The sequence below is a fragment of the Eubalaena glacialis genome, chromosome 13, assembly GCF_028564815.1.
Source record: "Eubalaena glacialis isolate mEubGla1 chromosome 13, mEubGla1.1.hap2.+ XY, whole genome shotgun sequence".
Lineage (NCBI taxonomy): Eukaryota > Metazoa > Chordata > Mammalia > Artiodactyla > Balaenidae > Eubalaena > Eubalaena glacialis.
Window position 1 is genome coordinate 76,594,833 of NC_083728.1, and position 72,089 is coordinate 76,666,921.

Consider the following 72,089-nt stretch of genomic DNA (forward strand, 5'->3'; position numbering starts at 1 on the left):
GGTTAGGAAAAGTATTATCATGGGGGGAAACTGAGTCAAGAGTAGAAGGGGACTTTGTGCTATTTTTGCAACTCCTTGTGAGTCTAAATGCATTTCAAAATTAAAAAAAACTAAAAGTTAAAAATAGGAAACTGCCACTTTTTTAATCAGTCTTTTTTTTTAAATGTTGGAAACTTAATTCAGTTAGAAAGCACCCATGTGTTTGCAGGTAAAATAACACTTATCTTGGACCATCCATCTGCAGCTGTCACAGTGTAGCACCATGATTGAGTTTATAAGTTTTGCAGTCAGAGTATTTGAATTTTGGCTCTAGTACTTATTAGCTCTGAGACCCTGGCAAGTTTCTGAGTCTCAGTTTCCTCATCTGTGCAACAGGAGATATTAATATTTCACTGGGTAGTTGTAGGAATTAAAGCTGCAGCATGTTAACATGGGGCCTGGAATACATGTACCGTTCAATAAATGTAGCCACTGTTACCGTCAGGATGAATTCAGATGGAGAGATGCTCAACTCACCACCACGTCATGCTGGTCTGACATAGTCTATGGACAGATGCCCTGGCTCCGTCTCTCATTTTCACTCCTGCTCAGAGCAGGTTTTCTGACGAAGCAGATTGGTTGAATCCAGGAAGCCAAGAGAAGAGTGCATTCCCCTTTTACTGCTCAGACCACCTGGAAGTCCCCGAGCCTCCAGTCAGAGGCCGGCATCTCATGAAATGAAAGACACACTGAAATCAGCCGTGCCTGATCTGTCTGCCCCCAAATCGACCACACCACCTTAGCCCTGCTCTTCCCTATGCAGAAAGCAATGAGGGAGGACAGACAGAGCGAGTGGCTGATCAGAGTTTTTCTCCTGACCTGAAATTCTTGACAGAGGTCAAGAAGGAAGTGAGAGGTGAAAACAGACACTGGAGTGGGTGAGCCAGAGGCCTGGGCAAATACACAGCTATGCGGATCACGCCAGGCTTAGAGGGGAACAGGGAAAAAAGGCCCAGCTGGGCTATGTTTGCCCCTGGACCCCAAAGGAGCAGGGGACCTGCACCATCCGGGGTCCAGAATTTCACTCCGGTGAGGCCAAGAGGCTTTGGTGGAGGCAGTTGGGGCCCAAACTCCAGGATTCATAAACTCTCCCTCTCTGTATACCAGGAGCAAAATGGTGGGCAGCAAACAACTACTTAATAGGAAGGAGGGAAAAAAGGGAAAAAGAGGAAAAGGAAGGGGGAATTCAGACAGAATTCACTCCACAAATATGACTCAGGTTCCTCCTCCGGGCCTTGCACTGTGTTTGGAAGCAGGGACAATGCAGTGAACACAAGAGGATGCTCTCTTGGAGCTTATACTGCAGAAGACACAAAGCAAACCATCAAATCCATCACTTGTCAGTTTGTAAAAAGCACTGGGAAGAAAAACAAAGCCAGGTGCTCTGCTTTTACCAGGTGGGCAGGAAGGACCTTTCTGAGCAGGTGGCAGTAGAGACTGGGTGTGAACAATGAAGGAGCAAGCTGTGCAGAGATCCAGGGAGTGAGCTTCCCAGGCAGAGGGAGCAACAAGGGCCAAGGCCTCAAGGCTGGAGCCTGCCTGGGTTGTTCCAGGAGCAAGGGGCAAGAGAGGTAGAGAGCTGTGGGAACGAAGCCCCAGAGGCAGCAGGGAAAGACCCAGGTGGGCAAGGATGGAAGCACAGGGTCGTCAGGATGCTACTGCAATGGTTCAGATCCACGAAGGCACACTCCATTAACTCCCCATGCTTTGCAGATGTTTTTCAGGAAATTTAATCACACCCGCTCTCCTCATGCTGTCATCCTCATTCTCCAATGCCAGGGCCCAGTGGCTTGCCCCAGACCACACCCACATGAGCATCCTAACGCCGGTCTGTAGGATTCCCCGCTCCTGTCCTCAGAAATCTCCCACTTACCTGGCACTGCCTTCCCAGCTCTCCCTCCTAGTCCAGAGTCAGAGGGATGATTCTCACACATCCACAGAGTCAATGGATTGCAAGGGTTTGCTGTAATGGCCATTATTCATCAAAGCTGACTTTTATGCCATCTCAGAAATGTAGTGGCAGCCTGGCTAGCACGCATGACCACTGACACGCAGGACCACTGACGTGCATGACCACTGACGTGCGTGACCATCAACACAGATTTGTTTCTGTGTTGTTTCTCCCCACCAGACTGTGTGCTCCATGAAAACAGAGGTGGCTTCTGTGTTTTTTGACAGAGGCGTCCTCAGCCCCTAAAGAGTGCCTGGCATAAAAATATACCATGGTTATGTAAGATGCTAACATCAGGGGAAGCTGGGCGAAGGATACATGGCACTTTAATTCTGTCTTATCTTTGCAACTCATCTATAAATCTAAAATTATTCCAATTTTTTTTTTAAATTAATAATGCTGGCTGGCAAAAGTAAATAAATAGAAGTGGATTTCAACAAATGTGAACCTGGCTTACTTGCTCCTTTTCCTGCAGCTGTCATTCTTAAGCCTCACCCCCAGAGCCCTGGGCCATCCCTTTGAGCCTCCGGAATAAATATCCGCCAACGTCTGAGTGTAGGTAACGCCTACTGCCAGGCGCCCGGAAAACTCCCTAACATCACCCAGCCTACCCGTCGTCAGGTGCATTGACCTCAGCAAGGAAGGCAATTGAAGGATTTTATTTTCCCAGCACTTTGCGGAGCTCACTCAACCCATCAAAATAACTGTTTGACTTAATGTGAAATTTGAGCTCTGCAGCTGCATGTCTGCCCTCCCCGGGAACTTGGGACTGGCTGCTGGCTGCTGCTGGCGCCACGTCAGTGTCTGGAATTAACAGCAGTTTGGAAGTTTCCCTAATTAGTTACAGCACCATTCGAGGCGTCATTTTATTTTATTTTATTTTATTTATTTATTTTTAATGAGCCAAATAACGTATTGCCGCTTAAATTTCTGGGAGACAGGAAGCTATAAATAAAGCTATAATTCACTTTAAGTCTATCACACAGATATACCGAGTTCTGAAGTAAGTTTTAATTTGACTAATGAGATGGAACTTTCTCTGCAGGGTGTGGACTGTGGGTATGAATGTCTCTCTGTCATACAGAGTGGTGGCGTTTCCCCAAAGCCCAGGGAGACAGTGCAGCCCGGAGACAACCAACAAAACTTGATCTGTTCAACAGAGGGCATGCATGGGGTCCAGGAACCCCAGTGCCAATGCAGATCTCTGACCTGGCTCTCCTTCCTTCCCCAGGCCTCAGTTTCCCCTTACAGACAAGAGGAGGAGGAGATTTATGCTTCCATCAGAAGTTTTTACAAACATGAGAACATCTGACATATGTGAAAATAGCTGATCCAACACATCTGGTGGTGTGGTGTAGTGGTTAAGGGCTTGTACTCAGAAGCCATACTGTTTGGGTTCAAATCCCGCTTTCTTCATTACCTGGCTGTGTCAACTCAGGCAAATTACTTAATCTCTCTGTACCCCACTTTCTCTGCCCATGAAACACTCATTTGGCTTCTTGAATAACTTAATTGCTTAGAATTTACAGAGAGGATGTAGCAAATTCTCTGTAAGTCTTATCTAGTAGATGTATTGTTAAAGAGCCATTAAAATGGTTTTGTGGCTCAGATATTACAATGGTCTGTGGGGCTCCAAAGAGCCACAGTATATAAATAGATGTACAGTATATCTGTGATATTAAAATATAATGAGGGATGGGGGCATTAGGGAACAAGGTTGAGAAACACTCAAACACTTATCTACTTGTGTGCAAAGTTTATCAGGCATGTCCCTTGTCTGATCTTAACTGTTGGGGTGTAAGGTTTTGGGACCAGACAGGCCAATATTTAAATCTGGATCGTCTACTTATGAACTGTGTGATCTTAGCAAGTTAGTACTTTGCTTCTCTGTACTTGGGTTTTCTTATCTATCAAATGGAGCTATTAAAGTTGTGGGGAGGATAAAATAAAATTAATGCATGGCGAGAGCTTTGTACAATGCCTGTCGTACAATAAACACTCAATATATGGCAGCTATTATTGGGACTGTTTTCCTCATTATTTTCCCAAGCATATAAAGAGCCTAGCGCATGACGGGCACACGATCAATGATAGCTCAGCAGTGCCTCTGAACCATCGCATGGCTGACACGTTCTCAGGCTCTTTCTCGCGCTCTCTAATGATGCCAGGGAAATGCTGCTGTTTGCTATGCAAATATTTCACTGTTGGTCTGTAATCATAGCATCACATCATCGAGTGGACCGTAACAAGACAAACGCACTGATGTGGGATGTTTGAAACGGCTCGTCCGTTCCTGGCGGATCCGAGGGAGATGCAGAGGCAGCCGGCCAGTCGCCAGCTTCCCCGGGCACATTTCTGGAGACGATGCCTGATTAGTGTCACAGGGCACGGAGCGCTTCCTCTTATACAGTCAATTCCTGGTCAGCTGAGATGCCCTAAAGAAAGAGCCACTTTTAAATAATCAATATGGAATTTAAATGATTGAAAAGTGTACTTCGCCACTCCAGGGTTCCCACCGGGGCAGAAGAATTCTGGACTTCTGCTCAGGGAAGATAATTGGAGAATGGAGGCCAGCCAGGGCACTCCCCTGCACCCAGAGGCCAAGGCCTGTGTCACGACTCCCACCACTCAGAGGGCCATCTTGGCTACTTGCAAATCCCTCGGCATTCATGGTCGGGGATGTATCTTTTTCCTGCTCTAAGTGCCTTCCCTAGGTTTTATCTAAATTCTTCTTGTTGTAGGTGGACTCCATCTCTCACTGGATCTTGGGGACTCCTAAGTATGGCTTCCACTTGGTTATGGAGAGTGGAAATGGGGGCACTGCGGGCCAGCAAGTACCCCAGCTTAGCCCCTCCAGCCTGCTTACTCAGCCTATCAAGGTCAGGTGTGGAGGGGGTGCCTCCCTTCTGACTGTCCAGGAGTCTCCTTGGGGATGACAAGTGTCCTGAGGCATGCTGGGGTAATGCCTGCACGGACGGAGTCCAGCCTGCGGGCCTGGCCTGGAGACAGTCACTCTGTGCAGTCAGCTGGTTCATGGAGAGAAGAGATTATCCTTGTGTTTATAAAGAAGCCTCATGAGCCTAGCCCCCAGGGTCCCATGCGCCGTGTGGCTAGCTGGTCAGCATCATTTATTTACAGGGAATCTATGCTGTACCAGGTAGATGCCTGAAATCAAACAAAGGGCAAACAAACAAAATCAACATCGACATCAACAACAAACTAAGTCACTACCCTCACGGGGCTTACCTTCTAATGAAGATGGGCAATCAAGATGTAAGGAGTGGTAAATTCGATGGAAAAGAATGAGGCAGAGTAAGAACATAGAGAGTGAATGGAGGGGCTGTTTCAGGCAGAGTGGTCCGGGTGGGCTCTCTGATGGGGAGACGTCGAACCAGAAGCCTGTAAAAGGCGGGGCAGGTGTGGGTGTGTGTGTGTGGGTGCACAGGGAAACATGTATATCTCACAGAGAGGAAAGCCTGGGGAGATGGAACACACTTGGTGGGTTCAAGAAAAAGCACAGTGACCAGTGAGGCCAGAGCAGACAGAGCAGGAGGACAGAGGGGGCAGAAACCCATCTCATGGGGCCGGCAGGTCATGGGATGGCGACTAGACTTCATTCTAAGCGGAATAAGAAGCCACTGGAGCCTTGACAGTGATCTTTACTTTTACAGGTTGACTCTGGCTGCTGTGTGGGCAATTTTAAACTGCCCCCCAAGGGTGGTGCCGAAGTGCTGGCTAGTGTGTGTAAGTTCCAGAAGGCTGTGATGTGTCTTATGGGGAAAATGATGCATCAGTTAAGCTTTGTTCAGGCAGGAGTTACAGTGCTGCTGGCTGTGAGTTCAATGTTAATGAATCCACAGCTTATATTACAGAAGCTGTGTTTAAATAGAAACACACACTAAACAAAGCTAGATATTGATCGATGGACGAAAACGTCATGACCAGAAGCTCACAGGAACCTAACCCCATATTTCACCTACGAGCGATACATTATTCAGTATTCATGAATTTAGCATTTGTGGCGACTTTATAGAACATAATAACCATGAATAAAAAGCATCGACTGTAAATGGATTCAGAATATATTTTGGAGGTAGAGGGCAAGAGAGGAACATCATCTGATACCGTCCCTCCACATGTGTTCCTTCCTTGGCAAACCCAGGAGGGGAGGATTACTTAGCTCATTTTACAGATGAGAAAACTGAGGCCAACAGGTGAAATCACACTGCTAGTTAAGGCAGCATTGAGGTACTAACCAAGGTCTAAATCTAGTCCTCTCTTTCTCAGTGTATTCATTTGCTAGGGTTGCCATAATAAAATACCACATGCTGGGCGGCTTAAACAACAGAAATGTATTTTCTCACAATTCTGGAGCCTGGAAGTCCAAGTTCAAGGTGTCAGCAGATTTAATTTCTTCTGAGGCCTCTCTTCTGGGCTTGCAGGCAGCCACCTTCTAGCTGTGTCCCCATGTGCTCTTTCCTCTGTGCCTGTCCGTCCCTGATGTCTCTCTGCATCCAAATTTCCTCTTCTTGTAAGGACAGTCATTTTGGATTAGGGCCCACCCTAAGGGCTTCATTGGAATCGAATCCCCTCTTTAAAGACTGTCTCTAAGTGCAGTCACATTCTGAGGTACTGGGGGTCAGGATTTCAACACATGGATTTCAGGGAGACACAATTCCGTCCATAAGTACTCAGCAACAGCTGTACTTTCTCTCACTCTCCTTTCTCTCTCCATCAATTGTAAAATAAGGGTCTGTAGAGTCCTGGAGGGGGGTGAGGGGTATTGTCCATTCCTCCCTGATGCTGTAGGTGTACATGTTTATCCCTTCACTGAGGCCAGAATGGCAGCCTAGAGCACCCAAGGAGAAAAGAACAGGCGGGAACAAGAAAGCTGAGAAGTCATCTTTGGTTCCGTGACCACGTAATTCTCTCCGTCTTCCTCGCCATGTGATTCTTTCTGCCATTTAATCAACTAAGTCCAAAACTGTGAGAGAGAGGAAACCACCACCTCAGGTCCTCAGCGCTCCCTGAGGGATTATGGGATTTTACATAATTAATTAGGAGCCGTGTCATTTCAAGCCTGCTCCCCTCCGTTGAATATTGCATGTTGCCTCTTCACTACTTCTCAGCTCTTATTTCAAAAGGGGAACATGATTCGCTGGGACAAAAATGCCTCTCCCCGGTTCTCTGCACGGCTCTTCCAGTTTCTTCTGACCATGTTTTGCTGCCACCCCCTACTTCTCAGCCCCCCTAACCCAACACCCGGCCTTCAAGTCCAGCTGGGAGGCATGGGGTCCCTCCACTGTGTTCGGGTTGAAGCCTGGGCAATGAGAAAGCAGGCTACCTGGGCTGAAAGCCTGCCTGGGCAAAATGGCTCACCTCTCCTCATCTGCAAAATGAGTTTGAATTCTTTTCTGGACGGGTTCACATGGAGAGATGAAAAGCCCCATTGCTGCCCAGAACCTGTAAAGTGCTTTACACACTAGAAGTGCTCTACAAATATTATTATTATCAATGTGCTTTGGAAAGAACTGGCTCCATAGCCACAAGCAGCACCAGTGACATGGGAATTCTGATGATGCTGGAGGTGCCAGGCTTCTCTGCTCTCTCCTAGGTGTCACTGGGGGCTGCCAGAACATTCCTGACCCGGCAGCCAGCCTGGTGCAGATGGTGTGGAAGGAGAACATCACAGATGATCTCGTTCTGTGTCCTACAGGTTTATGCCTTCAGGGCCCCAGTCGGAAGAAGGAATACATGAAGCAGGCCAGATGTTTCTCAGAAAATATGGAATTGAGGGAATATGGGAATTACAGATTTTTCTTTCAAATTCCTTGTCTTAGAAGCACTGAGCATGCTACATAATGGACCCGACAGGCAGGATCCGACCGAGGGGAGTTCAGTTAAAACCCTGAAGTTGGTTTCTAGGCGAGATACTCGTGCTCTTTTTTGCATCCCCTGAGCCTACCTGGAGGTCATCAGCAGACAGTGTCTCTCCGTCTGAGGATGGTCTGTGTGGTCAGGTTAGAATGCTCAGCCCTCACCTGGGGCAGCCTGGAAGTGCCTGAGTGTCAGTGCCCCTGGAGCAACCCCCCACTGGAGGAATAGGGGTGAGTGAAACATACTAGCTTGCTCGGCCTGCAAGGGGAAAATCTGACATTCTTTCAGAGGGTCCCGAGCAGGACTGAGCCCCTCTTGCCCACTGCAGGAAACTGTCAGCACAGCAATGCACTGTTTTTTTTGCTTTTTGGGTTTTCTTAAACCTAAGTATAGTTGATTTACAATTTTGTGTTAATTTCTGCTATACAGCAAAGTGACTCAGTTATACATACATACATTCTTTTTTATATTCTTTTCCATTGTGGTTTATCCCAGGACATTGAATACAGTTCCCTGTGCTATACAGTAGGACCTTGTTGTCCATCCATTCTATACGTAATAGTTTTCATCTACTAACTCCAGACTCCAAGTCCATCCCTCCCCTACATCCCTCCCCCTTGGCAACCACAAGTCTGTTCTCTATGTCTGTGAGTCTGTTTCTGCTTCATAGATAGGTTCATTTGTGTCATATTTTAGATTTCACATGTAAGTGACATCATATGGTAGTTGTCTCTCTCTGCACTGTTTATTGGTTTCCTTCCTTCCCTGTCTCACTTCCCTATTCCCCCCATGGTTCCTGGCATCACGAGATAATGAACTACGTGCACCCAAATTCCTGCCTCAGGATCTGCTTCAAAGAGAACCCAAACTAAGACAGTGCCTATTCAATGTTTCACAAGTAGTATCTTTGATACCCATGACAGCCAAATAGCCTGCTTCAACTTGCATACCTTTAACCATGGAGAGTTCGCTACCTCATGAGGTGGTCCATTCCATTCTTAGGCAACTTTGACCCTTACGAATTAAAATGTAAATACTCTTTCTTATCATGAACAGCAATCTATCTTCCCTCTCCAGGGCCTGTTCTCATTTGATATTACTTGAAATCCCTTCACTATCTTGGTCCCTCTTGCTGGGCAATAGCTGTTTTTCCTGAAAGTGGCTGGGATAACCCATATAAAGCACAGTGCCACTTTAAAGCACAGTGCCACAGTGCCACTCAGAACCAGATACAAGAATGCAAGTGGGGTCTGACCAGCCAAGAGCAGAGTAGAGCTGGTAGTTTTGTCTCCTCCCTTCTCCTGGGCACCAGGCCTCTCTTTAATGTAACCTGAAAGTCTGTTGTAGCCCTGGTTTACTCTGAGAATATAGATGATCTTAGCAGGAGCCCATAATAGGCTGTGCAGCCAGCCCAGCTCTGAATGCCCAGCAAATGTGATATTCCCAGTAGAGGAAAAGGAAGCAAGACATGGTCTGGAGTGGGGACAAGATGTAACATAGGACATAGGATCTGGCCTTAGAGAGGGCCAGTAGGCCAAGGTGAGATATATTCATTAGACTCACAACTGTATTTGAAGCTCAACTCAAGGTGGCCTGAACAATAAAAAGGGCACATTGGCTCATGTCTCTGAGAAGCCCATGGTGGATCAAGTTACAGCTCCCCAAATATGTCATAGGGAATACATCTGTCCTTATCACTCTGATTCTTTTGTGTGGATTGTATGCCCAGGCAGGCTCTCATCTCCTGGTTATGCAGATGTTCTCCAAAAGCTACAGACTTACATCCTCCTAGTTTAGCAATGTCAGGGCAAAGAGGAGGCCTCTTTCCCAAGAGAACTAACAAATGTTGGTTTCATTCTTATTTGACAAGCCTGGGTCACCTACACAGCCTGGAGCTGGGAGGTGAGGTCAGTCTCATCCAACCATGTAGACTAAGAGTAGGGGAAGGGTGGTTTTCCCAAAAGAAGGATGGAATCCCGTTACTAAAATGAAAGAGGAAAAACCCAAGATACCTACTCCAGGCATCCTTGAATTCCTGTAAGACTCCAGACCATCATGAGTATATGAGAGCTCTGAGTTCCAAAGGGGGATCAGGGCAGCAGGGTTTCCAGGGTGGCTGCCTAAGACAATGGGGTCATCCATGGTAGCAAGGTCCAGACCCCTGGGTAAGTGTTAGCAGGACAGGGTATGTGGTGACATTATGGTCAAATTAAATTGAGCCTTTACTGTGGGAAAGGCACTGTGCTTTATATGGATTATCCCAGCCACTTTCAGGATGCTCCCATGATTGTCATTTTACATATGAGGAAACAGAAGTGCCAAAAGGTTAATGAACTTGTATCCAAGCTCACACAACTAGTGACAGGACAGGATTTGAGTGCAGAGTCTCATCCAGAGCTGCAGTTCTCAACCTTGTTTGTGCATTAGAATGACCTAGAGAAATTCTTAAAAACCCCTATGCCAGGCTACAATGCAGATCACAAACTCTGGGAGTGGGACCCAGGCATTGATATTTCTTAACACCCCCCGCTACCACCATTCCACCCAGGCCAGTGATTCCTATGTACAGTCATGACTAAGAACAACAGCTGGTCTGGAGTCTACACTTCTAACCACTCCTCATGGGAGAGCTTCTGATTGGACAGAGTTGGGCAGGCTGGGCCTAGACCAAGAGTTGGGGTAATGAGCCATTTCCTTTCATGTGAATTACCTTCACTTCTCTCTGCAAAGCCAGTGTAATCTCTTCTCCCAGACAACACTTCCGATTCCACTCTCCAGCAGATTTTAATCATCCCACTTTTCATCTGCTCTGGCATCTCAGAGGGAGGGCTCCAAGGATGGGAGCCCTCTGCATGTTGGATTTAAGTCACATTTTTCTGAGTGTCCCCAATCCCAGGACTGAGGACAAAAGTTGGAAGCTTTATAAGAGACAAACTTGATCTCATTCTCACACATTTCACAGATGAGGAAACTGAGACTCCTTTGCCTCTCCTCTCACTTGCATTTTCTTGCTGGACAACTCACTGGCAAGCAGTCACAATAACTGAAAGGCCGAAGGAGAGGGTATAAAGAAAAAGACCACTGTTAAGGACTAAATATGTGTGCCTCCCCCCATATCCCTATTTTGAAACCCTACCCTTAAATGTGATGATATTAGGAGGTGGGACCTTTGGAAAGTAAGATTAGGTGAGGTCATGAGGGTAGATCCCTCACAAATGGGATTAGTGCCCTTATACGAGTCACCAGAGAGCTTGCTTTCTCTCTCTGCTCTCCACCATTGAGGACACAAGAAGTCAGCAGTCTGCAACCCAGAAGAGGGCCCTCACCAGAACTCGACCATGCTGGCACCCTGATCTGAACTTCCAGCCTACAGAACACTGAGAAATAAATTTCTATTTTTTCTAAGCTACCCAGTCTACGGTATTTGTTACAGCAGCCTGAACTGATAACTACTAATCCACAATTCCATCTATCTATCAAGACTCACTTCTCCAAAATCCCCCAGATAGCCCCAAACTTTCTAAACCATCCAATTATTCTAAAAAGCATTTGTTGAGCACTCAGTGTTTCATAGGCTGTAAGAATATAAGGAATTTGAGATACAGGCCCTACCCTGGAACACCTTCAGAGTGTGATTGGCTTTGTTGGTTACCTTCCCAAGGACCATTCCTCTGCCCTCTTTTAAGCTGCCTGAACCTGCTTTCAACAGCAGAAACTGAAAACACAGACACTTGGTTTCCCAGCCTCTCTTGCAGCTAAGATTGTGAACCTTATGGCCAATGGGAAAATCAGCTAGGGGACAAGGGAAACATTGCCTTCCTGATTAAGAAAGAGAAGTGTATTAAGAGAGCGTTATTCACTGACCTGCCCTTGCCCCTTCCTGCTTTAGAATGAGTTTGCATGAAGACCGGGAGTCCTAGAGGCTATGAGAGGAGATATTGTCAACATACTGTCGAGATATTGTCAACATACTGTAGACATGGGAAGAGCTTGTGTCTGCAAGTCACTGTTGAGCTATTGACCCACTCCTGGGGTGACCCACATTTCCTCTTCTGGTTATAATAGAAAACAAAATCTCCTGTTGTTTAGGCCACTTTTCATTGGGTGTTCTGTGCCTTAGGGATCAAAGCATTATTTTCTGAAACAGAATCATATGAATAGACTTAGGTCTCTTAACCTCTTTCTGGTTATGAAATTCTTGGCTAGTTAAATACACTCTCTGAGACTTAAATTCACAAAATATAAAACAGGAATAATGATGACTACCTAGCTGGCTTGTTGTGGGGATTAACTTCGATAACAAATGTACATGTATATGAGGCAGAGTTGGTGTTTTATAGATGACCATGACTCTTCCTTTTTCCTGCCAAATACAGTACAGCATAGGAGTTATAAGCTCAGGCTTTGGAATCACCCAGACATAGGCTTGAATCTGGGCTCTGACACTTAATCTGTGACCTTGACCAAGTCATCTTACTGAGAGCTCATTTTCCTGATCTGTAGAATGGGCATGATATTAGCATCTGCCTCCCTGGGCTGTTGTAAAGATTAGGGAGGAAATTGCTTGTAAAGATCTGGGCAGAGAGGCAATACATAGCAAACATTCAATATATGTTAACTATTGCCTTTATGTTGAATTAACTGTCTGAAAAGAAAATGATAAAGCCAATGAGAAATAACGTTGTAATTTTACTATCCCCAGCCTCACTTCCTCCTTTGAAACAGAAGCCTGATTTTGTTTCAGATACTGCTTGGACATACCCCATCCCCACCTGAGCTCACCTCAGATGCCATGGATGGACCTGTTTGCACTAAGGTAATCCCATCCCTTTGCCAGTGACAGCAGTGCTGGGAAATGGGCATGTGACCTTTCTCTCACCAATGGGGGAAAGGCTGCTGGGCAGGTTTCAGCAAAGTTTTCTCTCTCCCAGGACAGCTCCCATTGGAAGAGATGCTCTCTCTTCTTGGTCTGGATATTTTAATGTTTGGTTGTGATAACTGAAACAGCTGTAGGCATCTTCCTACCAATTGAGGAGGAAGTCAGCCTTCAGGATTGTACAGAGATGAGCAGGGTGAACATGGGTCTTTGAAGATGTGATTGAGCTATTAGTCACCAATCCTAAAACCCTCCCCACCCAGAAGTCTATACATTTGGGAGCAATATACTTCTGTATTGTTTAAGCCAGTTCAAGTTGATGTTTCTGTTGCCTATGAACAAAAGCATCCTAATTGATATAGATGATCTCTGCCATGTTGCACCCTCAGTAGCCAAGATAGACATCAGAGAGCTCATCCTGTCTCCAATACACAAATAAGAGGATGAAAGCCCAGAGATGGGAAGCAACTTGGCCCAGGGCACACAGCTAGTAGGGGGCAAAGCCATAATGAACACCCATGTTTCTCACCCTCATACCCTTCTCTCCTTGTACCCACCTCTCGGAAGAGGAAAGGCTGATATGATCTGAATAGAAGGAAAAAAGGAATGAAAACCAAGAAACAAAACTTCTTGCAGGTCCTCCGGGAGATCTCATGATTCTCAAGGAGCCCCTTGGCCCTCTCCCAGCCTCTAGCTCACCAGGGCTCAGACCTACTTAGCGTTCTCTGCACTGTGATGGATGTGGTATTAAATGCCAGAGCGGGGCCTGATACGCTCTCTTCTGGGACTGATGGCCCTCGGGACAAGTTGTAGATCAGGGTGATGACAGGGCACTGATGAAATGCTGCACTGTGGTCAGCCCGACCCTTCCACTTAACTGCACCATTCACAGCGCTGAGCGTCAGGGCAGTAACTCTCAGACACAGAGAGAGAACTGGCATCGAAACACTGGTGGTAACCTCGGCTTCAGACAGACCCAGCAGACGTCAATGCATCTGAGATCAGCTGCATTTTCGTCTCTTTGCCAGGTCAGGGTTGAGGACTTATTCTGCATAAGCATGCTGGGGCTGACCTTGGATTCAAGTGCACCGATTCCCACAAGAGTAAATGATCCTATAATAGAGAGATCATTCCATGGCAGAGACTGTTAGTGCCCACCTATATTGAGGCCCCCTCCTCTTCTGCTCTTCTGGGTACTTGGAAGGATCACATTTCTCCACATATACCCCCACCCCCTGCAAGGTGGGGTTATGCAATTAGTTCTGGCCAATTGGCTGTAAGCAGAATAGATGCATATATCTTCGGGATCAAAGCATTTAATTGCTAGTATGAAATCTTCCAATTTCTCTTCCCTGCCTTGGCAATCGTGAAAACGTGTGTATGATGGAAATGCTCTAAGATGGAAGCAACCCGGAGCTCAGCATCATGACGTGAAGACAGCTGCCCAGGAGAGTACATACTATCAATCTACAGTAAGAAGCAGAGTTTTGTTGTGTAGAGTCACTGAGATTTCAGTGTTGTCATTGCAGCGTAACCTAGCCTGACACAGAAGTCTAATCAATATCAGTATCAGCCACCACCATCTACAAGCTCTTACTAGGTTTCAGGGACTGTGCTAAGATTTCTATGGGCCTGACATCGTTTGAATCCCACATTAACCCTGTGAAAGAAGATTTGTGATTTTCCCAGGGTCAAACACCCGAGGCATGATAATGCAGTGAATTCTCATATCCACACTGATCTTACTACAAAGATTGATATGATTTTACACTTAAACGTGGGGGAGAAACCCCACAGAGAGAAAGACTTTTATACTCTATTGAAAAAAATCAGAAAATTCTGTATATAAGATGACTCCAATTATTTTTACATACACACACAAGAAAGTGAGACAGAGACAGAGACAGAGAGAGAATGGAAGTGAACCACAATATATGCAGTTGAAATCTTTCATGAGTGGTTTTAAGAAGATTTCTATTTTATTTTTATATGCTTCTATAATCTTTTAGGTTTTCTACAATGAATAAATATTATCTTGTAGACAGGAAAAATGTATTTTTAAAAAGTAGGATAGTATCTTAAATAGAATGCAAATTACTGATGTCCAAAACATGCACAACTCAAGAAGACTTGAGGAGTGATGGAGAACAGATGCTTATTAACCCTTACTACATGTCTGGCTTTTTTGTGTGTGTGTATGTTATGGCATTTAATCCTCCCAATGATCCTGAGAAATAAGGACTGATTTTCCCAATTTGCAGATAAGAAAGCTGGGATTTGGAGAGCTCAAGTGACTTGCCTAAGGTCACACAGCTATGACGTGACAGAACCCGGCTTTTGGGCACAAAACTCATGTTCTTTTCACTGCACAGTGCTTGCCGTGATTAGCCCCCCTCGGCAGTAGTTCTGAATTTGTTTTTTAATCTTACATGCATCCGTTTGCATGAATGTAGGGACGCCTGAATTTTACCCCACACCAGAGTCACACCTCCCCATGAGGGTTCTCACAAGAAACAATGGCAAATGAGAATCAAGCTATGAATGCATTGCTTATCCACATGTGTAATCGTAGGGATTTATGGAAATTTACTCTTTAGGCAAAAGGCAGATGAAGTATGACACTGTTTAGAACAGTGGCCGGCACACAGAACACTCTCAGGCCCTGGCAGCTGCTGTGTACATAAGACAGTGGTGCTTCCTGCGCCTGCTGCCCTGGCTTCCCCTGCAACAGCTGCTCTCGCTCCATTTGGAGCCTGAGTTTGCTGTCACCACTAGGTTTGTTCCATACAGCCTCCTGGAGCTGCCCCCGTGGAACTTGTTCTCTCTGGAGCTGAGGGTGCCAGTCTCATCCTGCCCATCTCAGTAAAGGGGTTCTGGCTGAAGCAAGAGAGGGACCTCCCACCAGCATGTGTAACTCCTGAACTAGGCTTCTTAAAAAGAGGGGTTTCTCTCTAGGAGCCACTGGATCCAGAGAGTGGAACTCAGAGTGTGAATGAATACCAACATCCGCATCCCCAGACAACTGGAACATGAAGAGCCCCGGAGCCGGGGCTGAGACAGTGACCGGGAGAGGCTGCCTGGGAGGGAGACTCAGGGCACATCTTGGAAGCCCAGTGGTCACCATCTCTGGGTCCCACAGTCTAACTTCTAGCTCTTTAACCAACAGAGGGGGATAAGAGTACCGCTCTTTTTTTTCTCCAAACAGCACGGAGCAGGACAAATATGGAACAGAAAACCACTGCCTCCCATATTCCAAGACAGAAAGGGCCTGGGTAGTTGAATAGAGAGGCCTGAATGTGACAATAAAACGTTAGAGGTGCCTGAAAGTGTCTATAGCTATAGCTATAAAATTACAGATACATAGACACACAAATACATATTTATATTTATATATGGATATATTTGTTGGTTTAATTTAGAACTAGGAGATACAGCCCTGATTAGATGAAGAAGCAACTTCTAACAGATAACTTGTACCTCTCAACTTTTTCATCATATGCTAAACACTATGCTAGGCATTTACCGTCACCTCATGGAAAGCCCCAGTAGGGCTGCAAGCAGGTATTCATAGCCCCATTTCACAGATGGGGAAATTTACACTCAGAGAGAAGTTAAGGAGGTTGGCCAAGAAAAGTCAGGTGGTACGCTGACTTTCCAAGCCATGGAGTTTAGAACAAAATTAATATCTTCCTCACAAAAAGTCAGTGTGTTTGCCATGATACCACAGAGTAGCCAAATAATTGAAAGAAGCTTTCCGATATTTGCATATCTTTAAATCTTGCTTTAAATGGTATCATTTCTTTTAAAAAGACTAAGCGACTATGAATAATTAGCAATTAATAATTATTATGCCTCATTAAGTTAATAAAGGATTATGTCTTTATAGAAAATGCAGAGCTAATTGGAAAAGAAAGTTAACCCATGTTATTTCGGCTTCCAAGGGGAAGATCTGCTCCTTTGAAGGAGATGTCCAGAGTCCAGAAAATTCTGCTCACCTGGGGTCAGGTTACCCAGGCTGCTCACCTATGACCAAATGGAAGCTGGAGGGCCAAGCTTGTGAACACAAAGCTATAAAGAGCCCTGTCATTAACCAAACGGAAATCTCAGGAAACAAAGCAAAATAAGCAGGACCATTACCAGCTCACCAGGGCTGCGTGACCTGCGACCCAGAATGTGGGGAACGTGGGCAGAGCGGCAATCTCAGACAGCTACAATTTGCAGAACCGCCACTTTGGAAAGATAAATATAAGTCGGGCAGCCCTTTGGGCTAGGGAGAAGGAGGACTGGGATAAAATGTCACCGGAGCCCTAATCCAGGGTCACAAGTTCAGGGAGAGCAGATCCACCCACTGCTCTCTATTTTCCAGCTCCCGGTCGCATCCTCTGGCCATGATGATTGCAACAGCTTCCTAAAGGATCTCCCCGCCCCCAGCCTTGCTCCCGTGCAATCCTAATGGCAGCCAGAGAGAACCTGTCAAAAGAAAAATCTGATCCCATTTCTCCCCTGCTTTGAGCTGTTGTGCTGGCTTCCCACTGCCCTTGGGATAAAGCCCAGAGGGACGGGGGCCCTGCTTGACACCCGCAGGATCTTCTTGCCCATTCGTCTTTCTTCTCCTGGCTGGCTGCTGGAGGAAAACCCCCGTGTTCTTTCAGATTCATACACATGCCCTTTCTCTTCCAAGAATGTACTTCTGCCCCCCTTCCTTCATCAGGGTCACTCGGATGCGGCCACCGTGTCTCCACTTGGTGTCCCCTTGAAGGCCAGGCAAATCCTGTGGGCTCCTATAAAGGCTGGATGCTCCTCAAGCGTACCTGCAATAGCAGTAGCTCATGAAGTGACACTTATGAGGGTGAGATCTGAAGGCCTAAGGGGACAGCAGCTCCCGTGTCTGCAGACAGACTGTGCACCACCGTATACAGAGCACAAAGTGTAGACCTAGCCCAGAGCAGGGGCTCAGTAAACGTTGGCTGTAAGAAACCCAGTGCAGCTCTCAGCTTCTCATTGGCCAACTTCATTTTGAGACCCAGCCCTGCCTGTTTCACCCCATCTTCACAGCATCCCCTCTGCCAGAGTCTCTGGCCAGGAGCCTCCTTCCCTTCATTCCGTGCTGAGTCCGGAGTCTTAGCCATGCCCCTTGGACTGGGGGTTTCAGTTCAGCCACTGGGCATGAACCCTTAGGTGTGTAAGCACAGAAGCAGACGGCAGTGTCACGGTTACAAGTGTGGACACTGGACTTAGACTCCACGTCTGAATTCTGGCTCTGCGTCTTTGCCACTGTGTGGTTTTGGACAAGTCATTTAAACCTTGTATTCCCATTCTCCCATTAGTAAAATGGGTATAACAGTAGCACTAATATTCCATGGCTTTGTAACCCTTGCAAAACACATAGAGCCGGGCATGTAAGTATCCTATATGCGTTGGTTTTCATCGTTATGGTTTTGGTGTCTTGATGGAGACCATGGCAAAACTAGACCCAGGGACCCAGTACATCTGTCATTACACCTAGTAATGCCACCACTTTGAATGAGCATTTATAAAGCACCAGAAGGGTAGGTGCTATCTTATCTATTGTGCGGTGAAGAATCCGATGCTCAGAAAATGTCAGAGGATTCTGCTCAAGATCACAATGCAGAAAGTGACAGACCCAAAATCAAACCTATGCCTGTCTGACCGCAAAGCCTGTGCTCTTAATTACACTGTCCTAAGCTTTGCCTGTGGTCCCCTCTTTGGTCACCACCTCAGGGAGAGTTCTCTCTCTGCCTCTCTCTGTAGCATCTCCTCCTTTTCCTTTCCTTTGCGTCCAGTCTCTGCAAAGATATCCCCTCTTTGGGAAACTTTCCCTGACTTCCCCAGGCTGAGTCACACGTTCCACTTTTGTGCTTATCCCCATCCTGGCCACATCAGTCACAATAGGCCGGGCTATGCTGCAGCAACAAACAATCCCAAGACCTCAGAGGCCTAAACAATGATGTTTAAGGTATCTCACACAGTACTTGACCACCTAGGGTTGCCAGGCTCACTCCAGGGCCCGGGTAGACCAAGCAGCCTCTATCTCGAACATTTCCAGTCATCACGACAGAGAGTAACAAGGGTCACTGTGGTGGAGATCGGCATAGAAATGCTCAGAAGGCAGAACTTACGCTATTAGCTCACATTTTGTTGTCTAAAGTAATAAACTGGACTCCGAGGGAAGCATAGCCCTCCCATGCAGCCATCCTATTGGTAAACCGCATAGAGCTCCCGTCACATTATAAGGTGGGGAATTGTTGACTTCTCTGTTTTCCCCACTGTGAGCTTCTCCAGGCTTTGGTCTTTACCTGCGGGATTTTGCCTGGCACAGTTTCTACACCAAATAGGGACCCACCATCTGCATGTTGAATAGACAAAGGCATGCCTGAATGCAATCCAGACCAGAGCCCTTTCTCCATCCTGACTCCTTGTACCACATTTACCACTTCCTGCACAGAGGCAGCTCATTTGCATGATGGCTCCAGCCACACAGGTCTTCTTTTCCACAAACACGCCAGGTTCATTCCCCAGTGCAGGGCCTTTGCACGTGCTGTCCCTTTTTTCCAGGAACACTCTCCCTGAAATCTGTGTACACTGAAGATGTTTTCCTGGACCACCTCATTTAAAAGCACTCTCCAGGGACTTCGCTGGTGGTGCAGTAGTTAAGAATCCGCCTGCCAATGCAGGGGACACGGGTTCAAGCCCTGGTCCGGGAAGATCCCACATGCCGCGGAGCAACTAAGCCCGTATGCCACAACTACTGAGCCTGCGTGTCACAACTACTGAAGCCCATGAGCCTAGAGCCTGTGCTATGCAACAAGAGAAGCCACCACAATGAGAAGCCTGTGCACCGCAACAAAGAGTAGCCCCCGCTCGCTGCAACTAGAGAAAGCCCACGCACGGCAACGAAGACCCGATGCAGCCAAAAATAAATAAATAAATAAATAAATTTATTTTTAAAACAAGCACTCTCCAGCCACAGTCCTCTCTATCCTCACGTCCTGTTTCATATTCTGCATAGATATTCTTGCTGTATTAAATTACATTGTTGATTTATTTACTTAGTGTTTGTCTTCCTGATGAAAATATGGCTCCATGAGGCTGGACCCTTACCCATGATGTTTCTATCCCTAGAACTGGAATAGTATTTGGAATTAGTCAACACTAAATACTGTATTTGTTGAACTAATGAATACATGACTAAATAAATATGTAAATACACTATTTATTGCCACAGTATGGAGAGCAAAATACAAAAAAATACTCTCTGTCTACTACAGAAAATAATATTTAGAGAAAAATAAGTGCATGAACTCAAACTTCCCTGGATTTTTTTTTTAAGATTCTCAACCCATCACAATCAGCCCCAGTGCCCTTCTAAAATGTATGATGACAAGCAAAATGATGGCGAATTAAATGTTTAATTAATGTTCATTATTGCTACCATATTAGTTTGCAGTCAAGTTTATGACCCAATAGATTTGCCATCTTTATGAGTGACAGGTTGATGTCTTGGCACCGGAGCCTTTGGCATCAGCAGGGAGTTCGGTGCGTTTCTGCCATCGTCTAGCTCCTCGTGAGGGAGGCAGCCCTGCATACTGAGAGAGGCACAAGACCCCTCACTCATTCATCCCATGAAGCCTGACTGAGAACCTACCACACTCCAAACTATGCCAGGCTCTGCAATGAGCAGACGGGGAGTGAGTGAATATATGCATGCATTTATTCATTCAACAAACATTTATTTCTGTCTCCAGCATGTATGAAGTGTTGCATTAGGTAGTGAATAAAACAGAAATGGAAATAAAAAGTGTAGGTCTGGTTCAGACTCTGGAATCTCTCTTAAGTTCACAGTGAGTAAGCAACAGTGGCAAATTTGACCATGCACATCTTTGCGGCTCTTGCTCAAAGATACTGCTCTCCTAGCCTTCACTCCCCTCATTCCTGTCATTCCTCACCCCTGCATATCAACCATCAGCAAGAGCTGATGACCCTACTTCTGAAATACACCCGGAATCCATCTAGTCATCTCCTGCTCTACCTCCCCCTCCCCCACCTTCGTCTCTCATCTGAATGTTTGCAACTCCCTCCTGCTTTCCCACTGCCCTTAGAATAAAATCAAATCTCTTATCACAGCCCACAGCCTAGCTTGCCCATCTCATCCTCAACTCCCCACAATCCTTAGTCATCATTTTCCTCCCCACTAGGAAGTCTGCTTTGGTTTCACTCATTAAGAGGTGGATCCAAAAGAATGTCTTAAGCTACAACCAACACAAAATCTCAATCAAGGAAAATTAGCTAATCTCACATTAAGGAAAGTCTGGTCCTAGGGCCATGCCAGAGGTAACAAAACCCAAGTTCTTTCTGAACTCTGATTATCCAGTCTCGAATATGGCTTTCCACAGACTAGCTCCCTCAAAGCATCAGATGGCTGCCGTGGTTCCATGTGTTACACTTTTTCCCATGTGTCTCCTTCTATCTGTGAGGAGAACCTTCCCAGAAACCCCCGTATGCTTCCCTTTACATCTCATTGGCCAGATGGTGTCACATGCCCATTCCTAAACCAATCACCAGCAGTGGGACTAGGACAACCTTGATTACCTTGGACTTTTTAGAATTTAACCCCAACTCATGATGGGGAGAGGTGGACATCCAAACAAAACTGGAGTTCTGCCAAAATGGAAGAAGGAGAATAATTCTGTGGGGAGATAACCAACCTGCCTGCCCCAACCAGGAGCTGGGCTATAGAGCATGAGGGGTTCCAACCCCAGCTCTGCCACTTAGATGCCATGTGATATTTGATAAGTTCTTTTGCTTCTCAATGTGTCAGTTTCCTCATCTATAAAGTGAGGTTGGCTGTAGTATTTACCTTTAAGGTTTTTGTTAAGATTAATCAGTTAATACATGTAAAAGAACTTAGAATTTTGTCTGGCAGGTAATAAGTGGTAGTTGATGTTATTCTGTATGACAACTCAGTTTAAAGGAAGTTTCATCATTGGAAACAAGAAATGAGTTTTTAAACAGTTTCACCAGGGAAGTATATCTTCACAACAGTTCTATGAGGTGGGTAATGGTATCTACTGCTAAAGAGAATCTGAAGCCTAGAGGGTTATGTAAGCAGAGCTGCTGACTTCTAGTCTTGGGCTTGTTTTTCTGAATGATGCTTCCAATGCAAGAGAAGCTGAATATGTGAGCCCTGGAAGGCTGGTGTCTTAGTCCAGTTTGGCTGCTATAACAAAAATACCATACACTGGGTAGCTTACACAACAAATATATATTTCTCACTGTTCTGGAGGCTGGGAAGTCCAAGATCAAGGCACTAGCAGACTCAGTGTCTGGTAAGAGCCTGCTTCCTGGTTCATGGATGGCTATCTCCTTGCTGTGTCCTTACATGGTGGAAAGGTTAAGGGGGTCCCCTTTATAAGGGCATTAATCTCATTCATGAGAGCTCCACCTTCATGACCTAATCACATTCCCAAGGCCCCACCTCCAAATACCATTACAGTGGGGATTAAGTTTCAACATAGGAATTTTGGAGGAACACAAACATTCAATCTATAGCAATCTGCTCCTGGGCCCCCGAAATCTGTGTTCTTCTCACACGTAAAATACATTCATTCCATGTGAATAACCCCCAAATCTTAACTCATTCCAATATCAACTTTAAAGTCCAAGTCCAAAGTCTCATTTAAATACCATCTAAATCAGACATGGGTGAGACTACAGGTATGACTCATCCTGAGGCAAATTCCTCTGCAGCTGTGAACTTGTGAAACCCAACAAGTTACGTGTTTCCAAAATATTATGGTGGGACAGGCATAAGATAGGCATTCTCATTCCAAAAAAAAAAGAAATACAAGAGAAAAAATGAGTGACAGGTCCCTGGTAAGTCCAAAGCCTAAAGGAGGAAATTCCATTAGACCTTTAAGGCTCAAGAATAATCCTCTTTGGCTCACTGCTCCAGCTTCCAGGCCCACTAGAGTGGCAATGTCACTCCCTACACCCCAGAGGCTCTCTGCCTGGGCACCACTCCTGAGGTAGTTCTCTGTAATGGACCCACCCCCATGGTGGTTCCAGGCAACTTAAGTCTTCGTAACTAAGGTGGAGGTAACCACATCCCAGGTCTGTGCACTCTGCTTGCAGACAAAGATGGCACCACATAGACACTGCCAAAGTCCACTGCCTGAACTCTCTGATAGTGTAACCACCACAGCCAGAGCCAAACTGAGGCCCACCAGAGCCACACGTGGGGAGACCGAAGGTTTATAAACAGCAGTCTTCTTACTGTGAACTCACAGAAAATGTGAGGGAGCCCTCTAGGGTCGCCTTTATAAAGGCACTAATCTCATTCAATGGGGCTCCATCCTTATCAACTAATGATCTCCCAAAGGCCCCACCTCAAAATACCATCACACTGAGGATTAGGATTCAATATATGAATTTTGGAGGGACACTAACATTCAGTCCTTAGCATCTGGGAAGGGAGAGACATCCTTGGCCTGACCTAGCAGGCCATAGGAGCCAGAGACCATCCACTAGAGAGGCAGAGAAATTCTCCCAAGGGAACAAAGAGCAGGAAACTCTGGGTAGTCTGAGGGTGCATGGGGGAGAACAGACTGGCTGGAGGATATTCTCTTCACAGACTAGGAAGAGAGAAGCCTCAGAATTCCTGCTGAGCTTTGACTTCTGGGCAGAGGGCTGTAAAGAGTAAAACCAACCATCATGTACCAAGACATTTTCTCATTGCCATACACTCAACTAAGTTACTCCCCCTATTATCTCATCCAATTATCCCAAGAACTCTGGCCACAAGAGCTGTCATTCCAACCCTACAGAGAGAGAGAGGGGTGAGTGACAACAACAAGACACTGGGCTCAAATTCCAACCCAGAGCCACCTGATTCCGACATGCCAGACTCCAGAATAATCAGGAGGACTGGGAAAGTTGCCAGCCCTCCATCTTCTCTGTCTACATCACGAGATTCCTGGCTGACACTACACACATCAGTCCACTAGCCCAAGTCACTTCAGGGCCTCCTGAATTAACTCTAAATTAGAAGTGCATGGTGGGACTTCCAGAATGATGGATCGAGGTGCTCAGTAGATCCTCTTTCCAGTGAAACAACAATTGAATGGGTGAAAAAAAGTTTTTAAGGCATCCAAAGTCTCTGGAAATTGTCCTAAGGGCATGGAGCAAATGGAGAAACATTCATTCAAGAAAATCCACTAAATCTCCATAAGAGTCTGTAGCATTTAAGCTGTGACCCACTCCATTACCCCCCAACACTGCATTCCAGAGCCATAATTCAGGTGTGTACAACCAAGAAGACAGGGGTTTTCTTTCTCTCCAACTGCCAGTTTGGGGAAGGTTGCTGACATTTCTCATCTCCCAAAGCCCTATGTTGCAAAAGCTTTATTCCAGGCCGACATAGCTGAGAGGATCGAGTCTCTCAGGCCCCATCCAGCCCCCCGACTCATATGGTGGAAGCTCTACCCCAGGCACAATGGACAGAGAATATTTGATTCTAACATCCTCTGCCCCAGCTAACTCCTAGGGCTGAGGTTCCACACCATGGGGGACAAGCCAAGAAGACCAGGCACTGCCACCCCTCTTCATTTCTCACTCATAGAGTGTGAGTGTCACTCCACTTCAGTGACAGTTCTCCACACCCAGCGCGGTGCACTGGCACATGGGTTTGTACTGGGGGAAGAAATACAGGCCATAAGGACAAAGAGATCCATAGCTTTGCCTGATAGGATAGTCTATATTTAGAATAAAAGATAGAGAACTCCATGCCTCAAAACATTGAAGATTTTCATACGATCATCTCAATAGATGCAGAAAAAGCATTTGACAAAATACAACACCCCTTCATGATTAAAACCCTCAACAAATTGGGTACAGAAGGAACATACCTCAACATAATAAAGGCCATTTACAGCAAACCCATGCTAACATTTTGTTCAACAGTGAAAAATTGAAAGCTTTTCCTCTAAGGTCAAAAGAAGACAAGGTGCCCACTCTTATCACTCTTATTGAACATAGTACTGGAAGTCTAGTTAGAGCAATTAGGCAAGACAAAGGTATAAAAGGCATCCAAACTGAAAAGAAAAAAGTAAATGTCATTATTTGCAGATGATATGATCTTTATATTTAGAAAACCCTAAAGACTCAAGCAAAAAAAATTGCAACTAATCAACAAATTCAAAAAAGTTGCAAGATATAAAATCAACATACAGAAATCAGTGCTGTTTCTATACACTAACAACAAAACATCTGAAAAAGAAATAAAGGAAACTATTTCATTCACAATAGCATCAAAAAAAAAAAATACTCAGGAATAAATCTAACCAAGGAAGTGAAAATTCTGTAAAGTAAAAAACTATAAGAAATTTATGAAAGACATTGAAGAAGACACAAAGGAAAGCTATCTCATGTTCATGAACCAAAAGAATTAATATTGTTAAAATATCCATACTACCCAAAGCAATCCACAAACTTAATGCAATCCCTATCAAAATTCCAATGGCATTTTTCACAGAAATGGAACAAACGGTCCTAAAATTTGTGTGGAATCACAAAAGACCTCAAATAGCCAAAGCAGTCTTGAGAAAGAAGAACAAAGCTGGAGGTATCATGCTCTACTCCCTGATTTCAAACTATACTACAAAGCTAAACTAATTAAAACAGTATGGTACTGACTTAAAAATAGACACTTAGACCACTGGAACAGAATAGAGAGCTCAGAAGTAAACCACAACATATAGGTTAAGTAATATATGACAAGGCAGCCAAGAATATTAAATGGGGAAAGGATAGTCTCTTCAAAAATGGTATTGGAAAAACTGGATAACCACATGCAGAAAACATGAAACTGAATCCCTCTCTTACTTCACTTGCAAAAATAACTCAAAATAGATTAAAGACTGAAACATAAGACCTGATTCCATAAAACTCCTAGAAGAAAACAAAGGGAAGAAGCTCCTCTACATCGGTCTTAGCAATGATTATTTGGATGTAACATCAAGAGCACAGCAACAAAAACAAAAATCAACAAGTGGGACTATATCAAACTAAAAAGCTTCTGCACAGCAAAGGGAACCATCAACAAAATAAAAAGGCAACCTACAGAATGATAGAAAATAATTGCAAACCATATATCAGATAAGGGGTTAACATCTAAAGTATATAAGAACTCATATAACTCAGTAACAGCAACAACAACAAAACAATTCAATAAAAAAAAAAAATAAGCAGAGGAACTAAATAGACACTTTTCCAAAGAAGACATCCAAATGGCCAACAGGTACATGAAAAGATGCTCAACATCCCTAATCATCAAGGAAATGTAAATCAAAATCTCAAGGTATCACCTCACACCTGTTAGAGAGGATATCATCAAAAAGACAAATGATAACATGTGTTGGCAAGGATGTGGAAATAAGGGAAACCTCGTGCACTGTTGGTGGGAATGTAAATTGGTACGACCACTATGGAAAACAGTATGGAGGTCCCTTAAGAATAGGGACCTCTATTAAAAATAGAACTTCCATATGATCCAGCAATTCCACTTCTGGGTATTTATCCAAAGGAAATGAAATCAGTATCTGGAAGAGATATCTGTACCCCTATGTTCATTGCAGCATTATTTACAATAGCCAAGATAGGAAAGCAACTTAAGTGTCCATAAATGGATGAATAGATTAAGAAAATGGGGTATATGTTATAGGTATATATATAGACTTTTGATACATGATTTTTATAGATCATGTATGTAATGGGATATTATTAAGCCTTAAGAAAGAAGGAAATCCTGACATTGTGACAACATGAATAAACCTAGAGGACAATATGCTAAATGAAATAAGTCAGACACAGAAAGTCAAATGCTGCATGATCTCACTGATATGTGAGATCTAAAAAGTCAAACTCAGAAAAGCAGAGAGTAGAATGGTGGCTGCATGATCTGGAAGGTGGCAGAAAGGGAGAGACATTGGTCAAAGTTTACAAAGGTTCAGTTATATGGGATGATTCATTTCTAGAGATCTAATGTATACATGGCGACTACAGTTAATAGTGTTGTATTGTATATTTGAAATTTGCTAAGAGAGTTAAGTTACCTTATGTTCTCACCACACACACACACACACACACACACACACACACACACACACACACGTCCTATGTGAGGTGACCGATATCTTAATTAGCTTAATTGGGGTAACTACTTCACAATGTACACATGTATCAAAACATCATGCTATACATCTTAAACATTTTTTATTTCTTAATTGTACGTCAATAAAGCTGGAAAATTTTTTAAATTTAATTCTTTACAAGTTGTGACATAAAAAAAGAGCTGAAACTGTGAAACTCTTAGAAGAAAATATAGAAGTAAACCTTCATGGCTTTTTTAAGGCAACGTTTTCCTAGATATGACAGCAAAATCACAAGTGATAAAAAGAATAAATAGGCCTACATTAAAATTAAACTTTTGTGCTGCAAATGATACCATCAAGAAGGTGAAAAGACAGCCCACAAAATGGGAGAAAATATCTGAAATTTATATATCTGATAAGGAAATTATATCCAGAATATATAAAGTATTTCTACAACTCACAAAGACCAATGACCCAATTAAAAATGTACCAAAGATTTGAATAGCCTTTTCTCCGAAGAATATATACAAATGTCCAATAAGCACATGAAAAGACACTTACTGTCATTAGTCATTAGAAAAATGCAATTCAAGAGAATTCCCTGGTGGTCCAGTGGTTAAGAGTTCATACTTCCACTGCAGGGGGCGCATGTTTGATCCCTGGTGTGAGAACTAAGATCCCACATGCCACTGCACTGTTTTTTTAGCTCCTTGAAAACAATATGATGATGCCTGGGGGAGGGGGTTGGCCACCTACATCTGCCTGTGCAGTGGCTCCCAGGAACTTTGCCTCGAGTGACACCTTGACCTCCTCGACCTCCTCGACCTCCATGGTAGAATCATCCTTATGGTCTGGGTCTGAAAAGCCAGGCCTGAGCCATAATGGAGGCCAAATGCCACACCGCTAGCTTCCGGTGCTGTGCATGGCTGCAGTGCCAGGACACCTCGGTGCAACCATCAAAGTTTACATCCTGCTGAAGCATCCGACAGTGGAAGTCATTCAGTTCAAGTACATGCTAAAGCAGGCCTTGGCCTCTTCCTCAAGCCCATCAACTCCAAGGCCAAGGGGGCCACCAGCAGCTTCAGATTAGTTCCCAAGAACAAAAGGAAAATTCAGCCCAAGAAGACGTCCACCATGACAGCTCCCAGGAGATCCAGTGAGGCTGAGGAGAAGGGCCCCAAGAAACCAAATGAGGCAAAGAAGGACCTTCTCAACCCAGTGAGGTAAAAAGAGACTCAAGAAGCCAGTAGAGGTGAGGGCGCCTCCCTCCAAACCAGGAGTACCTGAGAAGACCCCCAGGAAAGGCAGCCAGACCAAAGACGAAGAGGGAAAATTGGGCAAGGCCAGGAAGGTCTCCCCACAACCAGTCAAGGCTACACAGGCCCCTCCCAGTGCCAACGAACCAGGCAGGAAGTCAAAGGTCAAAGGCAGAAGGAGCCGCTGAGATGCCAAGGCCCACAGGAGAACAAAGCTGAGAGTCAGAGTTCAAACTCATGGTCACCAAGGGCAAGAATGGAGCTGCTTCCCCAGAAAAAAAAAGAGGGAAGCCAAGTTCCTTAAAGAGGTCACTATCCAAGCAGCTGAGGAGGCCAAGAGCCAAAGCTACTGCTCCTCCTAAGGGCAGTGAGTCCAAGATGATGCTTGCATCACTGGCCCGGAAGATAGAGACCCCCAAGGGCCCAAGAAGGCCTGGCTTGCCCAGCAAGGCCTCACTGTCCAAAGGGTCCAGTAAGAAGCAGAAGCCAAGCACTAGAGACCAAGGTAGAGGAAGACTGAGATTCTACTTGCATTTTTATTCCCTAACAAACCAACATTCTACTTATTCTATTTAACCTATTTATCAATAAAGACTTTATCCCCCCAAAAAACAAGCATGGTGCTTAAGGTATGTTTTATGAATGAACGAATGAGTGAGTGAATGAACTAATGAATGAATAACATGTCATTCAGAGCAGCTTGATTCCTCTTGAAAACAGGTCTTTCATGTCAAAATGCTGAACAACGTGAAAAATAACTCCTGAAATGGAAACCTTAGAGAGAGGGACATTTTAAGTTTGAGGTTTTGTCTTATAAAAATGAACTATGGTAATTCTACTTTTAGCTTTCTGAGGAACCTCCATACTGTTTTCCATATGATCCAGCAATCCCACTCCTGGGCATATATCCACACAAAACTATAATTCAAGAAGATACATGCACCCATATGTTCATAGCAGCTCTATTCACAGTAGCCAAGACATGGAAACAACCTAAATGTCCATGCACAGGTGAATGGATGTGGTACATATATGCAATGGAATACTACTCAGCCATAAAAAAGAACAAAATAATGCCACTTACAGCAACATGCATGCAACTAGAGATTATCATACTAAGTGAAGTGAGTCAGAAAGAGAAAAGCATATTAAAAAAAGAATGTATATGTAAAAATGAACTATGAATAAGACAGAAAAAAATGTCCAGCTTCAGCTTCAAACATATTAATAAATAAGCTGTGACAATAAAGGCCATGTATGGCCATGAATATTTAAGGGGAGAAAGCCAGAGAAGCAGAGAGACTCAAGCTGTTAAGCCCCATTCCAGGGCTGGGCATTGGCAGAGGGGGAGGATGGTAAGGTGGCCTCAGGACCACCAAGCCCAAAACAAAGCCAAGTCCTGAATAGTTCTGTTTATTGTTCATATGGAAACCAAAGTCAAATGGGTACCTCTTGGTGGAAGGAGAACAAATAAATTCATTTGACATCTACCTGTGGGAGCCCCTGAATATGGGTTCTCTCATTTAATTCTATCAACAAACCTGGGTAGCTGGCATTACTGCTCCCATTTTATAGATGAGGTAACTGAACTGAGTTTCTGAAGAGTGACATAACATACTTAAGGGTATCTATTTAATTGTTTAACAAACGTGTCTCATGTGCCAGGATTCACTGTTCGAAGTGCTTTACAAGCACGAACTCATGTATCCCTCATATCAACACTGTGAAGTAGGGACCATTCTTTTGTCCACTTAACAGATGAAACAGAGGCAGGGAGAGGTGAAATAACTTGCCCAAGGTCATACTGAAACCCACCTGAACCCAGCTATCTGGCACTAGAGCCCATGTTCTGAAGCCTTATGCTATGTAGACCCTCCAGTTAGTAACAAATCAGGATTCCAACTCATGTCTATCTATTTCCAAAACCAAAATGTTGCTCTGCTCCACCACAAGCCTTCCGCATACGAAATGATGTAGCTACTAGAGGTGCCAACATCTAGGAAAAAATAATTGGACAATAATTGGAAAATATTGAATGCCTACAGGGTCAAGCAAAGGGAAGCATGTCAGATGCACCCGGGATGGGAGTGGTGAGACCTGGGACCGGTTGCACAGCATGTGTGCCATGTAAAAGGGTAGCTGTCATTCAGACCCAGCCACGGCTGCCATAGGGAACTGGGGATGCAGGGTTGCCAGATTTCAGTGTCGATTCTTCCAAATCTTAGAATATTGAATAGTCAACAGAATACACCCACAGGATTCCATCAACATGAAGTCAAGAGAGCAGGACGTTGCAGGGAGTGACCAGAGGGGGCAGGAGGCACTGGTCCTGTCCTGTTTCTTCCTCTGGGCTGGTTGCACAATTGCGCTCACTTTGTGCAAATCCACTGAGCTGTATATACCCTTGTGATATGTGCCCTTTTCTGTACCTGTATTATACTTTCAAAGAAGTTTAGCTTTTTTAGATCATGGAACTAGAAAGTCAGACTCTATGTCAAATACAACTCTTCCATCACCAGTTTGCCAGCGCGAGGCACCTGCTATAAGCCTCTGGGGAATCATTCTTGCCACTGAGCACTTTGGGACTGCAAGTCTGCTCTTCTCTGTGCTAGGTCGTGCCAGGAGATACATCCGGGGTAGGGAGGTAATGTCACAGCGTACGTAATGTGAGCCTGTCTACCATGGAAGGATTGCTGAGCCTGCCTGGAGATGGTGAGCTCCCCTTCTCTGCAGGAGTTCAAGAAGAGGCAGGACAACTATTGGTCCAGGATTCTGCAGAGGACTTGGGGAAAGGAGGTGAGTAAGGTTAACACTGAAGTTCCTTCCGGTCCTGAGAGCTAGAGAATCCAAGATCATTTATGCAATCATTCATTCAACAGTGATATTACTGAGTATCTTCTCTGGCTCAGGCATATGCCTGGCACTGGGGATCTGGGGGTGAATGAAAGAGCTAAAATCCCTCCGTTGCAAGACTTTGCAGACTACTGAGGTGGGGGAGAGGGCTGGGGGGCTCTTGGGGAAGCATTAAGTCAATTCAGGGGAGAAGAGAATGATGAGGGAAGGTGAGGGGCTTGCTTTCATTTTCCTCTCATAGGGGTCTGTCTTAGTGCAGATGGAGAGAAAGGCCCCCAAGAGGGAGTGATATCTCAGCTGAGACATGAATGATGATCATGAACTAGTCAGACAAAGGGAGTAGGGGCTGGCAGGAGGAGGGAAACAAAAGCCCATTTGAGGAAATGGGAAAGTCCAACCTAGCTGAAATGCAGGCTCGTGGAGGGCAATTGTGGTCCTGATGTCTGGCTGCATCTTTATTTCCACAATTCTAAGAATGTAAAATTCTAAGACTCTGCAATTCTGAGCATCTATGATTAAACAGCTCTCCATTATTAAGATTCTCTGAATTGAGTTTCCAAGATTCCATGAATACACTTTTCTAAGTCTCTGGCTTGCAGGCACAATGAGTCTACATCCTACTTTCACTGCAGCCTGACCCTGTCCTGGATTATTCCTCTGCTAGTGTAGACAAGGCTAAAGAGAAGTATTTGGGAAGAAAAAGCTCATTCACATTTGCTCTGCAATCTGCCTCCCAATTAGACCCTGTGTTCTGCTCTGGTCTGGGAAAAGAGACAAAAGAAAATGTAGACAGGGGCCCTGTTTATACTAATGAGTGATCTCCGTGGGTAGAGTTTATGCCAAGTCCCGTTAGGCCACCAGGCCATCACCAGCATGGGGTGAACACACAGACTAATTTATGTGGAATAAAAACACATTTTTACATGGTGTCCTGACACCAAGACAGGCGTTCCTCCCCACAAAACAAGCCCAATTATCATGGTATGCTCTGTGGCCTTTTCTGTTCTGTGAAAAAGTTGCAAATTCTCTTAACACTTTGGAGCTCTGAGAAGAAGAGCAAAAAGAAGAATGGTACAAATGGGGCATCGTTGGGGAGGAGACAGGTGAGTCTAGAGATGTGGACATGCAGCCTGATGCCAAGAACTTGGGCATCAGAGTCAGAGTGGTTTTTATTTTTATTAATTTAATTTAATTTTATTGAAGCAGAGTAAACATTGACCTTTAGAACTCCTTGCCATCCTGTGTTGCCTGCTAGGATTTTCACGATGACCTTAGGCCTAATTGCTTGGATGCGCCTAGGAACATTTGAATTTGGACTTCCTTTTGTTGCTTCTATGTATCTAGTTGTTTTAGGACATTCCTGCTAATGCCCCATATCTTTCTTGCCTAAAACCTTTTATGGTCTTTCTAAGAACCCATATTCCCTTCAGCAATTTTTAGAAGCTAGGTACCAACAAGATGCCTGGAGATGTTGTTTGCTGTGACTTCCTAAAGATCTTGGCTCTAGCAAGAATGAGCTATTTATGAGCACTTGCTCTGGAGCCAGACTGCCATTTGCTAGCTGTGTGACATCGGAGCAAGGCTTTTAACTTCTCTGTGTCTCTGTGGCTTCACCTGTAAAATAGGAATAACAGCAGCATATATCATGTATGGTTTGGGGAAGATTAAAGAAGATAATCCACTTGAAGTGCTTCCCCACTGTGTCCCATAAATATTAATAGTTATTACATGCTGAAAACACTGGAGTATTTTGTCGACCTGGTTGTGCATGAATATGGTGGTGTGGGGTTCCCTGGACACGTGAGGATCTGTCAAACACTGTCACCAGCTAAGGGTGAGGCTGGAGGGGAAGGACTTGACTGTGTTTCAAGCCCGCCCTTTATTTCATCATTCCCCAGGGCCCTCTGGTAACCATGGTAACCCAGCTTACAGGTTGCCAAGTTCAAAACAATATATTTCCAAGCAAGAAGTTTTGCTGACATCACCCATCCTGATGAGAAAGCAATGAAGGCTTGTTAGTCCTCGCTGGCGCCTGTGCCGGCCTGAAGACACGAGAGCCTTCGTGCCATTTTTTTTTCACATGTCTACTTAAGTAATGGTGTGAAGGCAAAAATAGAGCCATTATTACTAACTGACCAGCGTGATAACCTTGATCACCACTTACTAAGTGAACTGAGCCTGAGCTTTGGGGGTCTCACGAACTGAGATCCACTCTTAACTCAGTTATTTACTGTGTGACCCTGAGCAGGTATCTTAACCTCTCTGTGTTTCAGTTTCCTCATCGGTAAGACGGGAATAGCCCAATACTCCTCAAATGGTTCTTATGAAGACTGCACGGGGTGGTGTATGTGAAGGCTTATAGCACAGTGCCTGGCACACCGTAGGCTTGCAGTTAACTGTGCATTGTGGCTCCTGTTATCTGCTCGTGCACTCCCGATTCTATGCCTCTGCCTTCTCTGAGTCTTCTGCCAAGAACATCCTTCATGTCAAGCCTCAAATCCCTACCGATTGAAAACACACTCAATTTTTTCCTAAGCAAACAACTGCACAAAGATTCATTTACAAAGATCTTAATCACAACTGCATTTATAATGACAAAAAATTGCAAGCCATGTAAATATCCAACAATAGAGGATTGATTAAAGAAAGGAAAGTATATTCCTACAATAGAATATGATTCACCTGTTTAAAATGATAATGTACATCTGCATTTATTAATACAGAATTGATTACTATATTATAAAATTAAAAGTAGATCATAAAAGAATATCCATATTTTATATGGAATGAATGGCCATATGTTATAGATAGCTGGATAAGTAGGTAGGCAGATAGATGTCAAAATATTAATAGTTGTTGGCTAATTTTCTTTTGTTTAGTTTGCTTATCTGTTGTCTTCTACATTTTTAACCACAAATGTGTATGCCTTGTGCAATAAAATATCTCTAATACAACCCTGAAGTTAACACTAACATAAATTAATATTAATATCCATTTTCCAAGATACAAGTCAAATTTCACTTCCACCACAGGCCCTCCTGGATACCTCTGGTTCACAGAGAATTTCCTTTTTCCTTCTCCAGAGTCTGTGCAGTCCTTTATGCATCTCTGAAGACATTTATTGCATCTTACTCTGCCTTGTGCCCACTCCTTGCTCGAGCCTATATCCCTAGGGAGAAAAGGTGGTCTCATTTAGTCCCTGCAGGCACCAGTCAGTGAATGAATGGATGAATAAGTGAATGAATGATGAATGAATAAATGAATGAGTGAATGCATCCTTCACTCTTCAAAATTCTGGTGTGATGTGGCCTCGTTTGTGAGGCCTTTCTAGATACCTTCCCTCTTCTCTCAACCTTTTGGGTGCTGTCCCCTCTAGAACTGGCCAGTCCGAGCTCTCCTTCCTGCTCTAACTCTCTCTTTTTGGCCTTTGGATGCAGAAGCAAGGGAGCCTGGGTGGGAGTGCATTGGACACAGTCCTGGTTCCCAGGGCGTAGGTGGAAAACCAGCAAACAACAGCCCAGGCAGTGCGAAAAGGCTTTCCAGGAAGGAGGATACTGTTTTCACTCTTTGGTATGACATTTAATGTGACCCTTGGAAGCAGAGCCAGGTGAAAGAAGGTGGTATGGATCCAGGAGCTGTTGGTCTGTCTATTCACATTCTCCAAAAGGGCTTGCATTTTTGACAGTTTCTTTAAATGCAATATGGTGCCATGTTTATTTGGTGCTACCAAAATTCCATGGCCTCCCTGTATTTCCCAGCCTCGCATGTCATTAGGTTAGAGCGATGCAGCCAATGCACTGCGAGGAAAAACAAGATGTGTCTCTTCTGCCCCATGGCCTTTAAGAACCTGTGTGGTACTTCCTCCATCCTTCTCTTCTCCTCCTGCAGCAACTTGAAGTCCATGTGTTCCGGGTGGCATAGGAATATGATATAAAAAGCTGCCTGGCCACAGTTGAACCTTGCATGACCCATTCAATGACCTTTATTGTGTTAAGCCAACTGAAATGTTACGGTTTATTTGTTACTTCAGCAGAGCCTAGCCCATCCTGACTAACCCAGCTCTCATACTTCATCCAACCCCTGTTCTCACTCAATAACCTTCACAAGAAAATGATTCTGCATTTTACAAGATTAAATTTTTTTTTGATCCCACTTACACAGTGGTAGTGGGGCTTCACTCCACTGATGGATAGAATAAATAAATATTTGTGTGTAAAAATGGAAAAAGAAATAAAAGTCTTTATATCTCCTGGCCAACCCAGCAGCTGCCTCTAAAAGGCAGGAAAGTCTGGCTCCTAATTAGGCATTTTTCCCTGTCCTTGAGCTTAACAAAAAAGGATCCATCCAAACTGAATCCATCACCTTCCAATGATTTCCTCTCATGCAGGGACTACAGCATCAATTAGGCCCCAGGATGGATGCGGGTAAAACTTTGCTCCAACAAGCCTTGCTTCTCAACCTGTTTTGCTTCTAATGGTCCATTTATTTCTCTCACAGACAATGTCAATAGCCCAGATGCAGCTTTTGCCAAGCAATGTCTACTCCCTGGGGAAAAAGGCTGAGGGAAGCACTGAGGGTGGCATGAATGTTTCCATGGTAATTACGCACCAACCTCCAGAAGGCTCTGCCCAGTGAAATCTCTCGTTAACCACCAGCCAGCTAATTAGAGGAGGCCTTTAGCACTTGCTCATATTCTGGAACATTTCTTCCTGGTGGGTTAGGAATGGACAGTCACAGGCATGAAGGGAGAGTAATTTTATTCCAGTGGCCTATGGAGCCGCAGACATTTGACAGCCCTTACTTGGCATCTGGCAAACACCAAAATGAGTTCATGGCAACCAGCCCAGGACAGAGGTGCAGGGACCATTAAGGGAGGGAGGGATCCAAACTTTCCATTCTGAGGAAGAGCCAGAGAGTAACCGAGGGTACGGGGGACAGAGCCCTGCCTTTGGGAAGAGTGTGCTGGGAGTGGGTTCAGGGAAATATGCTGGGGCCAGGTAAGTGTCCCACAGGGTCCTGAGCTCAGAAGGACCTCATGCTCGGTTAAGTGCTCTGCTGTTGCTATCTTAAAATGTTTAATGATTTTTAAACAAAGGGCCCCGTATTCTCATTTTTCACTGAGCCCCATAATATTATGTAGCTGGTCCCAGGTACTCAGGTAGATTGGTTTTCTAAGCAGGTAAACTGAGGCAGCAGCTGTGGATATGGAGAAAGCCTCTAGGCACCCAGGTACCCAGGACTCCCTGGGCCACCGGATACCAGATCCACACGACACTGTGGTGAATCTCAGCCACGCGTGGGCACTAAGAGCTCTGACTCTAGAGTTGAAAAGACAAGGGTTCAAGACCTGGCTTTGCCAGTCGCTCCCTACGTGTTCTTGGGTAAATGACCCAACCCCTCTGCACCCCAGGTTTCTCCTCTGTGACACGAAGATGCTAGTTGGTAGCTGTTTCATAGGGTTATGGTAAACAATGGCACATAATTGTTGCTTAATAAATGTTCCCCAATACCTTTAATACCATCACTGATACTTTCATGGTTATCATTATATTTTCATCTTCCTGCCTACACAGCCCCCCACTAAGTTTCCTGAGGACTCCCTGAGACATCCGTGCCGCCTGAGATCTGGTCTCTCACAACGGGTGTCCTGCAGAAGGCCAGGGGAGGCCAAAGCATTGGCCCCTTCCCTCTCAAGTCTTCTCTCCTCCAACACCTTTCCTCCTGTGCAAATTCTCCCCCCATCCCAGCATCTTAGCTCCACCTTTAAACTTTCAGGATCTATTTTCACCCTGTAACTGTGCTAAGGAACCCACCCTAGAGGAGAGTGACTTGCCCAAGTTCACCCAGCAAGTCAACAACAGAACCATGATTCCATCTTAGTCTTCCAATGTTTTCCACCCCTCTCCAAGATTTTGTATTTGACAGGGTAACATTGCTTCATTTCTGCCAGCCTCAGAAAAGTACTTCACCATGCTTTAAATTGACAGGATCTGCTCTTTCCTTATAAATTCACTCAAATCCCCCAGGATATAGTTATCTTCGGGAAAATCAAGTGTCTCTTGATTGGGGGCTGGTCAGAGCGAGACCCTGGGCTCAATGCAGCAGTGGGCAGAAAGAGCTGCTTATCTTAAGCAGCAGCAAGCCGAGTGGGAGTTTAATTGGCAAACAAAAGGAGAAGAGGCTATTCGAGCATGACCTGAATTTGGCTAGTCCTGCTGGGGAAGGGCAGCCCCATCTGGAGGTTGGGAAAAGGAGAGACAAGGAAGAAAGCATGCAGCTCCTGAGAAAGGAGAGCTGGTGTGTCTGGTTCTCAGAAGAACACAGGCTCTGGCATCAAATGGAATTGGGTGTAAATTCCTCCTCTGCTGTTTATTAGCTGTGTGACTTTGAGCCGGTTACTCTCCCTCTCTGAACGTGTTTTCTTATGTGTAAAATGGGCCTAATAATGTGTGCCTCTCAGGGTTGTTGACATGTTTGAGTGAAATAATCCATGTAAAGTTGTTGGTACTAGCACCCAGTAAATGTCCATCATCCTCACGGTCATCATCATCATCATCATCCTCATCAAAGAAGAGTGAGATCCCTCGGATCTATCCTCAGTCCTTCCTAGTGATTAAGGACTGCAAGAGCATTGAAGGACAACACTGCTCATCAGAGCAATAAAAATAACAATAAAAGAGGGAGAGAGACATTAACATTTTAGGCAGCCTCACTCTTGTCCGGAGAGCATATCTGGCACTGCTACGTGCATCTTCCCATTTCATCTTCACAACCTGCGAGTCAATTGGTATGTGTGCCCCATTTTCTTGATGAAGCAGCTGAGGCTCCCCCCAGATGAAGTGAGCTGCCCATGGGTTGTCAGCTGTGCATCTGATCGGGAGGCTCACCCTGGGTCCACTCCAGGTCTGGTGGCAATGAAGACAGCCAGGAAAGACCTGACCCTGATTTGGTGGTCTCCAGAAACCCCTGTTCCCTCAGACGGGGACGAAGAGGACACAGCAAAGGAAAGTGAGTGAATGGTGGCAGGAAAATGAATCGAGGAGTGGGGAGGAGATGCCTCCCATTAATCATCATGAAGAATAGATCCCGGAGAGCTGCCTTGGGCTCCACGGTGATTAATGACCTTTTTAATTTTCCTGCGCATCGCCCCAATTATGCAGGAGCACTGCGGGAGGCCCCGCCTTCCCTAGGGAAGCAGGGAGATCTGTGCAATGCCCTGGATCGAGGAAGAGAGGAGGGCTCTGGGGAGACCCTGAGCTGTTTTCCAAAGACCTTGGGCCCAGGGGGCAGGGCTTGCAGGAGCTGCAGATCCGATCCCAGAGCTGGGCAGGACACGGGGCCAGGGAAAGACAGCGCCCGCCTCTGGAGAGGCTGGAGGTGGGCACAACTCTCCGTCCTCAAACTCAGTTGCAAAGAAATAGAATCATTTTCTTACCAACTCAACTAATTTTCTCTTTTGTGTTTCCATTCTTGCCAAGTGGCAGAAGCTTAATCTTGTTCCTGAGTTGTGTCTAAGTTCTGGACGTCATGGACTCAGAGTCTGGGGCAACTGGCTTCTTGAGATTCTTCACCAGGTGGGCAAGTATCTCCTGGTTCATCCATCATCCGGCCCTACCCTCAGTTGTGGGTCCACGGAGGCTGCTGCTGGGAAACCTCGCACTCCCGTTCACACCCATGGCTCCCTCTTTGTTATTACTCCGCACCAAGGAGCAATGGGGTCGTGAAAAGGCTGCTTCTGGTCCCAACTTCCAAGATGGACCCCCAGACCTTTCTGAGGTCTCTGGTTCTCCAAACAGATGCTCTCCTGAGAATCAAGGCACAGGGGTTGCCTTTGAGCTATGTCATCCTCTCTCTCACGGCTCCTCTCCTTATCCCAGCCCAGGGCAAGGCACAGTGCATCAACCATCCTCCCCTGCTTCTTAGATCCTGCAGATATAGCCTGTCTTCTATAAATCCTCTCTCCCCAGGAAGTTCAGGCTTTTTGAACGCAAAAGCCAGAACCAGCAGGTTATTTCTGTTTGCCAACCTGAGGTATCAAATGCAATACTAAGCCTCTCTTTCTCTCGCTCGTCTTTAATTTTGAGAAGAAAGGTATAGGACAGAAGAGAAATCAGGGGAGAACCAATGGTGAATATCTCATAAATATTCTTCTACCACAGGTACAGTATGCTATGGAGAGGTTCAGAAGAAGGAATGAGCACATCCTATAGGAAAATCAATAAAATTGTTCATGCAGAGAGCTGTGTTTCTTCATTATTAAGAGCATAGGCTTTAGAATCCGACAGATCTTGCTTCAGTCCGGGGCCCCTACCTACTACTGTGTGACCTTGAGCAAGTGGTCTAATCTCCCCCAGCCTCAGTGGCCTCATCTGTAAACTGGAGAGAAGCAAAGCTGCTGTGGGATCAGCTAAATAGTGCGTGTGGAAGGGCTTTGCCAAGTCCTCTCTCTGTACTCACGAAGAGAAAGACAGAGACAATTGGTTGGAGATGGAAGCAGAGAGAGTAGGTGAGCAGGTGAGAGAAGGGAACTACAATTTGGGGAAGAGGAACACAGAGGGGAGAGAGAGGATGGGTCTTCACCGGTGGCAGGAAAGAGAAATCACAGAGATGGAAGGAAGTAGCCAGACCTGGAATACGTAAGGGAAGAGTGGCAGCTGGATTTGAATTTTTGCCCTGGGTGGGCTGAGCTGAGCCTTGACAGGAAACAGCTAAAGCAGCATTTCCCAAGCTTCTAAATGCACGCGAATTACGTGGGGATCCTGTCAGAATGCAGCTTTGGCGTCAGCAGTCCTGGGGTGTGTGTCCAACAAGCTCCACGGGATGCTGGTGTCGCTGGTCCGTGGACCCTTCTCAGGTAGCGAGGGACGCTGAGGCACCTGGATGGGATGGCATCGCTCCAGGAGTTTGGGGGGTCCCTATTCATTCTGAGTCCTGGAGAATAAATTCCCATCCCTCCCCTACAGTAATCCTCACTAATCTCTTGGTAACTTGCCCCTCCACTTTTTGCCAGTATATTAATCGGGGAGATATCAAGAAATCCAGTCTGTCATTTAAGCTTTAGGAGTTGACTCAGCGGCGGCGAGCTGGTTTTCATACCTCTGGGGTCTGAGACAGCTGTCATCCCTTCATCTTCCTCTCTTCTGACGACTTTGGCAGGACAGTCAGGGAGTAGATACTGACCCCTCTCATGTATTTCCTGGTTTTCAGTCTTCCCCAGTCAACACACACACACACATACACACACACACACACACACACACTGCTACAGTAGAAACGAATAAATTTATTTGACTGCCTAAAATCAAAGTCAAACTCCTTATAACAACCTCCAAGGCCCTGAATGATCTACAGTCTGCCTCCTTTTTTTTACCTCTTCTTGGATCTTTTCTCCCCCCTCACTAGGTTCCAGCCATCCCTGCTCCTTTCTCTTCCTCTAAGCCAGGGTTTTGCAAACCTGGCTGCACTTTAGAATCCCCAGGGTTGGGGCTAGGTCTTAAAATATGTAAATTCCCAGGACCAACCCCAGACCAGTGAGATCACAGTCTCTTGGAGATGGGAACCAGGCATCGGTAAATTCTAAATTCTCTCAAGAGATTCCAAACGGCAGCCAAGGTTGAGAATTACTGCTCTGAAGTTCAGAAGAATTCTGCCCTCCCTGTCCTGCCTCCTCTCCCTCTGTCCCCAGTCCTTTGTACACTGACTCCTTCTCATCTCTCAGTTTTCCACCCAAATGACTCCCCTTCAATGAAGCTCTCCACAGGCACCTTATCTAAAGCCGTCATTTGCCTTATTTCCTTCCTAGAACTTATCGCAATTTGTAATTCTCTTATTTACTCACAAATTTGTTTATTCTTTGTTCCCTTCATCAAAACATTAGCCCTACGATGCCAAGAACCATGACTGGTTGTATTGCCACCATGCAGTGTTTGACCCGTAGCGGGGGCTGAGCACAAGGTTGATGAATGAATGAAAGGTCAAGTAGACTTCGCAGAGCCTTCATGTAAGATGCCCCAAGTTGTGACTTAGTCTCACACCTGTTACCTAGAGTCACACTAAGTGAGGAAGGGCTGAGCCTTCAGAAGGATGTTTCCCATATGATTGTATCCCTGGCCTTACTTCCCATTATCTCTCCTTAATCTATAATGATGTCTTTCTGGGGACTCCTTTTCTAAGCCTTCCAACTCAGTGCCCCAACCCTGAACTCTTTGGAAGCCACACTCTTCCAAAAAGGAGGACAAAGTTTCAGTGTTTCCACGTTCTTGTATCTTGCATACTTTGGAACTCAGCCATGCGTTAAGGTCAAATCAAGGCTCTCATCTGCTGAATCTGATAGCTCCAAATGAGGAGACACGGTGTCGGATCCAACAAGAAGAGAAGGTTATGGATGCCCCAACTCTAATTCGTTCTCCCCACTAGCATTAGATTTTTCTCCTTAGTTCCCTGGGAAGCTTGCACCCTCACCAAAACCAACATTCATTTCTCCCAGGGCAATGCAGTGCCAGTTTTATAATATATGAGGAAATCCTATCTTTCCTGTTAGCATAACAAGAACAAATAACAATTGTCCCTTCCTTCACTAAGCAGTAACTCCATCATTACTATCCTAGGGACCACTCACCTGTGAGCTGGGGTTACTTTATCAGACACACCATCAGCTGTGCATTTCTATTTCTCACCCTTCTAGGGAAAGAGGTGTGACATCCCCAAGTCTCTCACTTGTGACTTCTACATTCATCCTATCAATCCAGTATAGCAGTCCTTCTTGAACTTGCCATGCCCTCCCTTTCCCAACATGAGAAAAATAATATGCTCTGGTGAGATTCATTCCCAGAAGAAATGACTGGCTGATGCAAAAAGAAAATCATCTTCAGAGTATGAGCTGATAGCCATGAAGTCCCAGGTAGAGTACTTGGTCCACCATAGACGCTCAGTTTTTTTTAAAGTGGTAGCTATTCTGACTACTGCTGCTGCTGTTTCTACTTCTACTACCACTATCGCTTGTGTCCCTAGCACCTAGAAAAAGACTTAGTACAGGTCAGTCATTTGATGAATGCTTGTTGGATAAATAAGTGAATGAAGGATAAAGCTGGAATTTCTCTTAAAATTGTGTTATAGCTCTCCCACATTTCACAGCTAATACCAGGGCATCTCCCTAAACTACTCCTGAGTTCTGAGCCCTGGCACTCGGCTGGTAATTTCCCTGCAACATGCCTGCTCAGCCTTTTGAGCTCAGGGATGCAAACATTCAGTCTTATTGCCTGGGAGGATATTTCCACAAGCACACAGCCATTTAAAAAGGGCTCCGAAATTTATTTGCAGAAATCAGATTGCTGGTATGGATAACTAAATGCTGAATCAGGACTTGATAGATCCCAACAGGTAGATTCTCTCAAGATGGCATTTTTGAGAATAAAAATAAGGTACGCCGACATTCAAAATTCCACATGCACGTGTTCAGGATGGAGGAGAATCACTCAGTTGTAGCCTGAGCCGAAGAGCAATGGTATTTACAATGGAATAAGCTCACCGACAAAGGTATTCTTTTCTGATTGAACAAATAAGATAAAGTACCTCTTTGAAAAATGTAGAGAGTTGGCCCAACTCACCCTTAAAACAAGAGTTTCCATCTCCTATTTGCATTCTGACTTGGAAAGGAAAGTGATATCAAACCAACAGGGAAAATAAGTAATTGTTTTTATTAACTGAGTGGTTACCATGAAACACGTACTGTGCCAGAAACATCACGTTGATTATCTCAATTGCATTAACTTCTTTAGTGTTTTCAGAGAAGTTGAACTGTGCAAAGATCCCCCAAGAGGGAACTGAAAGCTGTGTTTGAAACTCAGGTCTGCCTGACTCCAAGAAGCCATCCTCTATCCTGCATCGTCCTGGTACTTGGAGGGGATGAGCCTCTCTTTTATAGAGAAAAAGTATTTATTCAAATCACGGACATAGGAAGTTAGTGGCCACTGAACTCTGGTTTACTGCATCACATGGCCCATTTCATAAAATGAGTCTTATCCAGCAACAGCAGCACGAGGGAAAAAAAAAAACAACCTGCAATGCCGCCATTTTTTTCCTTAAATGGCTCAAGAACTAGAAATGAGATCAAGAACCTTTTGATCCCCCCACCTTAAGTAGTCTATTGTTGAACAAACCTAGAGAAAGCTCCTGCAGAAGCAGAATAAAAATTAAGATTAAGTTAAGCAGAGATTTAAAAACAACTAAAGATCAATAAGAAAAAAAACTCAGGTCTCTTGTAGGAATTTACATTTCTCATTCATTCAACAAAGATTTATTGTTTCTTATTCTTTGCCTACTCTAGATACTTGAAATTCATCTGTAAATAAAACAGATTAAAAAATTATGTCTTTAGGAAGCTTACACTCCAGCAGAGGGACATAGACAATCAAAAAATTAAAATAAATACAATTACACACTATGATAAAAGGTGATACATAATACATTAAAAATAGGAAATAAGGAGTGCTAGCAGGGGAGGGGGACAATATTTGAACAAATACTCGAAGGCAGTGAGGGAACAAGCCATGCAGATATCTGGGGAAAGAGTGTTCCATTTGGGAAACAGCAAGTGCAAAGACCCTGAGGCAGAAACATGGCTGGATAAAATGAAGAATAGCAAGGAGACATGTGTAGCTGAAGTAGACGATGACATCCAATAGCTCATGAGGACAAAATGATGCAGGGTCTTGGAAAGCTGTTATGAACACTGCAGGTTTTACTCTGAGTGAAATGGCAAGCCACTGGTGGGTTTTCAGTAGAGGAGTGATCATGTTGTGATTTATGTCAATAACTCAGTAGGAGACCAGTTAGGAGACCATACAGATGATCAGACCATACAGGGTAGACATGCTGGGGCTTGGTACTGTGTTGTAAACAGAGGTGGTAAGAAGTGGTCAGATTCTGGATAGATGTTAAAGGTAGAACCAGCAGGATTCCCTGATGGTTGGTGAGTGAAGTGAGAGAGAGAGAAAGAGAGAGAGAGAAATGTCAATAATTTTTCCCTCACCCTCAGGGCCTGTCCTGCCTTGGAATATTACTTCATGATAGAATGAAGCCATCATGATCTGTGAGACATGTAAACATTAATCATCTGAAATATGAAGATGTAACTGTAATTTTTTCAGTAAGTTTTATTCATAAGATACTTAATCCTGTTCTTTAAAACCTTGTGCAAAATTTAATGACGAGAGTTTCTGAATATAAGAGCTCAGTACCACAAGTATAAAATTCATATATATATGATATATATGAATAATATACTACATGTTTATTATGTATATGCATATAGTACAAGTATATACTACTATATATGTGTATATATATGTGTATATACATATATATATATGAATTTCACAAAATTTTGGTCTGAGATGCTGGAGGAATAGATTGCCGTTAACTGAGATGAAGATGATCATGGGTCAAACAGTTTTTTGGGGTTTTTTTGTTTTTAATTTTTATTTATTTATTTATTTATTGGCTGTGTTGGGTCTTCGTTTCTGTGCGAGGGCTTTCTCTAGTTGTGGCAAGCGGGGGCCACTCTTCATCGCGGTGCGCGGGCCTCTCACCATCGCGGCCTCTCTTGTTGGGGAGCACAGGCTCCAGACGCGCAGGCTCAGTAATTGTGGCTCACGGGCCTAGTTGCTCTGCGGCATGTGGGATCTTCCCAGACCAGGGCTCGAACCCATGTCCCCTGCATTGGCAGGCAGACTCTCAACCACTGCGCCACCAGGGAAGCCCAGTCAAACAGTTTTAGGGGGAATGTCAAGACGTCTGGTTTGGACATGTTAAGCTTGAGATTCCTACTCAACATCTAAGCGGACGGGTTGGGTATGCGTTTAGATGCACGAATCTGAGTTCAGCAGACAGGTTTACACACACCAGGAATCCAGGGCTCGCCTCTCCTTTTTTCCTGTCCTGTGGCTTTAAATAACGTGTGTGCTGTTGAAGCTAAAATCTATAGCTCGAGTTCAGACTGCGTGTCTGACTCTAGATTCATATTTTCAATGTTGAGCTTGTCATCTGCATCTGGATAGCAACTGACATGGTCAAGGAGAACTCTCCTTTTTTTTTTTTTTTTTAACATCTTTATTGGAGTATCATTGCTTTACCATGGTGTGTTGGTTTCTGCTTTATAACAAAGTGAATCAGCTATACGTATACATATATCCCCATATCTCCTCCCGCTTGCGTGAACTCTTCATTTTTGCTTCAAATCTAATTCTTTGTTCGGCCTCCCCAGCTCCTGAAATGATACCACCATCTCTCTGCGTTTTTCAAACTGAAAACTTTAGAATCCTCTTCAATCCCTCTCCTTCTCTTACTCTTCACATCCAATCCATCAACAACTTCATCTCATTCTACCTCCAAAATTGACACCAAAATTGTCCAACTTTATCTCTACTGCACACTTCTAATCCAAACAACTATATCTAACCTAGAATACCTCAATGCTCTCTGTCTTCTCTAGTGTTTTTTTTTCTCTCTTGCACAACCTACAGTCTATCCTTCATACAGCCACCACTGCGCTCTTCCAGAAACACAGGCAGGTATCTCACCTCATGCATAAAATCCTTCACTGGCTCCCATGGACTTAGAACACACGAAGTCTCATTAGCATGGTCTGAAAACCCCTGCATGAGCAGGTCCTGCCTATGTCTCCAACCTAAATCCAAGCCACCACCTCCCACTGTGATCCAGACACACAGGAGGGCTTCTGCTCTGTGGGGTCTCTGACCTTCACCCACTCTTAAGAGTTTACGTATGCTCTTTCCTCACCCAGGAATAGTCTACCCACAGATCTCTTCTTGACCTTGCTTCTTCTCATTATTCAGGCCTTAGCTCAATGTCGTCTCTCCAGAATGTTTTCTCTATCTGATGCAGTGCTAACCTACCCGCTTCATAGAGATCTACCACATCTTTTCCTGCGTAGAATTGATCACTAACTCAAAATGAACCTGTTTAATTTTTAACCAGCTTGTGTATTATCAGCCCTTCCCCATGAGTCTGAGCTCCATGACAACCGTCTTGTTCAGCACTGTACTCTCAGTTCCTAATCAGTGCTTGGCACATACTAGGCATGGCAGAAACGCCTAGTCAATGGATCAACTTTTTTTTAACATCTTTATTGGAGTATAATTGCTTTACAATGGTGTGTTAGTTTCTGCTGCATAACAAAGTGAATCAGTTATACGTATACATATGTCCCCATATCCCCTCCTTCTTACGTCTCCCTCCCACCCTCCCTATCCCACCCCTCTAGGTGGACACAAAGCACAGAGCTGATCTCCCTGTGCTATGTGGCTGCTTCCCACTAGCTATTTATTTTACATTTGGTAGTGTATATATGTCCATCCCATTCTCTCACTTTGTCCCAGCTTACTCTTCCCCCTCCCCATGTCCTCAAGTCCATTCTCTACGTCTGCGTCTTTATTCCTGTCCTGCCCCTACGTTCTTCAGAACCCTTTTTTTTTTTTTTAGATTCCATATATATGTGTTAGCATATGGTATTCGTTTTTCTCTTTCTGACTTACTTCACTCTGCATGACAGACTCTAGGTCCATCCACCTCACTACAAATAACTCAATTTCGTTTCTTCTTATGGCTGAGTAATATTCCATTGTATATATGTGCCACATCTGCTTTATTCATTCATCTGTCGATGGACACTTAGGTTGCTTCCATGTCCTGGGTATTGTAAATAGAGCTGCAATGAACATTGGGGTGCATGTGTATTTTTGAATTATGGTTTTCTCAGGGTATATGCCCAGTAGTGGGATTGCTGGGTCATATGGTAGTTGTAATTTTAGTTTTTTAAGGAACCTCCATACTGTTCTCCATAGTGGCTGTATCAATTTACATTCCCACCAACAGTGCAAGAGGGTTCCCTTTTCTCCACACCCTCTCCAGCATTTATTTTTTGATGATGGCCATTCTGACTGGTGTGAGGTGATACCTCATTGTAATTTTGATTTGCATTTCTCTAATGATTAGTGATGTTGAGCATCCTTTCATGTGTTTGTTGGCAATCTGTATGTCTATTTTGGAGAAATGTCTATTTAGGTCTTCTGCCCATTTTTGGATTGGGCTGTTTGTTTTTTTGATATTGAGCTGCATGAGCTGCTTCTATATTTTGGAGATTAATCCTTTGTCAGTTGCTTCGTTTGCAAATATTTTCTCCCATTCTGAGGGTTGTCTTTTGGTCTTGTTTATGGTTTCCTTTGCTGTGCAAAAGCTTTTAAGTTTCATTAGGTCTCATTTGTTTATTTTTGTTTTTATTTCCATTTCTCTAGAAGGTGGGTCAAAAAGGATCCTGCTGTGATTTATGTCATACAGTGTTCTGCCTATGTTTTCTTCTGAATCAACTTTTTAAAAAATTTTTGATGTACTGGGCACATACGCAAATTTTTCCAGATCATGCAGTTGTTGAAGAGGGTCTTCTGGGAAGTGACAGTTCAAGTGATAGGATCCTCTTCTAAACTACATTCACTTCATCTCTTCAATTAGAGAAAACCTAGACAGCTACCCCATAAGAACTATGTCACTCATGGGGTGGTTGCCAATGAAATTAGGGGGCCAGTGTCAGGAAGGGTCTATCCAAAAAATTTGACCTTCAACAGCCTCTCTAAATTTGTGTTAAAAACACAATCTTTTAAGTGATGGCAAATACCACTAGACCAGATGGACCTGGATCCTAACCAAAAATTTTAGTTACACTTTTAATTTTTATTTTATTTTATTTGCAGAGATGCATGCAGTTGTAAGATATACTACAGAGAGATCTTGTGTCCCTTCTACTGAGTTTCCACCACCATTAACATATTGCAAAACTATCGCACAATATCACAAGAGGGTACCAGCACTGACACAATCCAGGTTCCTAACAGATGTTGAAATACAGAATGGTTCTTTATTCCTGCTTCTTAATTGTAATGCTCCTCTTGTAAGACCACACTCTGAGTTCACAAGTAATTGTGAGCAAAGCATTAAGGCATTAACACCTTTCAAGAATACTTGCATATTAAGAGATTGTTGAAGGCCAAAATACAATAAACTATATGAAAATGTGCACAAAGTCTTTATTACCCAGAGAAATTCATAGCAAAACCACAGTGAGATTCCACTTTTCATCAGTCAGATTAACAGAAATAAGAAAAGACTAATAATATCCAGTGCTAACGTGTGTATGGGGAAACAAGCATTCCCAAATTCCTGCTGGAAGCCTTTTTTTTCTTTCTGAAGTCTTAGAAGCTCTTTGGGAATTAGTCTGGCAATAGCTGTCGTAATAAAAATGCATATCCCCTTTGATGTAGCAAGCTCCATTGAGGTTAATCTATTTTACAAAAATAAAAGTAACTACAAAAACATTAACATGTTTATTGCAGCACTGTTTAGTGTCAAGCATACACACACAAATATCCTGGACACATACTAAATGTCAATCAGCAGGAAGAATAGTTGAATTCATGATGTAAAACCAAACTGTGAAATTCTACGCAGTTATTTTAAAAGATGTGTTGAGTTAATCATATATCTGCAGGAATTTCTGGTGTGATAAGTGAAAAAAAGCAAGCTGCAGGGTAGTGTACATAATATGATCCAAGTATAGCCAAAAAAATTCTACAAATGTGTACATATTTGTACATGTTTTATGAGCTTGAATCAAGCTATGGCAGGACATAGAACAGATAGCCAGTGTTGTTTTCTCAGAGGTTGGAGGAAAAATTAGAAGGAGTGGGGGAAGAAATTAATGACTTCTTTTTTAAACCCCTTTGAATTGTTTGTCTAGTTACAATGGATATGCAATCTTTTTTATGATTTACAAGAAACCTAATAAGTAATAGAGAAGGAAAAGATCAAAAGACCAAAGATGGTCTTTAAGCCCAAAGGAATGAATCACGATGGTGGAATTGTAGACACTGACAAGAGTCTCTGTACCTGGGGAGTGGGGGGAAGGAGAGGAGAGACACCACCCTTTGGTCGTGGGTCTGGGAACTTGCTTTCCCCTCCCCAAATCCTGCTTTGTGAGCCAAGGGAGAGTAGCAAGACCAAAGGCATGTTGATCAGAATTGATATGAGGCAAGCAGCTCATTAAATGGGCCCTGGTAATTGATTTCCAAGGAAACAAATGCCTTTCTTGTGCAGGCAACAGCACACGTGTTCCGGCTGCCTGGGAAACCTGGTCACTGCCTTCGCAAGGAGTGCTTTGATGTGTGGCTCCCCTTTAGACCAGGACAGAGGCATCATGCATCCGGCTGGACTTCATTTCCTCTACCGACCCCCTAGAAGCCCAGTCCCGCAAACCAGCAGGGATGCACACTGCTGAGTTGTGCTACCTCTGGACCAGATTACATTCTTGGGAATCTCAGGGTGGGATGTTCTAAAAGTCACCAGCTGTACAGGTATGAATGTACAGAATAATCAGACCTCTTCAAAAAAGCCACACCCAAGGATTTGAGAAGCTGAGAGACCAGCTGGAAATGCCTGCCTACACAGGCAATTAAACTGGATTTATTTCACACTGCAAGTTTGCCCCCAAGAACTGTGTTCCCACCCAGTTCTGCTAAACCAAAAGACATTCTCTCTGGACATAGATGTTTTCTTGCCACACATATGGCTCTTAAGGAGAGGTCGTCTGCAAAGGAGAGAGTTACTTAATCTCCATATGCCTCAGTTTCCTCATATATATAATGGGAATAATAATAGCCCCTACTTTAAGGGACTGTTGCAAGAATAAAATGGGTTAATGGTTGGATGGCACTTAGAACTGGGTCCAGCATACGGCACTTTATAAACGCTTGTTGTTATTAGTAGAAGTAGTAGTATTAAGGTGTGATTGCTAATTTCTCTTACAGAGCAGTTTGTTTAAAGTGGGACACACCAGTGGCCCCTGTGTCTGTGGCATAACATTTGCGGGATTTAATCATCACTGGTCGTGTGGGCTATGCCAGGCACTCTGCCATGTGCTGTACCTGTTTTCATGCTCACACAACCCCGTGAGGTCAAGACTGTGCTCATCTTCGTTTTTTCTGAGCATCAGAAAATTGAATTGAATTGGGTCTTACTACCCAAGGCTTCCCAGCCAATAAGGGGCAAAGCTGAGATTCTCACCCCGAACTGGCCAACTCCAGATACTCAGCTCTACTCACCATGCATTGCAGGTGCAGGTCAGCAGCTGCCCACATACAGAGGTTCTCACACCTGGCTTCACCACATTTCTGCGTCTTACTCAACATACATATTGAATCAGAATCTCAAGAGTGGACCCAGAAATATGTATTTTTGACAAGTAAGTAACTCCTATGTAGTTAACCCAATGCTCAAATTTAAGAGCTATCCCCAGCCCAGCAATCCCACTCCTGGGCATATATTTGGACAAAACTATAATTCAAAAAGACACATGCATCTCTATGTTCATAGCAGCACTATTCATAATAGCCAAGACGTGGAAACAACCTAAATATGTCCATCAACAGATGAATGGATAAAGATGTGAGATATATATAGATATATAGATATACATATAAACTGGAATACTACTCAGTTATACAAAAGAATGAAATAATGTCATTTGCAGCAACATGGATGGACCTAGAGATTTTATACTAAGTGAAGTAAGTCAGAAAGAGAAAGACAAATACCATATGATATCACTTATATGTGGAATCTAAAATATGAACCAAATGAACTTATCTACGAAACAGAAACAGACTCACAGACATAGAGAACAGACTTGTGGTTGCCAAGGGGGAGGGGGGGAGGGGAGGGATGGATTGAGAGTTTGGGATTAGCAGATGCAAACTATTATATATAGAATGGATAAACAACAAGGTCCTACTGTATAGCACAGGGAACTATATTCAATACCCTGTGATAAACCATAATAGAAAAGAATATGAAAAAGAATGTATATATATGTATAACTGAATCACTTTGCAGTACAGCAGAAACTAACACAACATTGTAAATCAACTATACTATCCCCAAACAGGGTTGGGGTTTCTCTTTAACCCACTGGTGATCCCTCTAAGGAAACAAATCTCCTTATACCTAGACAAGACCCTTTCATCTGACTTCAGCTCTCCTAAGCTGAGTCTAAATCCCTCTAACAAAAACTTTCTTGTCTTATTTTAATAAGACTCCTATGTCTTATTTTAATTAAACTTTTTGAATTCCAAGCTTTCCTGATGCTTAGAAAACCTTTCCTACCCTCCCACTCTTCCCACTTCAGTATTCAGTTTCCACAGAAGCCTCAGCCTGCTTCATCTATTAAATGACCTACAGTTATGAACAATGGAAAGATAATGGAAAGATAAATCTGTTTCATTCAACGGAAACATTTACCCAATGAGTCTGAGACATCAAAGCCTCAGAAATTTTGACACATTCATTGATTTTGTTCACCTTTATTTGTTAATCATAAAAACCAGGAACTGCACAAGCTCTGAAAGCTCTGCCTTTCACATGAAGATGTATATGTTGGAAAGGAGTGCTGAAAAGAGCATTTCCTTCCACACAGGGATTCTTAAAGTCATTATACCAAACAAAGTAAAAGAAGAGCTTGGGTATATATTATTCTATTATAGCCATACTTATTGAGCACCTGTCATGTGAAAGGCACTCCCCAGGGTCAAGCCAGGGACGCTGAAACAGATGTGAGTTCTGGTGTGAAGAAGCTTTTAGCTGGGAGGGCAGATAAGCAGAATAGCCATAACAGAAGGTGGGATGTGGGACACGTCATGAGACAGTAAGATGAGCACTGAGTATTTTTGCCCTTCTAGAATCGATTTCCCCTTCTTTGGGTAACAGTACCTGAGTTTTACTTTGCAGAACTACCCATAACCCCCTATGACTTCATATGACATGGGAGTGATTGACCTCACTATCCAGCTTCAGGGCAGAAGCCCGTCACAGCTTTGACCAATCAGAGTATTCCCTTCCTCTGGCCACAGTGATTGGTTCAAGAATGGGCATGTGACTCAAATTGGTCCAATGAGATTCAATCCCGGGATCCTGTTGGAATAACATAAAAATAGCAGCTTCCTTTACCCTGAAGTTGCTGAGCTGGGGAGATATCAACCTGAAACTGCCCTGTCCACCCATAGAAAAGAGCTTTCCTGAAAGTGAAGGCAACGAAATACTAAAGACAGAGCCCAGATGGCATTATTTGAGCTCCTGGATTCAACTGTGCCTGAAGAATAACAATGCTGTGTGTGAAGAATCTTGTGCTTCAGTTACTTGGAGTTCGGTTTCTGTCACGTATAGCTAAGAACCAAATACAGTGAGATATAGTTGAGGTGTAGCCAGTGTTCAGAGGCTGCATCCAGGTGGGAGCAGCAGAGAAAACACTGTCTCCTGAGGCAGTGGCTCCAGAGCAGGCGCAGGATGGGGCTGGAGTTGGGTCTCTGCTGCCTCTTGAAGGGCAAGGGCATAACTGCCACTCCGTGCACCTTTCAGTGGATGTACTGCACCAGCAAGCCCCCTCTAGCAGCCACACCGCAGATCATTTTAACTCAGTGATGGCACATCTTCCAGAGAAGTTTTTGGCAGCAGGAATCGTATTTTTTCCTTTTCCTCCCTTTTCACCAGGCATCTATGTACACAGTAGGTGCTTAATGAGTGCTTCCTGAGTTATGTATAATGTTCTTGAGCAACAAGCTAAACTGAATCTCAGAAGACAGGTATCCGGTGGTTATCAAACATAAATAGACATTTCTCCAAAGAAGACATACAGATGGCCAAGAGGCACATGAAAAGATGCTCAACATCTCTAATCATTAGAGAAATGCAAATCAAAATTACAATGAGATATCACCTCACACCAGCCAGAATGGCCATCATCAAAATGTCTATAAACAATAAATGCTGGAGAGGGTGTGGAGAAAAGGGAACCCTCCTGCACTGTTGGTGGGAGTATAAATTGGTGCAGCCACGATGGAGAACAGTCTGGAGGTTCCTTAAGAAACTAAAAATAGAGCTACCATATGATCCAGCAATCCCACTCCTGGGCATATATCTGGAGAAAAACATGGTTCGAAAGGATACATGCACCCCAATGTTCATTGCAGCACTGTTTACAATAGCCAAGACATGGAAGCAATCTAAATGTCCATCGACAGATGAATGGATAAAGAAGATGTGGTACATATATACAATGGAATATTACTCAGCCATTAAAAAGAATGAAATAATGCCATTTGCAGCAACATGGATAGACCTAGAGGTTGTCATACTAAGTGGAGTGAGTCAGGGAAAGACAAATATCATATGATATCATTATATGCAGAATTTTAAAAAATGATACAAATGAAATTATTTACAAAACAGAAACAGACTCACAGACTTAGAGAACAAACTTATGGTTACCAGGGAGGAAGGGTGGAAGGAAATGATAGATTGGGAGTTTGGGATTGACATGTACACACTGCTATATATTTAAAATAGACAACCAACGAAGACCTACTGTATAGCACAAGGAACTCTGCTCAATACTCTGTAATAACCTAAATGGGAAAAGAATTTGAAAAAGAATAAATACCTGTATATGTATAAGTGAATCGTTTTTCTTTACACCTGAAACTAATACAACATTGTTGATCAACTATACTCCAATATGAAATAAAAATTTTTTTAATAAATTAATTTTAAAAAATTAAAAATTTTTAATGAAAAAAAAATTCAGGCATCTCCAATATGATCTAGGAAGGCACAGAATCAGCTATGTTTCTAATTTCTCTAAAAAGACTTGCTTCAAGGTCCCCCAAATGGTGGTGCCAGCAGCTCTCCAAGACCACATTTCCAGTGAGCAGTCTTTTATCCCATAATCTCTCTTACACATTTATTACTATCATTCCTACCAATGGAAGACATGCTCAAATGCTCCCCAGTTCTATCTGCACCATGGACTCATTCTGAATAGCGAAGTTTGTGTGTGTGTGTGTGTGTGTGTGTGTGTGTGTGTGTCTACATGTATGTGTGTTTTCTAGTTTAATTTACTGTGGTTTCATCCAAGCATCAACTCATGGGAAAGAGTCTAGCAGAAGTTGGAAACTGGGTAGTGAGGCTGATAAAAATCCAGTCCTGGGATTACTGAGCAATAAAACATACATGTCAGTGGGGAACATCAAAATCAGATCCTGGGCTTACCAAGCAATAAAATGCATGTGCTACGTTGATCAACATGGGCTCCTGAGAGCTAGTTTGCTGGTAAGGCTTTGCAGACCTAGATGGGGAAAGTAAATGGGAGTTTTGAGTAGGAGTTTGGGGACTTATTCAAACTGTTTTTATCCTGGGAGAAGTAAATCTTTTTTCACTGAGAAAGGTCAGCTGAGTTTTGTCCATTTGGAGCAGGTATCTTCAGAATGGGTTCCTGGAACTCCTACCACTGTCACCATCACCACCCTTCCACATAACTTGCTCTGATTTTCTTTGGTTTAATATTCAAAACTATCTGGTTGAATTATTTGTTTGTTGGCTGTTCTAAGAGTGCAGGAAACTTCCCTGTCTGGTTCATCTCTGTATCCCCAGCACCTAGACTGAGATGTGAGAATTGGCTCCATGATAGAGTTAGTTCCCAAGAAATGTGTATCAGGTGATTGAATAATGAATGAGTGACTTATACCATGGAAAGACGATTGGGCTTGGAGTTACATTTAATCCAAGTCTTGATTATGACATTAATCCTCATGAGACTTTGGGGGAAGTAAATTCAGATATCTGGGACAATGTCATTACCCATAAAATGAAAGAGTTAGATCGTATTTGGATATCAGGGTGTGTTTCATTTTATAGCTGTCTACCTCTCTTAATCAACTGAAATATCATGGAAAATTTGCATGTTTATGACAGATAAAAAGGGGCTGCTCTATTTGAAGCCTAGGGCGAGATGTTGGCTCTTAGCCACCTCTGTAAAGCTGTAGGGTTTTCCAGAACAAAGTGTTCAAATCACTGGACTAGATGTGATTCATGAAATAATGAGGCATTCTACTTGCTTAATGATTTGACAACATTCAAAGTGATGCCAATGAAAGGCATAGAAATGGGATGCATGGAGTAGGAGAAAGTGAGAGACATAACCAGGGTTTGGTCCAGGGCTCATCTGACTGAAAATTCCATGTACTTTTCATCCATCTATCCACCCACTCTTCCGTCCACCCATCTATCCATCTATCCATTCATTCACCCACTCATCTCATCCAGTCATCCATCTATTCTCCCATCTGTCCATCCATCTATCCATTTATCCATCCATGTATCAATTAATTTACTGAGCAGCTATATATTGAGACACAAGCACTGAGACTATAGTGCTGGATAAGCATGACGAAGTTCCTGCCTTCACCAAGCTTCAGCTCTATTGGTGAAGTCAAATAAGAAATGATAGGGAGATAGATAGATAGATAGATGATAGATAAGATAGATTGATGATAGATACAGAGAGATAGATAACATTGATCAATTGATCAATAGACAGATAAAATATCAGCTATGATGAAGTGCTATGAACAAAAATAAATCAGGGTGAGGGTACTAAAGGGTAACACAGGCGCTATATTACAATGAGGTCAAGGATGGCTTCTTGAAGGAGGTGACTTTTGAGCAGAAATCTGAAGGAATCAAGAGAATATCCTGTGACTATCTGCAGTGGAAGCACTCCAGGCAGAAGAAGGCCATGAGACAGGATTGAGGGTGGGGTGGCATGCCGTGACACCCACCTGCCCTTTCAAAGAACAGAGCTTGATAACTTCAATGATGTTGAGAGCTCATCTGGGAAAAACTTCAATGATGTTGAGAGCTCATCTGTGAAAACAGTTTCTCATCTTGCAAGGTTATAGTGAGGATTAAATGAGATAATTACTGCTTATGTGTGTGTAACATAAGAAGTGCTCGAAGGACATTGCTGAATGAGGGGAGATGGGTTTGATCTGGGGTTTTCCAGTTTCCTTAATCAGCAAATAGCTGCTGGGCATCCATTAGGTGGAGGCTCCCTGCTCAGCATTCCATGTCATTATCTCATGCAGGCATCCCAACTACTCTAAGAGATAAGCCCTACTATTGTGAAGTCCATTTGGCAGATGGGGAAACTGAGGCAGGAAAAAGTCAAGTCCTCATCAGACTTCAACAGTCAATGCCAGAGCCCCTAGGCTTAACCACTAGACAATCCTGCCCCCCTTCCCCCATCACCTGGCCCAGAGCTTTTGGCATGGAACCATTGGTCCCAAAGAATAAATTCTTCAAGAAGCACAAGCAGGGTGATGGAAGATCATGGGTCACTTCCTTTTACGGAAGGGTACCTCTCTTCTGATGCCACAGTAAGGGATTGCCCTTTCTCTCTGCTGCCTCCAAATGATCTCTTTTCAATAGATTATTTACAATTTTCAAGCATTGAGACCCTTCACATGAGAGATGCAAAGTGGAGAAGCCCAGAAAGATGTTTCTGCATCTCGCAGAGATTTTGCCACCTCAGTCATCCCTGGAGGTGCCCACACAACTCCCTGTCATCAGAGGCCCCAGAGCTTTCAGACCTCAGCTTACATGCTGTTCCTGCTTCAGGTCAGGCAGAACTAGGTTCCAGACCCAGCCCTACCATTATATATATTAGCTCTGTAACCTGGAGCAAGTAATTTCTCTCTCTTCTGGTCTCATGTTTTTCTAATCTGCAAAGTAGGAATGAAAGTAGATACCTTATTGGGTGATTACAAGTATTAAAGGGTTAATGCTTATAAAGCCCTAAGCATAGTGTTTGGTACATAATTAGCATTAAATAACAACTATTTGCATTATGATTAATATTTTCAAGAGTTCAGAGAGTCTGTCTATCTAGTCCACTACTGTATTCCCAGTACCTGGCACCATGCTTTGTCCTACAGTAAGTGCCTAATTATTATTTATGGAGTGACTAAATGAGTGAATGAAATTCAAAAAAAGGAAGGGCTGAAGAAGACGAGGAGAGGTAACTCATGGCTATACTCTGAGCAGGACAATTTAGATACATCACTTCCTATCAATCTCATAGCAGCCCCATGAGATAGATCTCATTGTTTTCCATTGTATGAAAGAAAGAAGAAGTGACTTGTTCAAATCACTCAGCTAAATAACAGCTTATTTTTTAAATAACCACAGAAGGGTGACCAAATCTCTTGGTGGGAAGTCCATCCCTGGCAAAGTACTATCATTGGGCCACAGAACAATAGACTTAGAAGTCAGGCTAGCCAGTTTAGAGGATGGAAACTGGGGGCCCCTGGGTTGAAATCTGGTCAATGGATAAGATAACTTAGTTTTCTCGGTGTTTCAAACAATCTTATGATGACACCTAAAAATGTAAAGATTTCTTGTAAAATCTAGATTACTGGACTCTCTTGGAAAACCAAAAGCTGTCTGAATTCTGGGCCTGCATTCCTGCATGGAGACAATGAGCTGGAGCTGAGACAGGGCTGTTCACATTCTCCTGTGTGCTGTAGTCCCCTCCTCTGGCCAACTCACACAGCACACAGCCCGTGCAACCAGCCTGCTTCATCGCTCTGTGTTATCCCTTTGTCCCCGTTGACACCTAAGTTGGCCACCATGATTCAATCCAACACTTTCAATCTGCAGATGGTACATTGAAGCCCAGAGAGGAGAAGTGGCTTGCCTCAGGCCACACCCTTAGCAGTAGACTTTGAAATTCTAATTCTCCTTCTCCAATGTCCTTTCCATGACTGCATCATGAACTTATGCAGGAAGAGCTCCTGGTTCAATTCTATGCCTGCAAGTGCCCACAAATTATAATGATTGCTACAGAATCTATTTGCAAGAGGACTAGTTGGTGTCTCCTCTTAAGGGCACAGGGTAAAAAGGAACAAGAATCATGGCAACCACAGGAGGTAGCAGCTGAGAAATAAGACCTACAAAATCAGTATATGCTCATCACCACCCCCAGCTGGCTCCCAATCATTCCGACTGCCAGTAGGATGCCTGCCTTGGTGTTGGAGCATCAGTGACCTTCCTGCTGGTATAGAATTAGGTGTTGTTAGCCAACAGTACTTTAATTTCTCTCTAAAAGCCTCCAAGTACAACTGCTTCTGGGAAATGCCCAACCATTGGTTCTGCCTCTGTGATGACAGTGAATCAAGAAGCCAAAGACTTTGCCTTCAGGGGCTCCATCCCACTGCTGACATGTTGTGCTTGTAGAGTCTTCAAAGTCCAGCCTCCTGGAGTCTAGTGGCACTAATTCTAAAATCATGACTTTGGAAACTCAGAATCCTAGCCACCTGGAACTACAAATCACTTTAGAGCCCTTCTGGTCTATTCCCCCAACCACTGCAGCCATCCTGAGCCAGCAAATCCCAAATTATGATTGAACTTCAAGGACAAGGTTAGCCAACCTCATAAAGTAAGGGAGGGAGGGGTAGCAAAAGACAAGGAAGCCCTCTGAGCTGCATAAAGAGCTCTGGTTTCTCGTGGGGTCTTGGATGTTGCCCTACTCAACATGCTCTCTACTAGTGTTGCCCCAGAGGTATCAGCTGGCAGGAAGTTTCATGTGTTGGCAATCCCTGTAGGGTGTGTGTGTGTGTGTGTGTGTGTGTGTGAGTTCCAAAGCACAGTGGATTTCCCAGGCACGATCAATCCTTATACTGCTACCTAAACAACACCCTCATATCCAATAACGCTCCCATCTGTGAAAGGGCAATATGAGGGAAAGTGATTTGCTTATGCTACCAAGAGTAAGTAGAATACATTATATATTGTTGTCTTAGAGAAAAGGGGACAACAAATAGGATTTGTGAATTGAAAGTTGGTGATTACATTGGTGATGCCCATAGTACAATAAGTACAAACTCAATTACCTCCAGAGACTCATTTTCCTGGTGTTGTGTTTGTACTTAAACTGATATTGTGAGTGGAGAGAGGGAGCCCTCCCTCCATGTTATTTATGCTTCCAGGGCTATTTGCTCAGGATGCATCGGGGTCTGTGGGTGAGGTCCAAGCTCTCCAGCCTGGTCCAGCCCCTGCTTTCTCCTCTAGCCTCATCCAAAGTCAGTGGTCCTTCCAGCACCTCCCAGTAACACATACTATATTCATACCAGCCTCCTCACACATCCCCGGATACTCCTTTCTCACTCACATCTCTGGACATCAGCCCATGCTGTTTCCTCTGCCTGGAATGACCTTACCTAAACCGTCCATGTTTAAAGTGGATTTAAACTTCAGTCCAGTTCAAACTGACCCATAACTCCCTCTCCAAACCACCAGGCAGAGTTAACTACTCTTCCTCTTTCTTCCTGCATTCTTCTGGGTATCTCCTTCATAGCACTTACCCCATCCTATTGGAAGAATCTCTTTATGTGTCTGTCATCTACTCTCAGCTGTAAGCATCTCTAGGCTAGGAATAGCTTTTGCATTTTTATATCCCCAACATCAAGTACGGAGTACAGGCACACACATAAGTGTCCAATAAATATCTGTTGAATTCATAAATTAGTAAATGACAATGAAATCTCAGACCTCCTATTAGCTTGCTATTCTATTGAGGAAAGGTTCTAATAAAGATGTCCAAGTGGCCCATTTTTAAGTGCCTTTTCTAAGAATCACATGCCCCTCTCTCTTTTATAAAGCAGGCTTGGACCTAGCCAAAGAAGCATATTTGCAGCCTCCAGGCAGGGGTGGAGTCCTAAAGGGCTGAAACTTTAGGAGGTGGTTGCAAAGGCTGCCATCTGAATCAGCCCAGAGTCAGAAGAACCGGAGCTTAAGCTCTCACACGCTGTGCAAAAACAGGGCAGGATGGAGGTAGGCGATGCTGTCCAGGTTACCAAATCTGCATGGTGCCCTTAACAGGGTTATGTTTCCTAAAACTGAGCAGTTTTGCAGTTACTTCTCCCCAGATTCTGCTGGGAACTTGAACAGGTGATGAACAAGAAAGGAACAGTCAGAAAAAGGAAAGAGGTGATTAGAGAAACAATGCTTTTGCAAGGGAGAAAAAAGGTGGGGGAATGGGACTATCGGCCTAAAAACAGTTATCAAGCATATCAGTTAGGAATATATTCAACTCCAAGCAAAAGAAAACCTAACTCCCAGTGACTTAAACAAGTAAGGGCTTGAGTTGCCTCAGTAAACAAGAAACCCAGTGAGAATTCGAGGGCTGGTGCAGCCACTCAATGACATTGAGGACCCAGTCCTCTATCTCCTGTCACCTTTGGTCCTGGGTTCTTATCTTATGCCCACAAGCTGGCTGCCCTCCCTCTTGGCATCACATCTGCATCACAGTCAGAAAGAAGGACAAAAAGAAAAGGATGCGTGATCAAGTCTGTTTCTTTTCTTCAAGGAAACAAATGCTTTTCCAGAAGCCCAGCTCAGCAGATGGCTGCTTAAGTACCATTGACCTGCACTAGTCACGTGACCATGCCTAAGTGAAGAGTGACTAGAGAGATCAAGAAGTGTGCTCACCAGTATCTTTGGCTCAGAAACGCATGTGAGAAGGGGTTTGGAATGGGAATAGGAATAAACCCACCTACAGTGTGTGCTACACCAAATATCTCTAAGTTTGGGGGACGTGAGTCCTTCCATACTTGTTATTTTCCCCTTAATATTGGACTTACAGCCAAGTCAAAACCCTTGGACGTGGGGTTGTGTAAGTTCCTACTATTTGCCAATCTCCATGCTAAGCACTGAGGATGCAGCAATGAGTAAAATAGAGAAGGTCCCTGTCCTCATGGACCTTATGTTTCCAATGCAAGGATCAGCAGACTAGAGGCTGTGCCATCATCTGTTTTTGTAAATAAAGTTTTATTGGGAAACAGCTAAGCACATTCATTTACATACTGTCTATGGCTGCGTTTCCACTACAACAGCAGAGGTGAGTAACTGTGATGATACTGTGTGGTCCACAAAGTCAAATACACTTATCTGGCCCTTTATAGAAAAATGTCCTTGCTCCCAGTCTAGTGGAGGATATGGACAATAAATAATCAAACACATGAATGATCCAAATCATTCCTGAGTGTGATAATTCTATAAAGGAGATAAAAAGTGATGTAATGGGGAGTAATGAATGGAGGGGCTGGCCATCTTAGGATGTTCAGGAGAGTGTCTCTTAGGGAGTGATATTTTGTCTACAACAGATAATATAAAAACATGGACCCTAGGAGAAGGGTGTTCTGTGCAAAAAGAACAGCAAAAAAAAAAAAAAAAAAAAGACCAACGATAACAAGTGTTGGTGAGGACATAGAGAAAAAAAGAATCCTTGAACACTGTTGATGGGAATGTAAATTGGTTGCAGACACTATGGAAAACAGCATGGAGGTCCTCAAAAAATTAAAAATAAAACTACTGCAGGATTCAGCAACCCCACTTCTCGGTATATATCCAAAGAAAATAAAATCAGTATTTCAAAGAGATAGCGTTATTTACAATAGCTAAGATATGGAAATGACCTAAGTGTCCATCAAAGGATGAATGGATAAATAACAATTATATATGTGTATTAAATTCAGTCATAAAAAATGAGGAAAACCTACATTTTCAACAACATGGCTAAACCTGGAGGACATTATGCTAAGTGAAATAAGCCAGACACAGAAAGCCAGTACTGCATGATCTCACTTATATGTGGAATCTAAAAAAGTTGATCTCACAGAAGCGAAGATCACCAGGGACTGGGGCGGTGGGTGAAATAAGGAGATTTCGACCAAAGAGTAAAAACTTTCCATTATAAGTTGCATAAGTTCTGGGGATCTAATGCACAACATGGTGATTATCATTGATAATAATGTATTGTATACTTGAAATTTGCTGAGGAGGAAGATCTTCAGTGTTCTCCCCACACACACAAATGGCAACTATGTGAGGTGGCGGATATGGTAATTAGCTTGATTGTGGTAATCATTTCAAAATGTACATGGGTATCAAATCATCACATTATACACCTTAAATATATACAGTTGTTACTTGTGAATTATATATCCTTAAGCTGGAAAAAATAAAGAAAATATATTAACTTTTTAAAAATTTATCCAGACAGGAAAGACCTCCATGTGTTATTTCAGAATATGTATGAAGTTAGAGTGGCCAGCTGGATCGACGGTGAGAGGGCATGATATGGGGTCTGAGATGTAAGCAGGTTCTCAACTTTGCAGAGCTTTGAGAGTATGGGAAGGGGTTGGGTTTTATCCTTATTGCAATGAGAAATCCTTGAAGTTGAGAACTGAGCTGACTACTCTAGTTTCTGTGCACAGAGTGGATTGTCTCAGGCAAAAGTACACACAATGCAATCAAGAAGTGGTAGAGATTGGCTATGCACCTGCCAAAACTATTACCTCTTTGGCGGGGGGGGGGGGGTGTGTGTACAGTTCAGAAAATACAGTAGGACAATATTTCCAGACTAACATTTAGGTGTGGCCAGGTGGCTGAATTTTAACCAATGAAATGGGAGCATAAATAGTGTAGCCCCAGCCAGACTCATAAAACTGACTCATAAAACCCTCCCATGCATTATCCTCCAGGCAGATGTGAACCTTGGAAGCCACATTCCAAACAGGGTGAAGCCGCAACTCATAAAAGATGAGAACCCTGAATAGTCACTTGGAAGACAGTTGCCCACCATCAGGAACACCCATTTTTGGACTTTCCATGAGGGAAAAATAAATGTTGATGATATCTGAGCCATTCTACATGTTTGGGTTTGTTTTTTAGAAAGTGACCTTGGCTGTAGTAACTGATGGCTTAGACTTGGGCGATGGTTACAGGAACTTGATTGCCCACCAGCTATGGGTATGGCAGGCTGATTTAGAGTCCTGGGTGAAGGTGAACGTTTCTGTTATTCTTCACATCCTTACTCAGGAGCTAACCACTGTTCAGCACTTCATGGGCTCTTTCTGGGCTCAGCTAATCCTCCTGGACACCGGCTCATGCCCAGGGCTTCTGATCTGGCGCTCCCCCGAATTGCCCTGCTCCCCAGGGACTGGCTACTTAGATAATGATGTTCTGCACGCACCCCATGTTTTATTTCTTGGGTTTTCAATCTTTTCATAAAAAATGCATGCTGGATGAAAGGTTTTTACATACCAAACAGGCCAGAGGTTTAGGGCGGCCAGCTTAGTGGTTCAAAAATGTTCTTTTCCTATTTTTTAATTTTTATTACATTTGCTCTGAAAGAAATCCCTATCGCTTGATATTAACAAATGTAGCCACCGAAGCAGATGCACGTACAGAAAAACACCAGGAGAATTAATTACCTACAGTTAGATCTGTTTCATCCTTTTTTTTCCCCAAGGCAATGCTGCAAAGATGAGAGATGTTATGCAGTCAGTTGCTGAGCCCCTAACCTTCTATTTTTGCACCGGACCCCACCGGGCAATGCAGATGACAAGAAAGCTTCACGGGGGAGACCCCTGGGCATACCCTTCTGGCCAGATATGTCCTGGAGTGACAGTCATCTTCTAATTTAACTAGAATCTAAGTCTGAAGGAAATCCCAGAGGCATGAGCTCTAATTGTAAAAATAACAGCACCTCACATGTGGGTAAATATCTTCACTTACAAAAGGACTAACGTATCTGTTTGTGCCAATGGCTTCTACAAGTAAGTAAAGAAGGCAGCATCTAAAATTGCTGCCAGCTGTTAGTAACCACACCCCCCCATGTTTCATGGCAGGACAGATCTGGGCTGGGGACAGCAGGACATGGGACTGGTGCCTTTGTCGCAATAATATTAGCTATTATTATGCACATCTATTTATGTGCCAAGCACTATTTTTAGCACCATACATATATTTAATGCCCATAACATCCCAATGGTCTCCTTATTTTTATGTCACAGAGGAGGAGATTGAAGAATGGAGAGGCAAAGTGAAACTTACCCAAGGAAACCAATCTAGTCAGTGGTGGAAGTGGGATGTGTACTCAAGAAGTCTAGGCTCAGAGCCCACGGTCTTAAACATTATGCGATTTTAGAAAAAACACTGGAATTGGAGTTAGCCCCAATTCTGCCATGAGTAAGTTGTTTTAACCTGGGAACGGTTCTGCCTCTCATACAAATAGCATCCTGCTTTTACCTGTGTGGTAGATTGTTAAAGTAATCTATAATCTGCTCATGCCTCCTTGCATTCAGAGCCTTGGGTTGCTCCCTCAAACACTGACTCTGAACTTTGTCCTGTGACTTGCTGTGGCCAATACAACCATAGCAAAAATGATGCAGTCATAAACTTGAAAAGTGCTTGTGCAGTGGGAATTGTCCTCTCTCACGGCTCTTGGGAACCCTGCAGCCATTATGTGAATGGGTCTTGACTAGCCTGCTAGGCGATGAGACACACATATACCACCCCAACTCACATGGAGACCAACCCATAGACATGTGAATGATATAGTTCATGCAGTCCCAGGTGAACCACCAGCAGACCCAGAGATCAGTCACGCCAATCCAGACCAGAAGAACCACCAAGACAATCTACAAAATTGTAAGAAAAAGAATCAGTGTTTGTCATTAAAGCCACTACGTTTTTGGGGTGGTTTGTTATGCAGCAAAAACTGTAGGATACAATCAATTAGGATTAGTTTCTGCTGTGATCGACAGATAATCCCAAATAGCAGTGATTTTTTTAAAAAAATAGAAGTATTGCTCTAGTAAAGTCAAGATCAGGTAAGAACGTATCAGGACCATCAGTGACCCAGGCCCTTTTGCTCTTTTTTTTTTTTTGATGTGGACCATTTTTTTTAAGTCTTTATTGAATTTGTTACAATACTGCTTCTGTTTTATGTCTTGGTTTTTTGGCCAAGAGGAATGTGGGAGCTTATTTCTCTGCCCAGGGATCAAACCCACTCCCCCTGCATTGGAAGGCAAAGCCTTAACCACTGGACCACCAGGGAAGTCCTCTCTTTGCTCTTTGGCTGGATCATTCCCAACACACAGCATCCATGTCTTGATCCAGTTTGACTGCTTCCACTCCAGCTGTCACTTCTGCATTCCAATGATCGGGGAGAAGGCAAATAAGAGCACACCTCCTCCTCTTAAAGATGCTTCTTAGAAATAATATTTCTTTAGGAGTTATAATTCTTCGACTTGCTTGCTGTTGGCCAAAACTTAGCCACAAGACCACACATAGTTCGTGGTAGAGGTAAGAGCTAGTATGGGCACCTGGTAAGACAACATGTTGGGCCCTTCCCGGCTTACCTCTAGCCAAGAACACATTCACCTCCACTGATCCAGGAATTCCCAGGCGCAGAGGAGATCACAATCCCACATGCCCAGAACTTGTCTTGTTCTACATTAATATTTCCAAAGTTTAGCTACTTTCATTCCAAAACAGTACTGTGATTGAAAATATATATATTTTAGCACTTAAAAAATGTAATTGCACATTTTTCAAATCAATAGTTTAAAGCAAGTACTTCTCAACAAAACTTATGAACAAACAAGAACTGTCAAAATCTTATCTTAACCAGGGTGACCACTGTGGCTATAATTCATTGCGCAGAGGAATGGATAAAGAAGATGTGGTACATATATACAGTGGAATAGTACTCAGCCATAAAAAAGAAAACAAAATAATGCATTTGCAGCAACATGGATGGACCTAGAGATTCTCATACTGAGTGAAGTAAGTCAGACACAGAAAGACAAATATCATATGATATTGCTTATATATGGAATCTAAAAAATGGAGGGTACAAATGAACTTATTGACAAAACAGAAGTAGAGTCACAGATGTAGAAAACAAACTTATGGTTACCAGGGGATGTGGGGGAGGGATAAATTGGGAGATTAGGGTGGAGAGATACACACTACTGTGTATAAAATAGATAACTAATAAGGACCTACTGTATAGCACAGGGAACTCTACTCAATACTCTGTAATGACCTATATGGGAAAAGAATCTTAAAAAGAGTGGATATATGTATATGTATAACTGATTCACTTTGCTGTACACCTGAAACTAACACAACATTGTAAATCAACTATACTCCAATAAAAATTTTTTTAAATTAATTGTGATAATTCATTCTTTGTTTTTGTTTTTTAATCTGGTCTTTATTTTTTACCATCCAACTTTGATTCCAGGCAAGATATGAAGAATAAATTTTAAGTGAGTCTTATAAACATACCCAAAATAACTTGTGATATAGAGGTTTTCTGGCACAGCTCTTCCATGATAATTTACCACCGAACTTCCTTAGGATCTTGAAATCGAGTGACAGACAACACCAGTACCACAGTCTTCCATGTTACACTGAGAGACAGGTACCATACAGTCAGAATCCATAAAGAACATTATTTTATGTGATAATTTATTCTTATGTGTGGCCCCTGGGCTGTGATGGGAACTGGTGGAGTCATTCACTGAGAAAGGAAACCAGGATATGGAGAATGCTTTCCCTGCACGCTCATTCCACACCCACTGTCCCCTTGAGCACAGTGCCATGATTTATACTTCAGGGGAGGAATCTACCCAACTCTAGGGTGCCTCCCCACTCTTATCCCCCTAGGATTCTCCCTAGCACCCACCCCAGAACTAGCAATCAAGGGAGTTATAGAGAATTCTTAATGAACAATACCTCAGAAGTAGGTCTGTGTGGCCAACATATCACAAGCGACATGGATCTCTTCTGATTTCGGACAGAGTCCTGTCCACAAGCCCCCAAAGGCAGCAGTGATCAATCCATGCCTTGCACAGCTACAACCAGGACCACATGGCCCAGGGTTTTTCTCAACAGCCTAGTGCCCACTCTGAACAAAGAGATGCCCATTCTTTTAGGCCATGAGCATCAATCTTACGTCAGTCCCTTCAGGGAGAGGCAATCCAGTTCAGCAGTCCTGAGACAGAAAAAATACGTAGACCACTGTGAAAACGTTTCCATTAGTCCTCGATATTTTTTTTCACTCAAGACAATACAGATAATTTTTATAAAGTTAGATTTATTAAAAACTTAAAGGAATGACCTTTACTCTGAGATGATGCCCTTCGTCCGTTTTTTTTAAGTGAAATTATCCTTTCTATAGGAACTAATGATAATAAATTGTATTTCTTCTGTCTTTTTAATGACATACTCAGCAAAATTAAAAATTGGTAACCTAATGTAAGTAGTTTTATTTTTTGTTTGAGATTGATGGCAATGGATACTGGTTGCTAACCAGACACTGTCTCATGCACTAAACACGTAATAACTAATTTAATCTTCAGAATGGCCTTATGAAATGAATGCTATATTATTATTTCTACCTTCAAATGAGCAAACCAAGATCCAGAGATGGTAAGTGACTTGGCCAAGGTCACAGAGATCTGGGTTTCACCCTTGGCATTATGTGCCAAGACTGAGTAAGCCTTTTACAGTTTATACATTCATTCCCTCATACATTCATTCAACTAGTGTTTATCAAACCTGCAGTGTGCCTGGTACTGTGCTAAACATTGAAGATGGCACAACAGAGAAGACAGACAAACATTCTGTCTTCCTGCAGTTTAGAGTTTACCAGGAAAGACACAAGCAATCATTTTGGCTTGGAATATGGACCAAAGACAGTATCGGACCGTGGTGATATGGGAGGATCTGTAACCTAAAACTTCTTCCTTTCAAAGGCTCACTTTAAAAATACCTCTTTCCCCCTAGAAGGTCTCTCTTTTCTCCTTATTGGAACCAGCTTTCCATAAATCTGGAATTTGTGAAGGAGAGGGGTTCAAATAAAAAAATAGGTCAGACCAGGAAAAGAGACCAGGACAGACTGCTAAGGCTTCCTCTAACCTAGAAAAAAGGAGGCCTTGACAATCACACATGAAGAAGGTGGAGGGGAACACATTTTTCTCCCCACTTACTACTTCATACCAATTGGAAGGCCTACTAACTGGATTGAGTCCCATCTCAAGACATTGAATGGACTGCACACTAGGGAACTGGATCAAAAACAGAGTTCCCAAAACTCCATTGTTCCCAAACTTCACTACATATCAGAATCACCTGAGCAGGTGGGTTAAAAAATACAGATTCTGGAGATTCAAGATGGTGGAGGAGTAGGTGGACGTGGAGTTCATCTCTCTCCACAGATACATCAGGAATACATCTATAGATGCAGCAATTCTCACAGAACACCAGATGAAAACTCGCAGAAGACCTTGGACACCAGAAAAGACTATAAAGATCCCTGCATAACTGGGTAGGACGGAAAAAAGAAGGGAGAAGGAGGAGGAAAGGAAGCAGGAAAGGACTTGCACCCCAGGACAGGGGAACTGAAGAAGAGGAGAGATTCCCAAATTCGGGGAAAACCCCTCTCCGACGGGGAAATCGATTGGGACAGAAGGGAAGCATTTGAGGCTGTTGGAAGAGGGTGAAGTGGCCAATCTGTGGCAGACGGGACAGAGTGAGAAATACACAGATGGTCTGTAGCACAGCCCTACATGTCCCAGACTAGGATGTGTGTTCACAGGTGTGCAAGGGGCTGGGAGCTGGTGCGTGGGGACTGGAGAACAGGCCTGGGGTGAGAACTGCTGTTGGCTGTGGGGAGACAGACTGGGGGACGGGAGGGAGGAAATCCACAGCAGGGAATGCCTATGGAGGAAGACCAGACTGCCATGGAAGCAGGGCACTACTGCTGACTCACACGCAGGGGGAGAAGCCACATTGTAGCCTCTCTCTCCCCACATGTTGGCACCTGCCGACAACAATAAAAGAAGCCCGCTCAGGGCTGGCTCTTGTGTGCTGGCTGACGAACAATAAAAAAAAAGCACCCTCAGAGCTGGCCCTCGTGCGCCAGAAAAAGCCTGGCCAGGGCCAGCCCTTACACGCCTTATGCTGGGTGCCAGAAAAGGGGCTCACCAGGGCCATATCTCTTGCGCCCATGGCTGCCAGTTTCCCTGCGCATCTGGTGCTGCTGGGGCTCCCCTGATCAAAGCAGTCATACTACGTCTGCACCCAGTCCTCACAGGGGCAGACCCAAGAGTTCCAAGGCAGCCTCAGGCCCAGAGTCCTGTGGGTGGACCACACACAGAGGTGGGGATAAAACCAAAGCTGGCCCCCAGGGACGGGGTGACTAAGGAAGAAGATCGAAAATCTTTCCATCATCTGTACCACCTGCAGATAAAATCCCTGCGATCAGCAAGGTAGACCCTGTGTCTATGGAATATCTGAGTAGACAATGGGTGTTCCCACAAATGAAAACGGTCTAGCTCTGGCAGCTGTGGACTTTGGGGGCAGCACATGTGGGAACTGGGCCACATCAGAGTCGGAGGGGTCCCCACAGGGCCCACAGCAGGTCCAGAGACCAGCCCAGAGGCAGAAGAGGGGCTCCTGGGGAGGTGCAGGTGGGCTGTGGCTCACGGCGTGTGCAAGGACCCTTACAGCAGAGATCCCAGGGAAACATAATTATTACTATTAATTTTATCACGTTTTGATTCATTCTGTTGTTGGTTCTGGCTTTTTTTTTTTTTTTTGGTTTCTTTTTCTTTTTTGTTTGTTTGTTGTTTTTTTAATTTTTTTTTTATTTAGTCTTTTGGGATCTCCGTGTTTTATGACATATTTTTTATTTTTATTTTTTTAATATTTTTCTATTTTTACTTTGCTTTCTGTTGTTCTGTGTTCTTTTCCCTTATTTTTGCATCTTCTTTTTCTTTAATATATTTTTCTTTTTTTAAATATTTCCATTTTTCCTTTGTTTTTCTGTGGTCCTCTGTTTTTTCCTTTTTATTTTATTATTATTATTTTAAATCATTTTTATCAGTTTGTTCTGTTTCCTTGCTTTATTCTTCAGTTGGCTCACTGCTTTGGTTTTGTTTTTAGGTTATGTGTTTTTGTTAGTTTTAATCCTAATTGATTTCATTTTTGAGTTCTATTTGTCTGGTTGTTCTCTTGCTTTTTATGTTATTTGGTTCTGTGTTTCTTTTACATGTGTGTGTTTCCTTATTTCTGTTTTTGTTTGTTTGATTTTTTTTACCATTTCTCTGGGGTTTTGTTTGTCCTTTTTTATCTTTAATATATTTTCTATTTTTTAAATATATTTCTATTTCTATGTTGCTTTTCTGTCGTTCTGTCTTCTTTCCCCTTTCTCTTTTTCTTTTTCTTTTTTTTTAAATCATTTTTGTTGGTTTGTTTTGTTTCTTTGCTTCATTCTTCAGTTGGCACTCTGCTTTGGTTTTGTTTTCTGGTTTTGTGTTTCTGTCAGCTTTCTTTTTAATGGTTTGATTTTGTTCTTGGGTTCTTTTGTTTGACTGGTTGTTCTCTTGCTTTTTGATTTATCTGGTTCTGTTTTTGTTTCTTTTGTGTTTGTGTGTGTTTCCTTGTTTCCCTTTCTGTTTGTTTGATTTTAGTTTTTACCATTCCTCTGGGGTTTTGTTAGTCTTTTTTTTTTTTAATCCCCTTTATTGCCGGGATGAGTGACTTGCGGGATCTTGGTCCCTCTACCAGAAGTCGGGCCTGGGGCTCTGGGGTGGGAGCACTGAGTCCAGGATGCTGGACCACTAGAGGATTCCTGGCCCCAGGGAAGATTAATCACCGAGAGCTCTATCTGAATCCAAGACCCAGCTCCACCCAACTGCCAGCACCTCCCAGCGCTAGACACCTGACACAAAACAACAAACAAGACAGGAACACAAACCCATCCATCAGCACACAGACTACCTAAAGTCATGCTAAGCTCACAGACACCCCCAAACACACCACCTGACACAGCCCTGCTCATCAGAGGGAAAAGACTCAGCTCCACCCACCAGAATGCAGGCACCAGTCCCTCCCATCACAAAGCCTATGCAAGCCACTGGACCAACGTCATCTCCGGGGGCAGAGAACAGAAGCAAAAGGAACTACGACCCTACAGCCTGAGGAAAGGAGACCTCAAATACTGTAAATCAGACAAAATGAGAAGGCAGAGAAATATCTTGCAGGCAAAGGAGCAAGATAAAAACCCACAAGATCAAATAAATGAAAAGAAAATAGGTAAACTACCTGAAAAAGAATTCAGAGTAATGATAGTAAAGATGATCCAAAATCTCGGAGAAAGAATAAAGAAAATGGAAGAAACACTTAGCAAGGACCTAGAAGAACTAAAGAGCAAACAAACAGTAATGAACAACACAATAACTGAAATTAAAAATCCTCTAGAAGGAATCAATAGCAGAATAACTGAGGCATAAGAATGGATAAGTGAGCTGGAAGATAGAATGGTGGAGATAACTGCCAGAGAGCAGAATAAAGAAAAAAGAATGCAAAGAATGGAGGACACTCTCAGAGACCTGTGGGATGACATTAAGCATACCAACATTTGAATTATAGGGGTCCCAGAAGAAGAGGAAATAAAGAAAGGGTCTGAGAAAATATTTGAGGAGATTATAGTCGAAAACTTCCCCAACATGGGAAAGGAGATAGTGAAGTCCAGAAAGTGCAGAGAGTCCCATACAGGATAAACCGAAGGAGAAACATGCCGAGACACATATTAATCAAACTAACAAAATTAAAGACAAAGAAAAAATATTAAAAGCAGCAAGAGAAAAGCAACAAATAATATACAAGGGAATCCCCATAAGGTTAACAGCTAATCTTTCAGCAGAAACTCCAAAGGCCAGAAGGGAGTGGCAAGATAGATTTAAAGTGATTAAAGGAAAAAGCTTACAACCAAGATTACTCTACCCAGGAAGGATCTCATTCAGATTCGACAGAGAAATCAAAAGCTTTACAGACAAGCAAAGGTTAAGAGAATTCAGCACCAGCAAACAGCTTTACAACAAATGCTAAAGGAAATTCTCTAGGTAGGAAACACAAGAGAAGGAAAAGACTTACAAAAACAAACCCAAAACAATTAAGAAAATAGTAATAGGGACATACGTATAAATAATTACCTTAAATGTAAATGGATTAAATGTCCCAACCAAAAGACACAGACTGGCTGAATGGATACAAAAACGAGACACATATTTATGCTGTCTACAAGAGACCCACTTCAGACCTAGGGACACATACAGACTGAAAATGAGGGGATGGAAAAAGTTATTCCATGCAAATGGAAATCAAAAGAAAGCTGGTGTAGCAATACTCATATCAGACAAAATAGACTTTAAAATAAAGACTATTACAAGAGGCAAGGAAGGACACTATATAAT

The 72,089-nt window shown here is 43.5% G+C and overlaps 1 pseudogene; it reads left to right on the plus strand.

Moving 5' to 3' along the window:
* The first annotated feature begins 27,833 nt into the window (after window positions 1-27,833).
* On the plus strand, window positions 27,834-28,355 carry LOC133104228 (histone H1.8-like; annotated as a pseudogene).
* The last annotated feature ends 43,734 nt before the right edge of the window (window positions 28,356-72,089 follow it).